This window comes from Humulus lupulus, chromosome 2 (assembly GCF_963169125.1).
Source record: "Humulus lupulus chromosome 2, drHumLupu1.1, whole genome shotgun sequence".
In the NCBI taxonomy this organism is placed as follows: domain Eukaryota; kingdom Viridiplantae; phylum Streptophyta; class Magnoliopsida; order Rosales; family Cannabaceae; genus Humulus; species Humulus lupulus.
Window position 1 is genome coordinate 11,615,992 of NC_084794.1, and position 60,948 is coordinate 11,676,939.

At 34.7% G+C, this 60,948-nt stretch overlaps 4 protein-coding genes across 4 annotated transcripts; 3 read left to right on the plus strand and 1 right to left on the minus strand.

Annotated features, from left to right (window-relative positions):
* The first annotated feature begins 2,222 nt into the window (after nucleotides 1-2,222).
* Nucleotides 2,223-4,631, plus strand: LOC133813912 (receptor like protein 27-like). The gene has a single exon (XM_062246942.1). The coding sequence runs from the start codon at nucleotides 2,223-2,225 to the stop codon at nucleotides 4,629-4,631; it is 2,409 nt and encodes an 802-aa protein (XP_062102926.1).
* Nucleotides 4,632-38,042: 33,411 nt separating this feature from the next.
* Nucleotides 38,043-39,021, plus strand: LOC133817283 (chlorophyll a-b binding protein of LHCII type 1-like). The gene has a single exon (XM_062249755.1). It carries the CDS (start codon nucleotides 38,119-38,121, stop codon nucleotides 38,920-38,922), a length of 804 nt encoding a protein of 267 aa, XP_062105739.1. The 5' UTR covers nucleotides 38,043-38,118; the 3' UTR covers nucleotides 38,923-39,021.
* A 1,480-nt stretch (nucleotides 39,022-40,501) lies between these two features.
* On the minus strand, nucleotides 40,502-41,799 carry LOC133817284 (uncharacterized). The gene is given in 3 exon segments (XM_062249756.1): nucleotides 40,502-40,949; nucleotides 40,952-41,411; nucleotides 41,669-41,799. Coding segments are annotated over 3 exon segments (663 nt in total). The 5' UTR covers nucleotides 41,768-41,799; the 3' UTR covers nucleotides 40,502-40,845.
* A 15,718-nt stretch (nucleotides 41,800-57,517) lies between these two features.
* Nucleotides 57,518-60,011, plus strand: LOC133813913 (uncharacterized). Its single transcript, XM_062246943.1, has 5 exons — nucleotides 57,518-57,527; nucleotides 57,570-57,634; nucleotides 57,829-57,968; nucleotides 58,568-58,624; nucleotides 59,734-60,011. The coding sequence occupies exons 1-5, from the start codon at nucleotides 57,518-57,520 to the stop codon at nucleotides 59,768-59,770; spliced, it is 309 nt and encodes a 102-aa protein (XP_062102927.1). The 3' UTR covers nucleotides 59,771-60,011.
* Nucleotides 60,012-60,948: the final 937 nt, after the last annotated feature.

A 60,948-nucleotide genomic window follows, 5' to 3' on the forward strand; every position in this document is an offset into this window, starting at 1 on the left:
CTTGCTACAAACGATAAGAGATTTTTGAATTCTTAATAAAAAGAAAATTATAGAGCTATTCAGGAACGTAAATTTTTTTTTTAAAAAAATGATTAATATATAAATTAGAAGTGTTAAAAATAAAATAATTTAGATGCTTTACTTATAAAATCATCAATAAATTAATTGTGTATTTTTGATGTTATAATCACATAATGATTATAAATAAATAACTAATTTAATTTTATATTTAGAAATTTACTTTTAATTCTAAAATTAAAATTTAAAAATGGAAATTTATATATTGATGATCTAGTAAAATTTTCTATAAAAGGTCACTAAAAATGTAACCACCACCATGGTAATGTAACTATTGAAAACTCTTCTATATATCTTTATATATTATAAACGTGAGTTTAACAGAAATTATTAGTTTCAATTAGATTTAACACTTTTTTTTTATTGTTTTCTAAAATTTTCTAAATAAGGTAAATAAATTAAAAAATAATAAAATCATCTTAATAAGGTAAATATATTAAAAATAATAAATGAGCCATATTAATTTTTCATTACATATTTTAAAATTTCATATTAAAGTATTTAAAATATTCTATCAATTATGTTTTAAAAACTATAACAAAAAAATATTTATGTGTTTAAATTTATTATTTTCTTTCTTTTATTAATTATTTATTTTGTCATTTAATATATTTTGTTTATCCAAGCATATATGTAATAGTGACATAAGACATAAATATACTTTTTTTTTCATTTAGTTTTTTGATGAGAAATTACTTATTTTAATTGCTTTAGCCATTAATTGAATAATATATATTTATATATAAATTTTGTTCACTTTAATTTTTTTCAATTAAATAATTAAAATTTTATCAAATAATCTTTTTAAATTCATACTTTTAATTCAGAATTTCTTAATAATATTTTATTTGATTGAATATTTTTTTCTAAAAAGAAAATTAGAAAAAAGTTATTTAATTATAAAATTAAAATTACCATATATAATGTATAAATAAAAACATAAAAAAATACCAAATTTTAAATTGTTATGAATACTAAATTTCAAATTAATAAACAACATCAAATAATTTACTTTGAAATTAGAATGCATCATATATTTTATATGTAAAAAGTGTGTATTTAACGGATTCTTAATTTAAGAAATTTTTTAAATAAAAAGTATGATATTATTTATTTCTTTTACAACTATAGACAATGTTTCCGCTTAATTTTTTAAATATGTTTGTATCATTCTTTTTTAATATATAACATTGTTTATTTATTTAAAATTTAAATTATAATTAAAAAATATAATAATTTTTAAATAAAATTAAGAAACGTGAAATTTATACTTAGTATATAAATAAGGGAAAGAATGGAATTGTAATGCAATTTGTCTGATTGATTGGATATATATTTACAATATTTTTCAATACTCTTCTTGTTTATTTCATGTTTGCCACCAATTTTTTTTTTTTTTAATAATATTTGATATGGTGTGCACATGCCTAATGCCGATAGATGACAATTTGAGAACGACTCTATGGACAATTGCGAAAGGACAATATATAAATATAGGGACTTTATAATAGAAGTCTATAGTTTTACTTTTTTTCACTTGTACACAAATTAATTTTAACTATATGATTTTCAGTGGTGAAAGTTTGGTGTTAAATGTGATGCATTACAACTCCTTTTTTCTTTCACACAAAAAGCCTTTGAAACAGAGAAACCCCATACAAAATAGCAAGTCGCTGTCGACTTGTCACTTGTAGCTAGAACAAATCAACAAGTTTGAAAAGTATAATTATGGTGTCCACGATAGCAACACTCGCCCTACCTGATCTCTCAAGAACCATGCATGTTGAACCATTCAAAAATGGTTCATCGCAGAAAAAGAGGATAAAGACAGTGACTTACTTTAGACTAATACACATGACCAATTCAAAATTTGGGTTTAGCTAGTGCAGTCGTTTCATCTAAACTTTTATACTTTCTTGTGATTAACAGAGACAGACACTTGGCTTTTGAACTTTCTCGTGCTAAAGGACACTTTTGAAGACTTGAAAAGTCAACTTCATGAGCAAAGACACAAGGAAATAAGGGAGTGCAGACATCTGAATATACTGCTTTTATAAGTTGTACAAAAACCTCAGTTTTAAATGCCTAACTTACTGAAAATTAACCCAGCAACGGAAAAAAAACCCAAAATTGCCTAAAACATTATGGATTTAACATTGATTTCGTTATTACTCTTGCTGTTGCATCTTTTGTTTGGTGGTTCTTTAGTCTCGGTGCAGCATACAGAAGGTTGCAATATTGATGAGAGCTTGGCTTTGTTGCAGTTCAAGGAGAGTCTCCAAATTCAAAGCTTTGCTTCTGTTAGTCCTCCTGTAGCCCCAAAAACTGCATCATGGAAGCTGCATATTGAAAGAGAAGGTAAGACTGCTAATTGCTGCTGCTCCTGGGATGGTGTCGAATGTGATCCTAAAACTGGGAGAGTAGTTGGCCTCGATCTTGAAAGCAGTTTTCTCTATGGTTCTATCAACTCAAGCACCAGCCTGTTCAATCTTGTTTATCTCCAAAGGCTTAACCTTGCTGGCAATAATTTCAATCTTTCTGAAATTCCTGCTAGAATTGCTCAGTTCTCGAGGTTAACATATCTCAATCTCAGGAATTCTAATTTTTCTGGCAAACTTCCATCTTCATTGAGCAACCTTACACAGTTGAGTTTCCTCTCACTCGCTGGGAACTATAATCTTGACGTTGTGACATTGTCTTGGGTAGGTAAGCTAACAAAACTCACTACTTTAGATTTTGACTTCACGAACCTAAGATGCCAAATCCCATATTCTATTGCAAATTTGACCCACTTGTCCAGTTTACATCTCTCTGGTAACCAATTGACTGGGTCTTTCCCATATTGGCTTATGAACCTTACACAGCTATCTCAGCTACACCTGTCAGGAAATTACTTGCAAGGTAACATTGGAAGCTCAATCTCTGGTTTCAAACATCTCAAACAACTTGACCTTGCAGGTAATAGGTTTAGTGGAACTGTAGAGTTAAAATCTTTTCTTAAGCTCACAAATCTGACTCTACTTCAGTTATCAAAAAATAACTTCTCCGTGTTGCTTCCAAAACCCAATCCAAATGTCACTCTTCCAAAGTTTGAAATATTAGGACTGGGTTCGTGTCAGTTGAAAGAGTTCCCACATATACTACATAACCAAAGCGAATTATTTTGGTTGGACTTGAACAACAATAACATTCATGGATTAGTACCGGAATGGTTATGGAATGGAACCAAAGAATCCCTGCAATATTTGGATCTCGACAACAATTTCCTGACAGGGTTTGAGCCTTCTTCAGTTTCCTATCCTTGGTCTGCATTACGTGTAGTACGCCTCAGCTCAAACATGTTGCAAGGGCCAATTGTAATTCCCTCACCATCAGTGGAGATTTTCTTGGCCTCACACAACAATCTCAGTGGGAAAATTACACACGCACTTTTCAATCTGAGTTCACTCAGTGCTCTTGATTTGTCTTACAACAACTTAAGTGGCTCCATTCCTCTGTGTTTGGGTAACGCTACTGATTCCCTGTCATATCTGAAGTTGAGACAGAACAACCTCCATGGGAGACTTCCACTAATGTTCACAAAGGAAAGCAGATTGAAGATGCTTGACTTAGGCCAGAACAAGTTTGAGGGTCAGCTTCCAAGGTCATTGGAAAACTGTACAATGCTAACGCACATTGATGTTAGCAGTAATCAAATATATGATTCTTACCCTTTTTGGTTGGGAAATCTTCCGTATTTGAAAGTTCTCATTCTACGTTCCAACAGATTCCACGGGATAATAAAACGAGACTCTGAAATGGATTACAATTTTACAAGCTTGCAGATAATAGACTTCTCTCACAATCATTTTAATGGAGAAATCCCTTCAAACTACTTCCAAAGTTTGGAGTCCATAATATCTGTGGACACGCAGAGACTGACGTATATGGAAGAAGCCAAGTATTTATCAATTGAAATCTGCGGTTGGGTGGGGAGATTGCATTACTCATTTACATTAACGAACAAAGGTACACAGAGAGAGTATGAGAAGATCCAAACCTTTCTCACCACCATTGATCTTTCCAGTAACAGATTCGAAGGTCAAATTCCGAGCAGTATCGGGCATTTGCAGGGTCTCTACTCGCTCAACCTTTCGAATAACGTTCTCAACGGCACAATCCCGCCATCTCTGGGGAACATTTCAATGATCGAGTCTTTGGACCTTTCTCATAACAGGCTCTCAGGAGGGATTCCTCTACAGTTGGCGGAGCTCAGCTTCCTTTCATCATTGGACGTTTCTTACAACAATCTCAGTGGCCCCGTACCAAAGGGACCACAATTCAACACTTTTGGCATTAGATCATTTGATGGAAATTGGGGTTTGTGCGAGATGCCATTTTTGAGAAAGTGTGATAGTTCAGAGATCTCGCCTAAAACTGCAGAAGTCGAAGATTCAGTGTTTGGATTTGGTTGGAGAGTGGTTTTAGTTGGATATTCATTTGGCTTTGCTATTGCGATATGGTTGGGTTTAGGCTTCACTCCATGGAAACATATGCGAAAATTTACTGGATAAACAATTTAGGGCCTCATTGTCATTGTTTTTTTGTTTTTTTTTTTTTATAGTTGTGTTCTGTTAAATTAAAACAAAAAACAGTCTTTGTAATAAAAGGGGTTTGGTTAATGTTTTTTAAAAATAATATTTTATTTTTATTTTTTTGATTTTTTTTTGTTAAGTTTGTAATAAATAATGAGATAACATAATTTAAAAGGAAAAAATTATGAAAAATAAGGAGTGAGAAAGTGAGGAGATAAAATTTGAAAAAATAGAAATTGTGAAGAGAAAAATTGTTCGATGCAAGAAAAAATGAGAGAGAATGTGATAAGAAAGAAAATAAAGAGTGAGAGGAAATGGCGAGAGAGAAAATAATGAGAGAAAATGATGATATATTAAGTGATGAGAGAGAAAGTGAGGAAATAGTAAGTGATAAAAGAGAAAATGACGACATAATAAATTATGCAAGAGAAAATAAGGAAAAAGAAAATGATGAAAGAGAAAATGAAAAGATAGAAAGTGAGAACAGAAAAAATAGCGAGAGAGAAAAGGCAAAGAGAGAGAAAGTGAAGAGAGAAAAAGTAATAAGAGAGAAAATGATGTACTAATAAATGATGTTAAATAATAATAATTAAAAAAGTAATATGAGAAAAAAAATCACAAAAGAAATTTGAAAATAACAAAAATTTTTGAAAACAACGCCAAACACCCCAACTTGTTTTCAAAGAACAGTTTTTAGCTTTTTAAAACAAAAACAAAAAAACTATTTTTTAGTTATGGAGCCAAATACCCTCTTAACTTTTTGTGACATGTATTTTTACAAATTATTTTTTATATTTTGTATTTTATAAAATAATTCAAATAGAAATCTAAATTCAATTTTGATGAATAAAAATTAGTACCAGAGCGGTCATTAATCTCTAGGCACATGGTAAACAAGTTACCAACAATTGGTACCACAGCGGTCATTAATCTCAGCATATATTAATTGATGTGTGGGTAAAATATGCATTATTATATTATTGTAATATGTGATGAATGGATGTTTGTTCTTAAAAGTCGTTAATTATATGATGTTTTGGGTTTAGGAATTGTTCTTAATTTCTTTTTCTAGATCTACAAAATTGTAAGTCATATGAGGCATAGGATTTTTGTAATTTAATTTTCTACACCTGTAAAATTATTTTTCAAAAGTTGTAATCTGAGCCCCAAGGCTGCCCGAGGACACCTGAGCGCACACACACCTCCAGCGCACCCCTGTTGCGTGCGCCTGGCGCCCAAGCGCCCCTGCCTCGTGTCACGGGCTGACATTTTGACAGCGGAAATGCCCGTGCGGCACCTTGACTCCTCTGAGCCAAGGTCAGCCTTCCAACCATTCGAATAACAATGGGCACATTTTTCGCGTGACCGTGTGCCTCTGCACACTTCTGTCTCTCGAACAACTCTCGTCGAGTCATGCTCTCAAGCATCTATGAGTGCAATCATACATCAAGGCTATCTAGCCAAAACACTCACACTGTCCATAGGTTCTCACTATGGCAAGGCAAATCCCAACACCGATGCTCACCCAGACATTCGCAAGTCAAGGTAGCATGTGTGGCTAAGAGCCAACACCAAGCTGACGGGCCAACACCTCCCATCATGTCCCATTCGATACTATCCGATTAGCTCATGTCACAGAACAAGGACTCCCATATGTCCATGGTCCAATCCTTAAGGCACCATACCATCATGCATGTTGGCAGGCCCTCGAGACTGGCTGCCAAACTAGTAGCACACACTGGACCTCTATCATACTCAAGCATAGTGCACCCTCCAATGCTTGCATGCTAACAAGTCCCACAAATGACTTCCCATGTCATCTCGTGTCGAGATTTATGGCCATGGCGCACCACGACATCTCTCGAAGGTTTGGGCCACGTTCCATGCAAGCGGCATCCCGGCAAGCCAAGGGAACCGTACCCTTAAACCTCTGGCAGCACACTTCGACGCACTACCGGGGCGACCCGGTAATGTCCATGAGTACTCCTACTCATGGAGACACATGAGTCCCCTCGTGGTCCTCATATGCCCACCCTACTAGTCCTCCTAACTAGTAGTAGCTCACTTGACGCACCTGCGCCAGGGGGTGGTGGAGAGCTGACACCAGGTGCTCCCCCTACAAAGAGCCTTCTACTAGGAACATATATGATTTTTGCTTGAGAGACATATTTGGCTTCCAGCTCGCCAATTCTCCAAATCTCCCAAATCCGATCATACCATTGCGTTCATTGACCCTTAAATATGGAACCTACCAAGTCCCGTCTATTTCCGGGCAATATTGAAGATATTTACGAAAATGACACTGCCGTACAAACTAGGCATCAGCATGCTCACCAGCCTGCACCCTCGCGTGCGCATCTGACCGAGCGCCATCCTAGCTTGTAACATGCCATCAAGGCTGGCATGTTACACTCTCCCACACTTCAATTGTCGATGCCCTCATCGACAGACCGCTGGCCAATCTTCCTGCCTTGACTCCTAAGCTCACTCCATGCTTCTTCCAAATCTTGAGTTTGCACTAGCCCCTCTACCACTGTAGAACCACCAACTTGGTGATGATCTCCCATGTCCACCCTTGGACTCGATCAAGGACCCCATGCCACCGTCGCCATTCAGAATCCTCCCATGAAGTAGTGCCGCTGCACTTGAATACTCCTTGCACACATGAACTCCTCCGAGTCCATCACAATGTCCCTCCAGTCAACCAAGCAACCCTTGTAACACTGACCCCAAAGCCAACACATCTTTTGATTGTTGCTTTCCCGCCAATCTTCCAATGCCTACTCTCTTATTGACATGGAGGAAATTAAGGTGCACCCCCCTCAGGGTGAGGTTCGCAAACCAACCATTCCCAACGACACCTACAAAACATCCTTCCATTGAAGGGATGTCTCTCTTCAACGTGGCACTCGTGCCAACTGTAGCCTTTATGCAGTATCTAGTGCATCCTTGCACATAGACTTCGCGAAGTAGTCTCCCAGACTTTTGGCCCTCCGGCCTTACTGCATACCCATGGCTTGATGCGAAATGGCCACTCCTAACCATAAGCATAACTGCTCATCTGAGCTTCTACAATGTGGTCAATGATCTGACATCATTCGAACCCACTACACTGCCTTCTGGCTTGTGCTCATGCTGACTCTCAGCATTGTGCCTCAAGTTTTTCCCCCAAATTAGCCTTGCCTAACTCTAGACGACCTGTTGAATCTTGATTAACTTGACTGCACTTTACCTCACCCTTGAGGTTTGAAGTTGTCCCAATCCGCTATCTCCCTTCGGCATATGTTCTCAGAATCATTCGGCTTGTGCTCCCATAAACACGTGTCCCCATAAAACACTAAGCATGTCCCATAACATGCTGCAAAACCTGCCCAATCTTGGCCTCAGCCTACGCCCATGCATACTGTCTATCTGTAGTTTCAATTGGTCACCTGACCTACTCGCATCAGTCATGCATGTCTTCGTACTATACAACCCATCTGTTGTTGTGTTTCTCTCTAGATTCACATACCAAAACTGAACAAGTACCCTGACCCTTCGAACATATGAATTAGTGGGCTCCCCCACTTCAACTTGGGAAATAACTTCTCTTCTCGAGGTGTACCTCTCAAGGTATAGCTCGCAAGCTAACCGCTTTTCTCGTGCGGTCCCTCGTTCCATTTATCACTTTTGAAGATGATGTTGAACTAATGTCTCGGCCATTCTGACTCTTCGCTTCTCGACATCTCTACGTTGCCTTAGTACCTGAGTCTTGTTGACTTTCACCCTAGGTAACTGGCTCTGTCTTCGTCTCTGAGTCTCCTTGACTTTTACATTCTAAACAACTAATGATCTCCATGATAACTCATCTCGATGCTTTCGCAATGGAACATTGGTCTGCTATTTGGATGTTTGAACCGTGAAGGTCTCTCCCCCACTTCAACTGTTGGCGTCCTCGACAACTTGCCCACATGCAAGAACGTCTGACCGCCCCAAGTTTTCATGCACACAACAAATCTAGAAGTGCATCCTGTAGGATGTGACTCTCGAGTCAACTACTTCGTGTAGCACCACTATCGATTCCCCTATGCGTGCACTGTCCACATAGCTATCCATCTGCTCTATACTAGCATCTCGCCCGTCCGGGCAGCTTCTTTCGGCTTCTATGGTCACAAAGTCCCAATAGCAAGGCCCTCCGGCCCACATTTAAACTCAAGCACCATCTCTGCCTCCTTAAGCCTTCTTACAGTACTAAGTTTCTCTGACGCAACCCTCCAGCACTCTCGAAACTCTAGTACTATTCCGACCACTGTGCGCGGTCTACTCGGCCCTACTGGCCTTCGATGCATATATTCCACAACATAGCATATCTTACAATGCCTTAGTGTTGCTCACACAAGCTAACATCTCTGTGAGCCAACATGTCCCACTCAATTGTCTTGGCGCCTCCCCTCCGGACCAGAACAAGTAAACATGCAACCACTTCCAAGTACGACTATCCTCTGACAATCGCGGCCATTGCCACCTTGGTCTCCATGTGATGCCCTTTGGCACACAAGTAGCAACTGAAGCATTCCATGCTCAACTTTATCTAGTTCCCTAAAGCTATCCACTCTTGACCTCTGTCGTGACTAACAAGCGTCTGACGGCCACTATTATGCTCACCCACTCTTGCGTACAAGTTCCCTTTTCAACAACAGCGCTGCACGTGACTTACACTGTCACTCAGGCAAACCTTAACTAGTGAACCAAGCATAAAACCTTGACCTCTCAATCAAACCTTGTCTCATGTCAATGAGTTCTAACACTTTTGTAGCACCTCTCCACAATTGCACGTGGTTGTTGTCTTTTTAGCATCACTGAACTTTCTGATTCGAAGCAACCATAACTTCTCCCCTCTCTAGGATGTCCAGTATTCCCACGAAGAAGAGCAACTAAGACTCATCTCATCTCAACCTACTGATCCTTTCTAGGTGACTAAAAGGCTCAACGACGTCTGTCCAAGCATCTAGACCCTTATGGTCCTTCAGCATGCCTACATCCCTTCTAGGATGGGCCAACCAGGTTCACCCCAACTTGAGAAGAACCTGGCTCTGATACCAACTGTCACGGGCTGACATTTTGACAGTGGAAATGCCCGTGCGGCACCTTGACTCCTCTGAGCCAAGGTCAGCCTTCCAACCGTTCGAATAATAATGGGCACATTTTTCGCGTGACCGTGTGCCTCTGCACACTTCTGTCTCTGAAACAACTCTCGCCGAGTCATGCTCTCAAGCATCTATGAGTGTAATCATGCATCAAGGCTATCTAGCCAAGACACTCACACTGTCCATAGGTTCTCACTATGGCAAGGCAAATCCCAACACCGATGCTCACCCAGACATTCGCAAGTCAAGGTAGCATGTGTGGCTAAGAGCCAACACCAAGCTGACGGGCCAACACCTCCCATCATGTCTCATTCGATACTATCCGATTAGCTCATGTCACAGAACAAGGACTCCCATACGTCCATGGTCCAATCCTTAAGGCACCATACCATCATGCATGTTGACAGGCCCTCGAGACTGGCTGCCAGACTAGTAGCACACACTGGACCTCTGTCCTACTCAAGCATAGTGCACCCTCCAATGCTTGCATGCTAACAAGTCCCACAAATGACTTCCCGTGTCATCTCGTGTCGAGATTTATGGCCATGGCGCACCACGACATCTCTCGAAGGTTTGGGCCACGTTCCATGCAAGCGGCATCCCGGCAAGCCAAGGGAACCGTACCCTTAAACCTCTAGCAGCACACTTCGACGCACTACCGGGGCGGCCCGGTAATGTCCATGAGTACTCCTACTCATGGAGACATATGAGTCCCCTCGTGGTCCTCATATGCCCGCCCTACTAGTCCTCCTAACTAGTAGTAGCTCACTTGACGCACCTGCACCAGGGGGTGGTGGAGAGCTGACACCAGGTGCTCCCCCTACAAAGAGCCTTCTAAGCTTTTAGCCTTCTACTAGGAACATATATGATTTTTGCTTGAGAGACATATTTGGCTTCCAGCTCGCCAATTCTCCGAATCTCCCAAATCCGATCATACCATTGCGTTCATTGACCCTTAAATATGGAACCTACCAAATCCCGTCCATTTCCGGGCAATATTGAAGATATTTACAAAAATGTCACTGCCGTACAAACTAGGCATCAGCATGCTCACCAGCCTGCACCCTCGCGTGCGCATCTAACCGAGTGCCATCCTAGCTTGTAACATGCCATCAAGGCCGGCATGTTACACCTCGCTCCCCTGTCGCACACCACTGGCTCCCCAGCTGCCTCTACCTCGTCTACCTTGTGCACTTGCTGCACCCACTGCGCCCTTGTTGCCCACACCAAAGCCAAGCCCAATAAATTGCAAATTTTCATTGCCTGACCCCTCACAAGAATCCTAAGGCATTGGACATTTCCTTGAATTTTTGGGTTTGACCCAAATTGTTAATTAGGATTTAAAATTTCTAATTAAATTTTAAATTTAGTGGCCCAAGTTCAAAATAGGCCTAAATGACTAATTATGCTTTAATTAGCCAAGTTCAATATGTTTAAAAGATTGTTTCAAAATCATTGAAGTTATTTATAATTCAAAATTGGGCTTGATGACGTAAAAATAATAGAATGCCCAAAAGATGGAGATGTAGATTCTACATGAAGCCTTGGTTTTATTTTTATTTTATTTTGTAATTTTATGCAAGTGTTGTAATTTTTCTAGAAATACCCAAAACACCCGGCTCGCATTTATTTATTTATTTAAATGTTTGAATGTATTAAATGTGTTTAATAACATTATCATACATTGTAAGATATCATACATATTACCCATACAATATCTAATTAAAGCATGCATCTCATACGAGTAGTAACATGTTGTGATTAGGAACATCATATTTGATTATATTATTTTATTAGATGATTCATATAATAAATCTAGTACAAGGCGGTGAATTGATTTTAAGTGTTAATTTCAAACCTATTTCATGATTAATGTTATTAAATATGCAAATGATATTATTAATAATTAGAGCATTTATAGACTAGATAGTTTAAGAGTTTATTTAATAAACTAATTTAATCTTGTTTAATGTTTAAATGCTTAATGAGATTACTAATTATTAGAATATCATTTGGTAAATTAATTGGATTAATTTAATTAATTAAAAAGCATATGATGTTTTGAGAAAACACATATTCTAAAATAGTGAGTGGGTGAAGGAGATGTAACAATAATACCTATGGTCTCCATTGTTAGTTAACACCGACGTTTCATGGAATGTGTTTCGAGACGCCTTTGTTTGTGTCCCCCTAAGAAAGGTTTCTGACTGTGTTATTATTCAATGTTAACTTCTTTATCTATAAGAATATGATTGATTGATGTATTTCAAGTTTGACTGACCCTATGGCACACTCTTGAGTTGAGTCATTAATATAAAATAATGGGTTACACCCACAAAGGTTGATTAGGCTTTCGAGCGGAGTCAATCTTGACCAAATAAGCGGTTGTTTGTAAGTCAAAAGAGAAAATAGTTGATTTTAAGTTTTCAATTATGAATTTTAGAATTTTCTCAAAATTAATTTGAGATTAGTCTGACCTACCCTAAGGCTAATCCATTAATTATCAAATTAATTTATCACGAAATTAGTAATAATTATTTTTATGTGCTATCTAAATTTGTTGCATTCATGCATCATATATACTATTCCGAAACTATTGATATTCATTATATGTGATAAAATCATTTTTGTATTATTTATTTATTTAAGAAATCATGTCATCTAATAAACATACCCTTGACGCATTCCTCGAAACCTTTACATTTGATCTAAATGACATGGACTACTGGTTTTCATGAATGATGATCGTTCGCGAAACTAAGAAGTTAATGGGTGTGGTTATTGAAGAGCCACAGTTCCATCGTTTTCACATGGCTATGAAGAACATGAAATATATAGTGATTGGAGTAAGTCCAATCAATTGGCTCGTTATTGCTTGCTTTATAGCTTGCCCGACGAAATGATTGGAAAATATATACATATCGAGAATGCCTATGAAATATGGCACCTAATAATAGACAAAGCTGAAGAAGTTGCTAGGTCTAATCGTTTGAGAGAAATGAAGGTAAATATCATTTACATATATTTTTCTAGTGATTATTTTACTCACACATGCTACTAACAATATTCTGTGTTGTTTGTTCTTCATCGCAATCTTTCCAAAAAAAGGTTAACTGAGCCCCAAAAACGGGATAGAGATGGAGCTTGATTTTAGTTTTATTTAGAATTTTATTTTTGTTATGAACAATTTTAAAATTTTAGTTTGTTTTTGGTTTAGAGATTTTAGATTTCCATTTCAAGCAAGAAAACTATTGTTTGGAAATTTTTAGTTTATGATTAGTAATGTGATTATTAATTAGAAATTTTTTTGTTTCTATGTTGCATGAGCAAGATTTTGATATTTTTTTCAATAATAATTTGATTGTTATCTCAATATCTTGTATTGAAATCTGTCATGCAAAATCCAAAGATGGGTTGTAAAAACTGAAGGCAAAAGAACGATCAATCTACAACTCTGAAATGTTTAAAGTTGCTAACCCAAGATCTATTAAACATTAAGAGACAGATTCTGATATTGAAACATATCTATGAAACTTAAGATTGAGGCATATTGGTTTGGATTGTTAGATTAAATATTAATCTAGATGCATAACAATCTTAATGTGGAATAAAAAGATTGTTACATAAAATTAATAGGATCGAATATTGTACCTCCAACAATTGCTATTGATAATCTCGATCTATAAACTTTAGATCTATAAAAGAAAAGAAGAGAAATTAGAACAAGTACACAGGATTCCAAGCTCTCGCTAACTTTTTTAGATTGAGTTACTGAAAGACAGATAATGAGTAGCGAGCTTGGGAGTCGATACTCTATATTTATAGAGTGAGACATTCCATCAGAGTCTCTGCCACAGATTGAGATATTCTCTTAATTAGTTGGGATATGCAAAATCGGGTAACAAACAAAATTGGGCAACAAATAATGTTGACCATTAATTAGAATATTTGTCAATAAATAAAATATTAACTTTGATATATTAAATCAATTAGTTGTAACAAATTGATTTTATATACCATATAAATAAATATTCTAACATTCTCCCACTTGGTCAGCATTCAAATTAATGTATTACTTAAGCCCGACGATTATCCCTTTTAAATAATAAACACATGAATCATGGCGATAGGTCCTCCTTTTATGGCGAGTATTATATTCTATGTATTACAATATATTATGAACATTTTGTTGACACTATATTATATGGCAAACACATTTTGACTATGTCTGAGGTTAAAACAACATTAAATTCAGAAGAAATCTTAAGAAAAAAGTGACTATAGTGGTGAAGGGCCGTTAGTTAGAAGCAGAACAGATAAAAGAGAACTCAAGAGCCATAAAAGTTATAATGGTCATAATAATCATGGTGGACATAGATCAAGATCTAAATCAAGACCTGGGAAGATCTGTTTCTTCTGTTGAAAAGAAGGGCATTTCAAGAATGACTGTTATCTGTTAAAGAACAAGCTGAACCGAGACAAGCAGAAGGACAAGGGTGAAGCTGGTGTCGCATCAGATAGTGAGGGTTATGACTCAGCTGATGTTCTTATTGTATCAAACACAGAATCAGGAGAAGTGTTGATTTTGGACTCAAGATGTTCGTTTCATATGAGTCCAAACAAGCTTTTGTTTAGTACTTTTGAAGACATTCTAGGAGGAAAGTCATGCTAGGAAACAATAAAGCATGTAAGGTTCAAGGAATTGGTACAATTACAATAAAGATGTGTGATGGAGTACAGAAAATCATCAAGAATGTTAGTTATGTACTTGAGTAAAGGAGGAATTTACTGTCAATTTGGATATTAGCATCAGAAGGTTACACAGTAAATATTGATGTCAACTCAATGAAAATTCTCAAGGGTTCTATTATAATAATGAAAGGTCATTACAGAAATGGTCTCTATTTTCTAAATGGCAAGCTAGTAATTGGTACAGCTGCTACAGTATCGGGTAATAATGATTTAGACAAAACAAGATTATGGTATCTTAGATTGGGTCATGTGAGTGAAAGAGGCATTTATGAGTTGAATAAACAAGGACTACTCAACAGTAACGCTAGTGGCAAACTAGATTTTTGTGAAGAGTATGTTTATGGGAAAAGTTGCAAGGTCAAATTTGGTTCAGGAAAACATACTACAAAGGGTCCACTAGATTACTTGCATTCAGATCTTTGGGGTGTTGGATTAGCTTATACAGGATCTTTATTTATTTTCATGTATATCTAATATTAAATAAATTAATACGAGACAGCCTAAAACATGTTTCTAAAATTGAATTCAAAGAGAAACAAAGAATAGAATACTTACAGTATACGCAGCGGAATTAAGAGTCCTTCCTTCAGTTTCTCTAACTCTTGTATCATTTCTGTCGCAGAGTATTATCAAGAAACTGAACCGATCTTCTATTTTCTTCACAATCTTCCAATGTATCCTTAGAACCACCTAGACTAGTGTGGGAAATTCTCAACACATGAGATAGATATAGAGAGAAGAAGAGAAAATAACAAAGTGGCTTAGAAAATGACTTATGTTTAGAGAGAATATAAAACTATCAGAAAATCTGACTTGTGACTTATCAAACTTATGTTTTGACTTCTCTCTAAGCACTCCTTTTATAGACTCAATTAGGTCATTTTATTTAATTAAAAAATCAATAAAATAACAGCCATTTTGAAGCCCTAGGTCGAAATTATCATGGGCTATAGGCCCGTGAAATTTCTCATTTGATTATAAGCCCATTAGACTTAAAATCAAGGACTGTATTATTTTCTATTGATTTAATTAATTAAATAATTATTTAAATCCTTTATCAAATTAATTATTTATAATTTGAACCTTGATTTAAACTTATTTATTAATTTAGATACCAATTTATCTTAATTAATAAATCTGCCATAATTTCTCTTTTCTTCTCAAAATTACACAACTCTGTGAAACTATCCAAAATTGACCTAGTCAACTTTGGTAATTCTAATTGATAATTAAATCAATTAATTGAGACTATCTAGATGATTTTATCCAAGGTACAATGGGGACCATGGGCCTATGAAATCAAGCTCCAATAAGTTATCATAAATCTAACAAATAAATTTACTAACTTATTAATTCCTCGTGACTCCACTATAGACTTAAAATTGCACTCTTCAATTCATAGAACGCTCTATAACAAATATAGATACGCTATTAATTATCCATTGTTACAACCATAATTGTCACTCAATCCTCTATAGACGGTCTACAATGAGACAGGACTAAAATACTGTTTTACCCCTCATTGTATTCTATCCTTAAAACACTTAGTTCCTTGTAAATGATATTTCAGTAAACTAATTTAATTACTGAAAGGAGATCTCTATCATTTAACACCTTGAACCAAACTAAAAGGAAACCATTGTTTCACTTCTTCATCAGAAGCTATAGATGTTCATATCTATGATTAACACTCCCACTCAATTATACTACTGAGTTCCCAAGGTGTAAGTATGGGCTAGTCCGTAGGGTAAGCTGGTATCGAACAAGTCAAAGAACTCAAATAATACAATCAGTTAGAATACTAACCACTCAGAATTGAGATTGAATTGACCTATGGTCAACTATATGATATGACTATAATAGATAATAATAGTATGTTTACTTATCTTATCAACTGTCAATATCGGTCCTGTCCGATGTAACAAATACATCTGATCTTATCTACTTTGCTAATGTTCTGGAAAGAACATAACACTGTAATGTGTAAGTAGATCATATCGTAGATTGGCAAGTCAGTGTAAATCCGGTGCACTGAATAATCTTAGGACTAACTTATTTCGAACATATAATCATATTTATATTCCACTGTGATTACGTCACTATAAATAAGATTAGCTATATGCTCGGGATTTAATAGAAGTTTATATTAAACAAATAATCATGAAAATAAAACATGTGAGCAAAGTGATTAACCAAGTCAAAAAATGATTTATATTCTTTTATTGATAATAAAATGAGATTACAAAGAATTTGGGTTTTAATTAGGGCATAAAACCCCAACAAAATCCCACTTGCACTAATCGAAACTAATGCCTTAATTATACTAATCCCATCTCCTTGATATGCTTATCAAATGTAGCTTCTGGTAGTGTCTTTGTAAACGGATCCGCAAGATTGTCTTCAGTTGCAATCTTCATAACCTTCACATCTCCCCTGGCCACATATTCTCGAATAATGTGATACTTCCTTTCTATATGCTTACTCCTCTTGTGACTTCGAGGTTCTTTCGAGTTGGCTATCGCTCCTGTATTGTCACAAAAAAACACAAGTGGCTTATCCATTTCTGGAATAACACCAAGATCCGAATAGAACTTCTTTAGCCAGACTATTTCCTTAGCTGCTTCTGACACAGCTATGTACTCAGCCTCCATGGTGGAATCTGAGATTGCAAACTGCTTTACACTTCTCCAAATCACAGCTCCACCCCCAAGAGTAAACACCATTCCAGAAGTAGACTTTCTGTCATCGACATCAGTCTGAAAATCTAAATCGGTGTAGCCTACAGGGTTCATAACACCACCCTTGTAGACTAACATATAATCCCTAGTCTGTCTCAAATACTTCAGGATATGCTTAACTGCAATCCAATGTTCCAGTCCTGGGTTTGACTGATACCTGCTCACCACTCCCACTGCATAGCAGATATCTGGTCTAGTACACAACATGGCATACATCAGACTTCTAACTATAGATGCGTAAGGAACTTTTCTCATTGCATCTTCGTCTTCATGAGTCTGGGGAGACTCCTTCTTTGAAAGATGAATTCCATGGTGGGACGGTAGACGCCCTTTCTTGGAATTTGTCATTGAGAAACGTTCAAGCACTTTATCAATGTAAGCTGCTTGAGATAGAGCTAAAAGTTTGTTCTTTCTATCCCTGATGATCTGGATACCTAGAACATAACTTGCTTCACCCAAATCCTTCATCTGGAATTGAGTGCTCAGCCAATTCTTCACATCTGATAATTTCTTAACATTGTTCCCAATGAGTAAGATATCATCTACATAAAGAACCAGGAATACCACTATTTGATTTGCCTTCAGTTGGTAAACACATGGCTCATCAATATTTTGTTCAAAGCCATAGGTTTTGATTATTTCATCAAACCTAAGATTCTAGGAATGAGAAGCTTGCTTAAGTCCATAGATGGACCTATTTAACTTACAAACTTTTCCTTCTTGTCCAGATACTTTAAATCCTTCTGGCTGATCCATATAAATGACTTCTTCAAGCTTTCCATTAAGAAAATTTTTCTTGACGTCCATTTTCCATATCTCATAGTCGAGAACGGCTGCTATGGATAGGAGGATGCGAATGGATTTGAGCATGGCTACCGAACTAAAAGTTTCCTCATAGTCCACGCCTTCTCTTTGGGTATAACCCTTTGCCACTAATCGAGCTTTATAAGTCTCGATATTTCCATCAACACCTCGTTTCTTCTTGTAGATCCACTTGCACCCAATGGCCCTAAAGTCACTAGGTGCTTCCACAAGATCCCATACGGAATTTGAGTACATAGACTCCATGTCCTGTTTCATGGATTCGAGCCATAGTTCCTTTTCAGGGCTAGCCATTGCTTGTTTGAAAGACAACAGATCATCATCACTAGTGTCACCAACAACCATATTGGTTTCATCATCCAAACCATAGCGAACTGGGTTCCTAGAAACCCTCCCACTACGACGAGGCTCCGTGACTGTTTGCTCAGGAACAGTGGTACTTTCTTCATTTAAATCGACTTGCGTCGATTGTACATGAAGAGTGGGAATTTCATCATCGACTTGCGTTGATGAAGATGGAACATTGGTTGGAGTAAATTCTTTAACCATCTCCTCTAAAACTACTTTGCTGCGAGGTTTAAAGTTTTGGACATAGTCATTTTCCAGAAAAGTAGCATTTGTAGAAGTAAACACTTTCTTTTCTGAATGACTATAGAAAAGTCCACCCCGAGTACCTTTAGGATAGCCAACAAACATGCAAACTTCAGTTCACGGTTCTAGCTTTCCCTCCTTTTTCCTCAGGACGTGAGCGGGACACCCCCAGATTCTATAATGGCGTAAACTAGGTTCACGACCATTCCAGCGTTCTAAAGGTGTTTTGGGGATTGATTTTGACGGCACGACATTGAGAATGTCATTCGCGGTTTCAATTGCATGTCCCCAGAACGAAGTTGGTAGAGTTGAGTAACTAAGCATGCATCTAACCATTTCCAATAAAGTTCTGTTCCGGCGTTCCGCTACACCATTTTGTTGCGGAGTACCTGGGGTAGTAAGTTGTGATAAAATCCCAAGTTTAGTTAAATGATCTTGGAACTGCAACTGCATATCCAAATATTCTCCACCCCTATCAGATCGCAAGATCTTTAACGTTTTACCTAATTGGTTCTGAGCCATTGCTAGGAATTCCTGAAACTTTGAAAATGTTTCTGATTTCCTATGCATTAGGTAAAGACATGAGTATCTAGAGTAATCATCAATGAAAGTGACGAAATACTCAAAACCACCTCTGGCTTGTACATTCAAAGGTCCACAAACATCTGAATGCACAAGACCAAGTGGTTCTTTGGCCCTATCACCCTTTGCAGAGAATGGACGCTTGGTTAGTTTGCCTTCTAGACAAGATTCACAGACAGGTAATTCACCTAAGGTGAGTTCCCTCAAAGGTCCGTCCTTTGTAAGTCTTTGAATCCTATCATAGCCAATGTGACCTAGTCTCAAGTGCCATAAATATGTCATATTATTGTTATCGGTCTTTTGACGTTTATTGGTCCTAGATTTAGCTACTTTGAATAAATCATTATTAAGAGCGAGGGGTTTGTTAGGTCGCAGAATATAAAGCCCATTTTCCAAACATGCAATACACAATTGTGATCCATTGAAAGAAATAGATATATTAAAACTTGTGAAAGTCATAAAAAATCGTTCTAATTGCAACATGGAAACTGAAATTAAATTTCTACTAAAATCCGGAATAAAAAATACATCTTTTAAAATTAAAAATTTATTTTCGAACTTCAGACGAGCTTTTCCTCTAGCTTGGACCACAACAAACGCTCCGTTCCCAACTCTAAGCTTTAAGCTGCCTTCGTTCACTTCCTCCCACGATTCAAGAAGCTGTAAAGAGTTACAAACATGGTTAGTAGATCCAAAATCAATAATCCAAACAGAGTTATCATTCTCTAAAACACATGTTTCCAAAATAAATGAACTATAATCATTACCTTTGTTTTTATCTTCTAGAAACTTGGGGCAATCTTGTTTCCAATGCCCCTTTTCTTTGCAGTGAAAACATTTACCTATACCTTTCTTGTTTTTCCCCTTAGGCGTCTGTGCACTTGGTTGTGCACTCGCCTTTGTAGCCTTTGCAGGCTTGGGGTTGTTGTTTTGCCCACCTTTCCTCTTGTTTCCAGCTTTTGAAGACGAAGCTTGGTTAGCTTCAGCCTTAGCTGGATCAGCAACAGTAGTAGTAGTTGTCTTCTTTTCTCCTCCCTTACTAGGTCCACCCATGATAGACTCAAAAGTCTGAAGCTCATTCATGAGCTGCGTCAGACCATAGTTGAGTTTATTCAACACATAGTTGGTGGTGAATGGAAGGAAAGCTGGAGAAAGACTGTTGAACTTGAGTTTCCTCATCTATTATGGCTCCGTGCAGTTCATCTTCCTGAAAGTAGTTTGTCATCTTGATCAGGTGATCACGAACATGTTGAGAAGGTGTCATTTGAGCATTGGCATATTTCTTGGTGGCCTCAAAACGAGTCTGCGCTAACTTGGCACCAAACATGTCTTGGAGCTGATCCATGATTTCGTAGGCTGTCTCGACATTCTCCATCTTTGTCTTGAGAGTGTCGACCATACTAGTCAACATGTAGTACCGCGCCTTGTTGTTAGCCGCCTGCCAACGCTCATACTTGTCCCTCACAGACTTGGTAGCTCCTTCAGCTGGAACTTCCGGGGATTCCTCAGTCATGACGAACTTGGAGTTGTCACCTATCAACACAATGTTGATGTTTTGCTTCCATTTAAGGAAGTTTTCTCCAGTGAGTTTCTCCATCGAAAGTTGAGAAATGATGGGAGTTGACACAGCCATAACTCAAAACTACAAATTACCAATAAAATATAAATCAATCACATTTGCTCAATAAAACTTCTATTCACACAAATTTCAAGAAATAGCACAACATATACCAAAAATATGTAAGATATGAGAAAAAAATACCAAAAACAAGCATATCTCTATTTCTTTAGGTTTTTAACTAATCTATGATATCCTTGTCCTGATTGGCGAGAGTCAAAAATACCACTAGTTAAATAGAGTTGTAAACTCATTTAATAATGGAAACCACTATTAACAACCTACTATTCGATCAAAATAAGAAAACAAAATATCTTATTTTATGAGCTAGACCCACGGTTTCAATAATCATAGATTTAGTCCTAGTAGTCACCGTAGGGGTGAGTCTAGTAGAATTTGACCTATAATTATCTATCTTTCGAAATCTAACATTGTCAAAATAACTAATGAACACCTTCTGTAGGGGGATGAATCAAAGCGCCTCGAGGCCCCATTAAGCTATTGACTATGTTAAACCAACAGTGGAGATCGAATAAAATTCTTAAAATAAGCTCATTATAAAATTAAAAATAGTATTTTTATTATTTATTTTTAGAAAATTAATAACTATGGTTTTCCCCCCAAAAAATTAAACAGATTAAAAAAATTTAAAACCAAAGTCCTATAATTTCGTATTAATTCTAAAGTGTCACATTGAAACAAATTCAATTAATTTAGAATTAATTTGTTGCTAATCAATATTTAGGTTTAACTAATATAATGAACCTATACAATTAAGTCCAACTCAGGTAAATGGGCCTTAACAATTGGGCTTATATGGAGGAGGGCTGGGTCCCGTATGTCGTTCCCACTACAAAGGCCCCCTATCTTCCATACAAGGTCCAAAAGACAGGAATTTAAACCTTCGTTTTATTAATTGTTATTAATTGATTAGGCACATTATAGTCATGCAAAGCAAATGAGCCTTCACAAGTGGAATCACCCACAAGAGAGGAATTTAAACTTTACATTTTCTAATAGGCCCAAATAAAACCTATCATTTTATGAATATTTTATTTGGCAAAATACCATATATCTAACAAACATATGGGCCACTATATGCATCTAAGCCCAATTGCAAAAATACCACATATAGTGCAACACAGACACGTTATAATTGAATGGGTCTAATCTTGTTACTATATGAGCAATTCTATGAATTTATGCAAAAATACCACAATTTATTTCATTTGCAAAAATACCACAATTAATTATCTAGAATTTATCAAAAAAAAATCAAATTAATTAAATTTTTACAAAAAATAAGTCAATTTAAATGAAATTTATCAACAATTAACAATAGTTAATTTAAATTTCATTTATCAACGATCAACTTGGTTTTAGGTTAATTTGATAAAAAAATATTAATTTAATTTAAATAGGATTTATCAATAATTAACCAAAGTTAATTTAAATCCCATTAAAAAAAATTATTAATTGGCTGAAAAAAAAATGATATTTTTCAAAATTTAACCAATTTTAAAATCAATATCTTAACTATTTTCCAAAATATCTTATGTTGTTATAACTATTAGCTAATATTTTAACCATTAAAAAAAATAAAATATAAATAGTTATAACAACCCTAAAATATCTCAAATAGTTAAACAAATTCAAATATCCATAAAAATATCTAACTAACAATGTTCAAATTTCAAATAATTTAAATATCAAAAACTATAGAATAAAAAAATATTTATATTTTCAAATAAAGATTTAATAAAAAAAAATCAAGAATTTAAATGAAAATATCTGATATCATAATTCTAATATTTTAATATATTAAAAGATTTAAAATTAAGTTGTTAGTCTATTTTTAAATTTGAATTTGAATGTTTGTAGAAAATATCTAATTATTTAAATCCCAACTAACAAAAATATATTTATTTAAAAAAAAAAAAATGATGAAACAAAAAATATATTTTTGGTTTTGATTATAAATAATTTATTTCTACAAATTTAATTTTTAAAAAAATATTTTTTGAAAAAAAAAGGATGAATAGTACCCGTGGTACTGTTCACGGGTACTGTCCATCGTGCTGGTGTGCGTGGGCGCGCGGGCGTGCGCGCGGAGGCGCGCGGGTGGTGCGCGTGTGGCGCGCGCGCGCATGGGAGCCAGGCCAAATTTTTCCAAAAAAAAGTTTTTGAGCAATTTTTCAAACCAAAACCATTTTCTAATTAATTTTTAACATGTTTTACACAAAATAAAGCATATATAAAAATTAATAGCATAGAAAACACAACAAAATAACCTAAAAATTGCTAAAATTCACATAAAATTAATATGTTCATAAAAACATGAAAAACCATCCAATTATTCAAACATATCATATAATCCAATTTTAAACATGTTCATGCATGAAAATAAAGATTACCAAAGGCTCTGAGGCCAGTTTTTGGATTAGCTTATACAGGATCTTTATTTATTTTCATGTAAACAAATTAATACGAGATAGCCTAAAACATGTTTCTAAAATTGAATTCAAAGAGAAACAAAGAATAAAATACTTACAGTATACGCAACGGAATTAAGAGTCATTCCTTCAGTTTCTCTAACTCTTGTATCCTTTCTGTCACATAGTATTATCAAGAAACTGAACCGATCTTCTATTTTCTTCACAATCTTCCAATGTATCCTTAGAACCACCTAGACTAATGTGAGCAATTCTCAACACATGAGATAGATATAGAGAGAAGAAGAGAAAATAACAAAGTGGCTTAGAAAATGACTTGTGTTTAGAGAGAATATAAAACTATCAGAAAATCTGACTTGTGACTTATCAAACTTATGTTTTGACTTCTCTCTAAGCACTCCTTTTATAGACTCAATTAGGCCATTTTATTTAATTAAAAAATCAATAAAATAACAGCCATTTTGAAGCCCTAGGTCGAAATTATCATGGGCTATAGGCCCATGAAATTTCCCATTTGATTATAAGCCCATTGGACTTAAAATCAAGGACTGTATTGTTTTCTATTGATTTAATTAATTAAATAATTATTTAAATCCTTTATCAAATTAATTATTTATAATTTGAACCTTGATTTAAACTTATTTATTAATTTAGATACCAATTTATCTTAATTAATAAATCTGCCATAATTTCTCTTTTCTTCTCAAAATTACACAACTCTGTGAAACTATCCAAAATTGACCTGGTCAACTTTGGTAATTCTAATTGATAATTAAATCAATTAATTGAGACTATCTAGATGATTTTATCAAAGGTACAATGGGGACCATGGGCCTATGAAATCAAGCTCCAATAAGTTATCATAAATCTAACAAATAAATTTACTAACTTATTAATTCCTCGCGACTCCACTATAGACTTGGAATTGCACTCTTCAATTCATAGAACGCTCTATAACAAATATAGATACGCTATTAATTATCCATTGTTACAACCATAATTGTCACTCAATCCTCTATAGACGGTCTACAATGAGACAGGACTAAAATACCGTTTTACCCCTCATTGTATTCTATCCTTAAAACACTTAGTTCCTTGTAAATGATATTTCAGTAAACTAATTTAATTACTGAAATGAGATCTCTATCATTTAACACCTTGAACCAAACTAAAAGGAAACCATTGTTTCACTTCTTCATCAGAAGCTATAGATGTTCATATCTATGATTAACACTCCCACTCAATTATACTACCGAGTTCCCAAGGTGTAAGTATGGGCTAGTCCGTAGGGTAAGCTGGTATCGAACAAGTCAAAGAACTCAAATAATACAATCAGTTAGAATACTAACCACTCAGAATTGAGATTGAATTGACCTATTGTCAACTATATGATATGACTAGAATAGATAATAATGGTATGTTTGCTTATCTTATCAACTGTCAATATCGGTCATGTCTGATGTAACAAATACATCCGATCTTATCTACTTTGCTAATGTTCTGGAAAGAACATAACACTGTAATGTGTAAGTAGATCATATCGTAGATTGGCAAGTCAGTGTAAATCCGGTGCACTGAATAATCTTAGGACTAACTTATTTCGAACATATAATCATATTTATATTCCACTGTGATTACGTCACTATAAATAAGATTAGCTATATGCTCGGGATTTAATAGAAGTTTATATTAAACAAATAATCATGAAAATAAAACATGTGAGCAAAGTGATTAACCAAGTCAAAAAATGATTTCTATTCTTTTATTGACAATAAAATGAGATTACAAAGAATTTGGGTTTTAATTAGGGCATAAAACCCCAACATGGGGGCCATCCAAGGTTTCTACATTAGGTGGAGCTAATTACTTTATGAGCCTTATTGATGACTACTCAAGAAAAGTGTGGGTTATGTTGTTGAAAAGCAAAGATCAAGCCTTAAAAACTTTCAAAACATGGAAAAAGATCATTGATAATGGTCTCGAGTATTGCTTTAAAGAGTTTGATCAATTCTGTAACAGTGAGGGAATAGCTAGGCACCGTACAGTTCAAAACACTCCTCAGTAAAATGGCTTGGTAGAAAGAATGAACAGGACACTCTTGGAAAGGGTAAGGTTGTAGAGTCCAAGAACTTTACTTAGCTAGTTAGATAGTATTATAATAGTAATAGTAGTAGTATTTTTATGACTGTGGATTTTGGTTCAGACCGGGATTTAATTGAACACTCGTAGTAACACTTGTAGATTTTATAAGTTTAACCTATAGTTTAAGAATATTATTTTTAACCTAAGGTTTGATTAATATGACTGATGTTGATGGTAATATTTATTATATTATAAGGTTTAGATAGACCTAATAAGATAGTAACACTTGTCATGTGTATGTTTAATGATGATTAAGTATTTTTGAGGAATAAATTTATTAAGATCAATATTTGAATATCCTAGGGTCTTTCAGCAACTTTGAAAATGTTAGAAGACTTAGTCAAGGTTGTTTACTCAATTCAAATTAAGCTGAAAATGTGCAATTTCGTGATTAAAAATTCAGCGTATGCCGATATATCACAGCTATAGGGGGCGATATATCGCAGTACGGGGATACGAAAAACACGAAACTTCGCACGATCACCTTGGGCATGCTGGCCCAGGCGATATATCGCCTACAAGGGGCGAAATATCGGCTCCTTAGTGTATTTTTGAAAGTTTTTGAAAATGTTCTCATTTTTAATCTTTAACCTCTTGATAAGTCCAGCATCTTTCTGAACGATTCTTCAGCCTCTGCTGAACGATAATTCAAATATTTTTCACTTAAAAATCCATTATCTTTATTCAAGTTAAATGAAGATCTTTTCATTCTTGAACTCTATAAATAGGACCTAGTACCTAGCCATTTATTCATTCATCAAGCTAAGTTCAGAGGCTGCTAGGTTATTTTTGAGAGTGTAAACACTTGGGTTGGGAATTATAAGCTTAATCATTATAAGCTTACCAAACACTTGGGAAGTAAGGTTTATAGCACATTTCGGTTCAAGGTTTAGATCGGTCATAGAAGCATTCAAGGTATTCCAAAACTCTAGTCCATTTCTGTATTGTTTCCTTAAGTTCTTATAGTATTCTACTCAGCACCCTAACCTTATTCTTTATTTTTGGATAGGAAATCTAAGATCTTGAACATAAAGTTTTTGGTAAGTATATTCTTGATGGTATAGTTCATCCATTCTTTTTCATTCCTTTTTCTTCAATATACTCACTCTGTCATTAATGGTTTTTAGGAGTGTTCCAAGGTCCTAAACCTATTCTCATATCCCGGTACTTTTGGTAAGGAAAATAGGATAGGATATTATGTGTTATGCCATATGTTATCTTATGATTTATGTTATCTTATGATTTATGTGTTATGTTAACTTATGATGTGTATGTTATGTATGTTTGTAGACTTGGGCATATGACCTATACAACTAACAAGCCCCAATAAATTATGGGCATATGACTTGCTTAGCTAGCAAGCCCCACTAATCTAATGGGCATATGACTTGTTTAGTTTACGGGACCCCAAGTAATAATGGCCATTATAGTATATGTGATGTATATGTTTTAGTATATGTTAATATGAATATTATGTATATGATTTATGTGTTAGATTTTCCTTGCTGTGCATTAGGCTCATTCCTTTTTGTGTATATGTGCAGGAAAATAGCTTTGGTGGTGGGAAAGGTTCTTGGAAGCTTGGGGATATGTGTTGAGGCGGAATGGAGTCAATGGACCGAGAGTTCGATTCGAGGATGAAGTCTCTTTGATTATGGTTTTCTATGTATTTTTCCGCAATTGATTGTAATAAGTTTTAATTCAGTTTTCATTATGTCAAAGTTATGTTTTTTTTTTGTTTAAAACAATGGGATCCCATATCCTACTTTAAATCATTATGTAGTTAACATTTGTTTTACAAGTTTTTATGAAGTTATGATTATTTTACTTGTAAGTTCTATTAAAAATTAGTGTCTATGTATAGTTGTCGTTAATGGTCCAAAGTCTAGAGTAGTTGGGTCGTTACAAAGGTGTACTAAAAGGAGCTGGACTTGAAAATCATTTATGGGGTGAAGCTATAAAAATAGTAAGATATTTGATCAATAGGTGTCTCTCAACTGCTCTTGACTTTAAGACTCCCCAAGAAATTTGGACAGGAAAGAAGCCAAGTGTTAAGCATTTAAAAGTGTTTGGGTGTACTGCATTTGCACATATTAGACAGAATAAACTTGAGCCTAGAGCAGTAAAATGCATGTTTATTGGATATCTAGATGGTGTTAAAGGTCACAAACTTTGGTGCTTGGAACAAGGGTTTAAAAGATGTATCATTAGTAGAGATGTTACATTTAGAGAAGATGAAATGCCACTAAAAGGAGGTCAGGAACCTGTTCAGAATTCAAGCAGTAGCAAGGCTAGTTTTGAGGTGGAAAATGGTACTAGGGATCCAACTTTTGAGTCACAAACAAGGCAGGAAGAAAAATAAGAATTGACAAATACTCAATTAGATTTAGCTTCTTATCTGCTGGCCAGAGACAGGGAAAGGAGGGAATCAAAAGCACCAGATAGATTTGGCTATGCAAATTTCATAGCATCTGCCTTAGCAGCTGCAGAAGAAATTGAGAGTGAAGAACCAACTTCTTACAAAGAAGCAATGGAAAGTAAAGACAGTAACCATTGGAAACTTGCTATGGAAGAAGAAATGAAATCATTAGCTAAGAATAATACTTGGATTCTAGTTGACAAATCTGAGAAACAAAAGCTCGTTGGATGTAAGTGGATTTTTAAGAAGAAATAAGGGATACCAGGGATTGAGAAAGAAAGGAACAAAGCAAGGTTAGTTTCAAAGGGATTTACACAAAGGGAGGGTGTTGATTACAATGACATCTTCTCACCTGTGGTGACCTCAATCTGAGTAATGATGGCAATGGTTGCTAGATTTGATTTTGAAATTGATCAAATGGATGTGAAAACAACCTTTTTACATGGCAAGCTTGAAGAATAAATTTTTATGCACCAACCTGAAGGATTTGATAATGGCAATCCTAATCAAGTTTGTCTACTCAAAAGATCACTATATGGACTTAAACAAGCTCCAAGATAGTGGAATATCAAGTTTGACAAGTTCATTACAGCTATTGGTTTCACTAAGAGTGCTTATGATCCTTGTGTTTATCTAAATGGTCATGTGTATTTGTTGTTATATGTTGATGACATATTGATCATTGGAAAGAAAAGATTTGAGATAGATAAACTTAAATTTGAATTGAGTAAAGAATTTGAAATGAAGAATATGGGTTCAGCCAGTCGAATTCTTGGAATAGAAATCAAAAGGGACAAACCTAGAATAATCAAGTTGTCTCGAGGAAATTATCTCAGAAAGGTACTTTAGAGATTTTCAATGGGAAATGCAAAACATGTCTCTACTCCTCTTGCAAATCATTTCAAATTTTCTCAGTCACAAACACCAAAGACAGATGAGGAAAATAATTATATGGCCAAGGTTCCTTATACTAGCATGGTAGGGTGTCTTATGTATGCAATGGTTTGCACAAGACCTGACTTAGGACATGCAATGAGAGTGGTTAGTCAGTTTATGTCTGAACCAGGAGAGGCTCATTGGACTGCACTGAAATGGATAATGACATACATAAAAGGGACTTTAGATCATGGTCTTATCTATGATAAAGGAGCTGAACTTAATGAGACTGTAGTAAGGTATATAGACTCAGACTATGCAGCTAATATAGACAAAATGAGGTCTTTAACTGTTTTTGTTTTTAAGGTACTTGGAGGTTGTGTTAGATGGAAGTCTAACCCACAAAAGGTTGTAGCATTATCTACAACAGAAGCCGAATACATGGCTGCTATAGAAGCTTTTAAAGAAGTTGTTCGGTTGAGAAAATTGACTCGAGAATTTGGTTTGAACTCAAAAAATATCACAGTCTATTGTGATAATCAAAGTGCTTTGCACTTGATCAAGAATCCAATGTTGCATGACAGATCTAAGCATATTAATATCAAGTATCATTTTATTAGAGAATTAGTGTCTCAAAAGGAAGTTTTTCCCAAGAAAATCAATACAGAAGAAAACCCAGCTGATATGTTAACTAAGAGTGTCCCTACTGTCAAGTTTAGGCACTGTCTAAACTTGATCAATTTTGGCAACTGACTGAGAGCCATCATGGCTTTGATCTGAACAACTAGAACTTATGAAACCTCTCAAGTGACTCAATCAAGGTGGATTTGAGGTGTTTGATTAAACCACTTAAGAGCTAGCACACGTGGCTTTACAACCAAGTTGTTAAACTTATTTTGTATCAAAAGTAAAAACAGAGAGTTTGAGAGCAAGTTTGTATTGAGATTTCTTTGTATCTTTGAGGAACAAGATTCCTTTGTTTGTGTATAGAATTGGTTGTTTTTAATAAAGCCATTATAGCCATTGGTTGGCTGATTTAGATCCTTGGATATAGATAGCAAAACACTTTGTTTTGTCTATTGAACCAAGTAAATTTGGTGTCCTTCCCTCCAGCCCAAGCATTTGAATCTAGTCCTTCTCTTGTACTGGATGGAGGCATTGCTATCAGGGTGTTGCTCATGGTGGAGACGGGTGCGTCGGGCGACGGGTCTGCGTTGCTTTGGCTGTTCGTCGATGATGAAGACAATGGTGGCACACATGAGATCTACTCCGGCCAGAGACCACCGGCTTCGACTAATTTAGATGTTGGTTTAGCAAGACTCTTAGAAACTCCGTTTTTGAAGGTGTAGTGTCGACGTTGGTTCCCAAGAAGGTGAAAGTGCGGCGTTGTCGTTGGATTCAGAGAAGCATCAATAAACAATAAAAAAGATACATATATATATATATATATTTAATTTAATAATTCGTCTTTGTCAATTGAGATGAGTCTATAAGCTTAGTCAATCAACAATGGTTATATATGAACTAATAATAATAATACTAATGATTGAGCTTATCTATAAAAATAAAGTATTATTGACACATTGTCATTGAAAGCTTAAAAGGAACACGTAATGTTAAAAAAAAAAATATATTGCATATTTTAATTATTAACAAATAACCTACTATAGAGCAATTATTTTGTTATAAAGAGAAAAAATATCTGCTGAATGCGTCAATATCTCTTCTATATAATAAGTGTGTAGATAACGGAAATTCTTGGTTTTAACAATATTTTATTTTTTTAATGTTAATTTTATTAGAATATTATTATATTTAACAGAATATTCTTATATTTAGCGGTATTTTTTTTTTTTTTATCAAGAAGGAAGGAACACTTCATTAAACAAACAGACAAATACAAACAAGGGCAGACCGCCCAAACAGCAGCCAAGAACCAGGCCAAACCAGTTCCAAGCCTCACTCTACATACATTGCAGCTTCCTTATGAAAAGCTTGAGTTGAGGTGAAAACTTCCTATTATGAACAATGTATAACATGTACTTGACTAATGTAATCACTTCCTTTGCTATACAATTAGCAGTCAAAGAGAACCCATCAAAAATGCATCTATTCCTATTCTTCCATATATGATAAATCACTGCAGCTAACACCATATTCAGAATAATATCCATAATGTCATTCTGCCCAACATTGAGCCAAACAGTCCAATCAGAAAACTTGGTGGCCTAAGCTTGAAACCCAAGCCAAGTAAAAATACAAGACAAAACCCTCTTGGAAAGGCAGCAGTCAAAAAACAGATGGTGATGACTTTCTAAGTGGTCTTCACAAACTGGGCAGTATAGGCTATTCAGCTGTATGTTGAACTTAGCCAAATTGTCTCTAGTTAGGAGGTAAGAATTGACCACCAGCCATAACAAGAATCGGTGCTTAGGAAGGATTGTTCGACACCAAACTGCATTCTTATAAGCCACAAGTTGCTGGTTTATTGAACTATTATACAGCTTGGACGGCTTGAATTTCCTTGAAATGCCAGCAGCAATCACCTCTCTTTCACTGAACTTGTTCCTTAAATGACAAAGTTTCCGCCAATACCAGCTACTATCCTGTTTCATAACATAGTTGCAAAAATTAACCCCCTTCAGGTAAACATTCTGAACCCATTTGACCCAAAGTGTGTCCTGTTTTGAAGAAACAGCCCACACATATTTAGCTAGAAGCGCTCTGTTCCAGCTAGCCCCATCTCTGAGCCCGAGCCCTCCATAAGCCTTAGGAAGGCATACTTGCTGCCAAGAAGCTAAATGGAGTTTACTACGAGTCCCCGAAGCCCCCCACAGGAACAATCTGCATAATTTCTCAACCTCCTTGACGATACTTTGAGGCAAAATAAACACATTCATCCAATAGTTTCTCAAGCCAAATAAAACAGTATGAATGAGTAATAACCGGCCAGCATAGGATAAATGTCTACTAGACCAAGAAAACAGCTTAGTTCTAATTTTATGCACAATGATCTCACAGTCCTCATGTTTCCATTTAGTTGACCTCACAGGAACCCCAAGATAATGAAGAGGAAAGCTCCCCTCAGGAAGTTGAATGGCCTGAGTTATCACTCTTCTATCCGCTGCACTAACTCCTCCAAAATAGATATGAGACTTCTTGGCATTTATTGACAGCCCAGAAGCTTCACTAAACTTCCCTAGAGCATCCTTAAGAATACTCACTGCCGTAAGAGAACCTTTGCAAAACAGAATAATATCATCTGCAAAACACAAGTTGAGAAGCTTTACACATAGGGTGAAAACGAAATAATGAAGACCTAGCAGCCAATTGAAGACTTCTTGTCATATATTCCATAATGAGCACAAAGAGAAGAGGGGACATAGGATCCCCTTGGCACAGGCCCTTTTCCCCCTTAAATCTACTCTGAACTCTGCCATTTAACAATAAAGAATAGGTAGTGTTCTTGATACAAGTCATAATCCAGCCAATGAACTTCATAGGAAAACAGTAAGCCCTCAAAAGATCTTCCAGAAATTTCCAGTCATAAGTCTTACTAAGATCAATCTTAATTGCACAGCGAGGAGAAGTAATAGCCCTACCATAATTCTTTGTAAGATCCTGAAGAATCATTATATTATGAGCAATCAACCTACCTCGAAAAAACGCACCTTGATTAGATTGTATGAGAAAAGGAAGCACCACTGCCAGCCGAGAACATAACAGTTTTGCCATTACTTTATAAAGAGTCGAACAACATGCAATAGGCCTATAATCTAAGGTCCGAGCTGGATTAGGAACCTTAGGAATCAAAGACAAAGTAGTCTCATGAAGCTCATTAGGGAATTGGCCTGTTGAGAAACCATGTGTGATTGCTGAGCATATATCCTGCCAGAGAGATTTAAAAAAACCTGAGCCATATCCGTCTGGACCAGGCGATTTAGTATTAGGGATACTAAACAATGCAGCTCTTATTTCCTTGTTGGAAAAGGGTTTTAAAAGAGAGACTTGTTGCTCTACAGAAAGCTTAGTGCCCAAAGCCATACATTGCAGGTCAACTTTTCCTGTAGCAGAACTAGGACTACCGAGATAGCTCTTGAAATGATCAACAAAATGGGCTACCACCACCTTAAAATCATCTATCAGCAGACCTTGATCAGTGATTTAAGAAACTATAGTGTTCTCTGCTTTACGCTTCTTCAAATAGGCATGAAAATATGAGGTATTCAAGTCCCCCTTCCTAATCCAGTTAATCTTGCTTCGTTGAGCAAGAAAACTATGATACATGTGCTCTTGTAGATGAAACTCAGTTGCCCTCTCCTTTACTGCCTCTTGCAACTTGAGATCATGAGGATTCTCTTAGGCTTGAAATTGAGCATCTTGATAGGCCACCATAGCCGACTTACAACTGAACCCAACATCTCCAATATAGTCCCTGTTAAACTTCTTAAGCCTGTGCTTCAATCTCACAAGCCCGATATAAATTATTCTCAGACCAGAAACTCTAACAGGGGCCCTCCAACTGCTCAAGACTACCTGGTTAAAATTTGAATGGCCAGACCAGAAATTGTAATATCTGAAAAGTTTGATTCCCATAGCCTCCATGGGAATGTTAGACACTACACAAGAACAATGATCGGAGACCACCTCCCATCTAAAAACAGCCAAAGATTGAGGAAACATGTCCAACCAATCTTCATTCATTAACACATGATCTATCTTTGAGTAGATCCTAGCTGAGCCATCTTGGTTATTTGTCCAAGTAAAATAAGATCCAATACTCTTAAGAGCCTCAATTTTAGCATCTGCTAGCCACCCCAAAAGATCAGCCAACTCAATACCTGATATAGGTTTACCACCAGACCTATCCAAACCAGAAAAAGGGGCATTAAAATCCCCTAACACTATTCAGGCTTTAACTGAAAGCGAAATACGAGTTAAATCGTGCCATAAGCTTCTTCTATTCTCTGCCAAGTTGTAACCATAGACAAAGGTAACATAAAATAAACTCCTCTGGCCTACCAAGTTAATCTGACAGTGAACCAGTTGAGGAGACTCCTCCAAAATAGTCAATCTCGCTATCCCCTTCCTCCAAATAATTAAGAGTCTACCCTCTATTACCGGACGAGAGTAAAACTCCCAATTAGGAAATTTATGCTCCATGAACTCACCAATTTTATTCCCCCGCAATTTAGTTTCCAACAAACCACCAATTCCAATCTTATTCCTTCTACAAACATCTTGGACTGAACTTTGTTTATTCGCACTGTTCAGCCCCCTTATATTTCAACTCAGAATAGAGCACTTATCCATTAGATGAACTACCTCCAAGATGCCCAACCTTACTACCCTTTTCCTGTTCCTGAAGAACAACAAACTGATTTATCTGTTTTTGAATCTCTACAACCATGTTAGTATTACCACCAGTTGTATGACCCTGTCTACTCTGAGTAGCAACACGCCTAAGGGTTTGCCATATCGCATCCTTGTACTTCTCCTTTACCGGACTTGAGTTAGCCTTCCCTGAAAGAGTAACCTCGCTAATATTCGGAACTGAGTTTTCTACTACTTCAGACACTCCTGCTTGCTCACCTGGTTCCTCTTCATTAAGCCCCTTAGAAACTTTTGACTGCTCCAATGGAACTTCAGCTTTAGAACTAGCTTATTTTTCCACCCAAATAGTCTTATGCTCCTTGCGACAGTCTACCATAGAATGCCCAAACCTAGAGCAACTCTTACACTTAGTAGGCAGCCACTCATACTCTATTCCTTGTTCCATAATCTGGCCATGCTCATTGATAAACTGAAAACTTCGAGGAGGATTATCAGTAATTTCCATCTCCACTAGAACCCTCACAAATTGAACTCGAGAACGCTCCCTAGTAAACTTATCTACTAAAAGAGGTTTGCCTATCGTGCTCACCAAAGCACTAATACATTTGCTACCCCAATACTGCAGTCCAAGGTCGTGTAGCCGTATCCAAAGCGGAACAGAACGGATGAGACGAATAGCACTAAGGTCTGCTATCCACGGCCTGATGATGACAGGCTTCCTATCAAATTGGCACTCCATTCTCTAGAACATGATCTCTTGTTGCTTCATCATTGAATTTCACCAAAGTTAGCCCCAACGTCATTCTAGAGATTTAGGAAATCCCTAGATGGCCCCAAACTCTTTTTATAAAGCCTTCAAACACTGCCATTGGAGGGTTTGCTCCAAGCACCATGCAAACAACAGCAGAGCTCCAATTGGCTGACTGAATTTTCACCTCTTCAATATCAACTTTAGCCAGCTTCTGCCCATTTCTGAATAGAGGTTCAGTAAATTCAAGTTTCGGTTCAGAGAAGGAAAGCTTACTCGATCTAAATTGTTGCCATTGATGTTGGGCCTCTGACTGAAAATCCCCTTCCGTGACCTTATCCCCTCCTTCACTCCTATCCTCCCAAGAAGCATTCCTCATATCTGTACCCAATCCATCGTCCACATCCTCAACAGGCTGAGCACTCTTACACTGTCGATCCATATCACAAGCCTGCAAAACCCCAGACCCAGGCACTTCTAATTCCATCAAATTGACATGCTCTTGTACAGCGAAACCATCTCCCTCTGAACAATGCACAGCCTTCGCTTGAACCACAGGTGATAACTGCTCAGTCTGATCATTGGAAAGAATTTCAGACCTACGAGTCGGCTTCTTCCGCTTCGCCATGGAAGAGAGCAACCCGACCCTTCAACTTCAGCTTCTTTTCTATTTAGCGGTATTTTGTAAATATTTAAACTTAAATAAAATAAAATAAATAATTAAACAAATTAAAATAAGATATTTTTGAGATATTTTACAGTGATAATTATTTAAAAATAATAAATAATTAAAGAAATTAAACTAGTATATTTTTGAAATATTTTACAATAATAATTATTTAAAAATAATAAATAATTAAAAAAATGAAAATAGGATATTTTTGAGATATTTTACAATGATAATTATTTTAAAATAATAAAATCATAAATTTTATAACTTAAATAAAATTTAATTAAACTTAAAATCGAATAGTATCATATTAAACATATAATATAATCTACTGTCAATTAGCAACAAATTTTTTTTTTAAAATCTAGCAAAAAACTTAAATTTAAAATCCACGTATAATATTTAATATTACATTAAACATATAATATATAATTTCTTGTTGTCATTCTCAAATTCAAAAACTAGAACAAACATAAACTTAAACAAAAATAAATAAATAAATTATTTAATTAAAATAATATATTTTTTAAAATTTATATGACATTAATATAAATTTAATAAAAATAATTAATAAATTCTATAAATAAAATTAAACAAACGTGCATATTGCACGTTACTTGTATCTAGTATATATATATATATTCATATTTTACACATATGTATATTGAATTAACATTTAGTAGAATAATTATTATTATTATTATTAATTTGGTTTTTTTTTTGTAAATATTTAATATATATATTGGGTTGTTTCTTAGTTGTTTTTATGTTGTTTAGATTTATGTAAAGTTGTTTTCACATTGTTTTTTAGTTGTTTAGATTTATGTATAGTTGTTTTCACATTAATTTTTAGTTGTTTTAAGTTTATATATAGCTGTTCTGTTGTTGTGTTGATGTCTAATTGTTGTTTAGTTATTTAAGATATATTTTGATTTTTTTTTTTATAAAAAAAATGTTAGTATGCAATAGGTTGACTTCTAGTTGTTCTTCATTTGTTGTTTTTAAATGTGTGTAGTATGTAGTGAGTTAATGTTTAATTGTTGTCTTATTGTTGTTTTTGTGCTGTTTAGATTTGATGCATAGTTGTTTTCATGTTGATTTTTTAGTTGTTTAAGTTTATTGATAGTTGTTCTATTGTTGTCTATTTGTTATTTAGTTGTTTGAAGAAATATTTTGATTTAAAAAAAAAAACAAGGTTAATGTTTAGTTGTTGTCTTATTATTGTCTTTTAGTTATTTCAATAACACCGTATTTTTGTAAATATAAAAATTTAAAAACGTATTTTCCAAAATCTTAAAGTAGTATTTTTGATAAAAAAAATCAGGGATAGTAAAAAAATATAAAAAAAATATATTTAAAAAAAATCCCCAAATAAATTGAAATAATGAACAAGCACATGGCAATAGCCATTATTTGAGGCCAGTTACCTTTTTTTTTTTTAAATTGAGTATAAAGTAGGATTTTGATTCATTTTTAAACACATTGAGTTAAATTTTCATTTAACAAAAATACACTAGTCGATGGCGTTTTACGGAAAACCAAAAGCGTATTTTCCACTTCTCTTTTTATTTTTGAATCAATGCTTCTATTTCGCATACTAATAATTCTAACCGCTCCTGTAAGGTAGTATTTCTAATTTGATAATGACGAATAATATTAAAAAGACACATAACTATTGAAATAGTAATAAATGGTTACAAATTGACTAGCGAGTTACAAATAAATTACTATTGAAATAATGAACAAGCATATAGCGATAGCCATTATTTCAGGCCATTTACCTATAGTTTTAGTAACAACGTTTTTAAACTTGATGGGATTTAAAATTTAGTCAGTTTTCTATTTTTCTTTAAATACTTTTATGTTGTGTGGTCGAGGAGTAATAACTAAAAAAAAAAATAGAGACAAAAATGGTATCTCAATCAATAATAGAGTGATATCTCTTTCTTTATCCTACATACTCACTGTCATTATTCTAATTAATTAAGTATACATTTCAAATAATGTGTGTATATTTGGTCTAATTTTTCTTTCGAGAATCATGATAATTTTAGCTAATTACCAACAACGTTTACTAAAAATAGTAACAACGTCCTTAAACTGATTAAATTCAAAATTTAATTACATTATTTGTTCTTTAAATAATTCAATAATGGTGTATTGGTGTTGTGTGGTGTAGAACAAGTAACCAATAAAAAAAGAAAAATACAAAACAAAAATGGTATCTTAAAGAATCCGACTGATATCTCTTTCCTTATCCTACAACTCCAACTCATAAGAAATCTCCTAAAGACACGTGGATAAATTATATTGGCTACTCTTAAACCTCTAAAGTTTTGTCAAATAGACTGGTGGATAGCAGAGAGTAGAGAGTAACAATCAGGGGAATTGAACAAAGACAAAATCTAATAAAAAAAATGAAAAGATAATCAAACAAATCGATTAATACGAATGAGAATAGAGATAAAGATATTCAAAGATAAAATGACTCCTCACCCAAAAAGCTATATATATACTATACCAAAGATATTGCTAATCATCCCAAGGAGAACAAAGCTTGAAACTTCTCTTCTCTTTCATTGCTTGTAAATCATAATGGCTTCTTCAACAATGGCACTCTCCTCTCCATCTTTTGCAGGCCAAGCTGTGAGGCTTGCTCCTGCACCATCTGATGTCATGGGCGAGGGCCGAATCACCATGAGAAAGGCTGCATCTAAACCCAAGAAAGTTTCATCTTCAAGCCAATGGTACGGCCCAGACCGTGCCAAGTACTTGGGCCCATTCTCAGGTGAGGCCCCATCCTACCTCACCGGAGAGTTTCCCGGCGATTACGGTTGGGACACAGCTGGGCTTTCGGCTGATCCCGAGACCTTCGCCAAGAACCGAGAGCTGGAGGTCATCCACTCGCGATGGGCCATGCTCGGCGCTCTGGGCTGTGTCTTCCCCGAACTCTTGGCCCGCAATGGGGTCAAGTTCGGTGAGGCCGTATGGTTCAAGGCCGGGTCTCAAATATTCAGCGACGGTGGACTTGACTACTTGGGAAACCCAAACTTGGTCCATGCTCAGAGCATTTTAGCGATTTGGGCGACTCAAGTGATCTTAATGGGAGCTGTAGAGGGGTACAGAATTGGAGGTGGGCCACTTGGTGAGGTGACAGATCCATTGTACCCAGGTGGAAGCTTTGACCCATTGGGGCTTGCTGAGGACCCAGAGGCTTTTGCTGAGCTGAAGGTGAAGGAACTCAAGAATGGGAGATTGGCTATGTTCTCTATGTTTGGTTTCTTCGTTCAGGCCATTGTTACTGGAAAGGGTCCTATAGAGAACTTGGCTGATCACTTGGCTGACCCTGTTAACAACAATGCTTGGGCATTTGCCACCAACTTTGCACCCGGAAAGTGAGAGCCTTGCTCTTTCCATACATTCCTTTGTTTGTAACTCATACAGATGTTGTAAACCTGTAACTTCGATGGAAATGAAAACGTGCTTCATTTTAACTAATGTTTTTATATGAAACGTAACAAAAACACTTGAAAAAGACCCTATAAAGCTTATTATTGCTATCATAAGGTTCTGGCCACTGTGATAAATCACAATTGGATGTCAATTTTAGCTAATATTGATTTTTATTTAATCTCAATATTTGTATGGAGTCGTGATCGAGCCAATATCAATCGAATATTAAACTCAATTTAGCCGCAAAGTTCATTATAGTTTTTTCAAACAAGAACTGAGCATATGTCGATTTTAACTTATGATAGAAAATATGGTTCCACGACCAAAATTGTGTATTTTTTCCAAATATCAACAAAAGATAATATGAGAACATAAATACTAACCCATAACTTATTGAATAGTACTCAAACGTTTTAGAGGCATACACCAATAGAAGCACACTACCTCAAACTCAAAGTAAAGCTTTACAACTCTAGTGCATTTTTTTTTCTATTTTCGACAGCAATATAGATATAATTAAAAAAAAATTATATAATAGTGTATATTATAGTTATCTAGAACATTCTACAAATTTTATGAAATTCTAAATAAATTATGATACAAAAATAAGGTTCATACTTTATGTTGCATGCGTGCCTGTTTTTTTGTATACACGTATAAAATTTGACAGTTTGAACATTGTTTTCAGCTTCGTAAACTAATAAGAATATTTTGAAAAATTGCAGGATATTCTAAATAACTACAATATAAACAGTCATATAAATATTTTTTAAATTATATCTATGTAGGTCTCAAAATAGAAATAAAAGATGCACATGTGTTGTCAAAAAAGTGAATGCACTGAAGTCACTCCCCATATATATATATATATATTCCAAATGTAAAAGTATTTAGGGATACACCATCCACCTTGCTCCCTAATGTAAAACTAATGAAAGCAGCCCTCGTTCTTATCCTCTAAATCTTCTTACTAACTAAGAAGCCTTCAACAATTGGATGACACTCCATTCTTCTTCAAATGGATGAGATCTCCCATTTACTTCCATTCGGAATCAATCCAAGCAAATCTGGCACAGCTTATGCATTGGCCGCTAGGTAGATGATATTGTTCAGTGTTCACTGGCATTAATGCATTTTCTTTCCACAACAGTAAAAGATTAGTTTGTAAAGATAAGTTATTAAAAACCATCTTTTTTTTCTTTGTATTTCTTTTCTTAAACGTTACTAATCCATAAAATCTAGGGGGGATAACTGAGGTCTCCATGACTAATAAATGGAAAGGAAAGTCTACTTAAAAGTGGCTATTGACTATATGCTCGTTCGGTATTATTAACTCATGGCCATCCAAAGCGGCCATTGGAAACTTGCTTCAATGGAAATGTAAAAGAAAAAGAAAGGGTGGAACAGAGTCATTGGAACTCCAGAGTGCAGAAGTTGAATAGCTAGTAACTCTTGTAAAGCTCTAGGAAAGGAGTTTGATTCCATCATTAAATGCAAATGACTTGGTAAACTGCACTGGAGAGAGTATACAAAGTCAATTCTAAGACTTTAACCTACAATATATCCACCATTCATTACAGATTTGTGAATTTCAGCTTGTAAAAGTTAAAAGAGTAGAATAGGATGAGGCAAAACTGAGTTGAACATATACTTAATTACCTAAAGCTACATTACCAATCCCATATTGATAAAGCCACCAAGCAAGATTCAACAGCAGCATCTGCTCGATTCTAGGATTACTGTAAAGTATATTCTGAACAAAACATGCATACTAATGTCAGTACTAAACATTTGGACTTTATAGAATTCAACAAATCAATCAATTAGAATCTAGCTCCATCAAGCACTAACAGCCATGTGCCATTGAATTCAAGAGGTTCCACTCATCAATTCTTGCAAGGTGGATGATTTGAATATCCGGTAAAGCAAAGTTTTTTCTCTCTTTCCCAACTTGTGTGCACCATAGCGCCTAAGACGCCAAGCTTGAGTGCTTCTCTCCCTTCTTCCACAACCCTTTTTCTCACAGCCATTAGCAAACCTATCCCTTGACCTTGAGGACCGTTGATTTTCTCCTCTTCATTTTCACCTTTCTCTTCATTCATTGATACTGAACAGGCACCATCATCTGCTGATTCAATGGATTGAGTTTTGGCGACTTCACAAGATTCAGCTCCATCCTTGGAAATGGATTCGTATCCATCAGGATTGCTGCTTCCCCACCATTTATATGACACAGTTGATAAGCCCTCAGATGGGAACCCATGTTTGAATTCATCCAAGGTATTAATATAAACCCCTTTTGTCAAATTTGTGCTTAGCACATTTTGGGATCTCCCAATCTGAACATTCTTGCCTCCTTCCTGCTGCAAGCCATGGGAAAGTGTATTTGAAATATGAGATTTCGACATTTCTGTACTAGAACTCGGAATAATTCGCTGAAGACAAAACAAAAAATCAATACAACTCTTCAATCTAGTTTAGTTATAAATTATACCAGAAAGTGACATTCCAAACTGAACATACGTACATACATATACATATTCAAGTATGCAAAATTATCATTACCGGTGAAGTTCAAACATAGGGTTTTCCAAATTAATTTCTACATATTTCTTCCAAACAAATTAAGATGAGAGAAAAAAGACAACGAGTACAGAGAGATCTTACAGAAGGAGATAGATTAAGGAGTCACCTCACCAGCCGCAGCCGCAGCCGAGAAGAGCTTCTCTTTAGTTTCAGCTTTTTTTCTTACAGGAACGGTTAGAGTTTTTAGTATGAGAAATAGAAGCATTGATTCAAAAATAAAAAGAGAAGTGGAAAATACGGTTTTCCGAAAAACGCCATCGACTAGTGTATTTTTATTAAATGACAATTTGACTATTTGGGTTTAAAAATGAATCAAAATGCTATCTTATAATCAATTTTAGTAAAAACAAATTAAAATATAATATTTTATTATCAACTCATTGCTTCTTTGAACCCATTGCATCAGTAAAGACTCAAAAATTGATTTTGTAATTAAAAATATTTTGACTAAAATCGGGTCTAGCATACTATTTTGATCCATTTTGTAAAACTATTTTGATCCATTTTGTAAAACATATGGTATGAATTGTCATTAAACAAAACATAAGAGTCAATCATGCATTCGAAAAAAATATAAAGACCAAAATAATATTTTTCCAAATATAAATAGAGTTTCTTTATTTATGGAGAAAATAATTACACAAATATGGTAATAAGCTGAGAAAAAAAAATTAAATATGGAAGATCCACAAAGTAAGAAAATCAACTACCATTAAATGTTACAAAAATCCATGCAAACGTCTCTCACCCATGTATATCATTATTCTTCTTCTTTCTCTTTTTGCAATGGTTGTTCGGCAGCCCCTCTCTCAATCACGAGACAACATCGTCGTTTTTCTCCTAATCGGGTAGATTTTGTGTTTCTTTTTAGATCTGAGTTTTTGTTTGTTTGATTTCTTTTAAGAACTAGTTAGCATTGTGTTTTTCTTTTTCTTCCATGGTCACATTTAGTTTTGTTTTCAGATCTAACCTTTTTTTTGTTAGTCTGGCTAAGTAACCAGTTATTATGATGATTTGGTTTTGTTTTCAGATCTGTGTTTCTTTTGGACTTACCTGTAACTAGTTACCATCACAATGGGTTTAGATTTTTTTGTTCATATCTTATTTTAAATAAAGATTTACACTCACACACCTTATAATATAAATAATTACTAATTTGACATTGATATTTTAATATACCCATATTATATATTTATTAACCTAAATAATAAACAACCAATTTTTATTTACTTATTTATTATACCTACTTATATTTTAACATACATCATAATTACATTTAACATATACCAACATTCAATATATTTCTTTATATAATTGTTTTGCTTTTTAAAACTCATCAATTATATCTCTTAGCCTATGTTTGGTAGAGTGGATAGAAAATAGGATTGAGAGAAAAAGTATAAGAGAAAGAAAAGGTAAAGGAAAGAAAATAAATGTATTTTCTCTCATGTATGTTTGGTAGAAAGAGTGGAAAGAAAATAGAAAAAATATTATTTTATATATTTATTTATTATTGTGATTAAAATTGAGATAAGAGAATCATTTTTTACACTTTTACCTCTACATTGGTCAACTATATAATACCCTAAGTTTATTCAACTTTTCAAGGTTATATTGGTCATTTAATTATCAATTACAAAGCATTTGTTTCCACTCAATTTTCTCTTTGATTTGGAGAGAAAATATTTCAAATGGGTCGTACCAATTTTTTTCTTTCCAATTTTCTTTTCCTCTCCATCTTCTCTCTTACCAAACTACCCCACTTATTTACTTCTCCCCACTTTTCTCTCAAAAACTTTCTTTCCTTCCATTTTTCTACTTTAACAAACAAAGCTTTAGTCTCTTCTTTGACTTATACGACTGATTTGGTATATTACAAACATAAAATATATTTCCTTATTTAATTGATTTTCTCTTTAATACTAGTCATTATAACTACTAATCCAAAATATATGCAAATGGGATACTATTTGGTCTCCTTCTCTATTTGTTATAATATATATTATTATTATTTTGGATACAAGTAAGTAGTTTATTTTTATTTAGAACTATTTAACCATGTTATTTACTTCAATCTCCAAAATTATTTATTTGGATACTATTTGGTATCCTATTTTTTATGTTGTTACTATTTATTATTTTTTGGTGTTGGATTTATGCATTGTTGTAAGTTGAATCTACACATATTTCAAGATGATCATCACTAGATTTTCAGAGAATTGCTAAGGGGCACCACTGGTGCCCAACATCATAAGTAGGTGGCATATCGCTATTGGTGCAATCCAATATTGGGTCCCACTTATTTGAATTTAATAAGTATTATGAGGTATCGATAACCAATCATAGGATGCCACCTCATGTGGTGTTGGACATCTTAAGGTGCCAAATAGCAACACTCATATTTTAATTAGATGTAGATAATGTAGTTCCCATTGAAATAGGATCCACACAAGGAAAAGCACTTGCCATTCGTTGGTTATTAGGGGCATCCTTCTGATCCAGTGTAGTCCTTTTTTCAATCCATAAAGATCAAGATCAAACGAACGTTTATTTTCTTTTGGCCGAAGGAAAATATATTTCTAGTCGTTCAGTAAATACAGTAAATAATGATCAAGGGAAATTCTTTAGTTCAGATTTTTCTGGTAAAAAAGAAAGCAGTATTCTTGATTATTCAGAATTTAATCGAATTATAGATAGGGATCATTGTAATCTAATATTCCCTTCTATTCTCCACAAAAATTCTGATTTATTTTTATTGGAAAAGAGGAGAAGAAATAGATTCATCATTCCATTCCAATGGATTCAAGAACGAGAGAACGAACTAATGCTCCGTTCCAGTATTTCGATTGAAATACCGATAAATGGTATTTTTCGTAAAAATAGTATTCTTGCTTATTTTGATGATCCTCAATACAGAAAAAAGAGTTCCGGAATTACTAAATATGGGGCTATAGGTTTGCATTCAATCTTCAAGAAAGAGGATTTAATTGAGTGTGTAGGAATCAAAGAACTTAAGCCAAAATACCAAACGAAAATAGATCGGTTTTTTTTCATTCCCGAGGAAGTGCATATTTTACCTTAATCTTTCAATCTAGTTTGAATATGAAATTATATCTTCAATTTATATGATCTAGATTCAATTTCCAAAGCATCAATTGAGTTGTTAAAAAAAATCAAATGAGCTACCAAATGGTATCAAAATACACTACTCACTTCATTATCATTATAGTTGATAGTCTATGTGCTTAACCATTCTTGAGAACATAATTAATAAAATAATACTATATAATATTCTTTATAGTTTGATACTTGTTGGTATCCTATAAAACTTATTACTATATAATATATTATCTAATAATGTATTTGCTGTGAAATTTAAGCTACGCAAGTATACGTAATCGCAATTTGTAATAATGTATCTAATAATATATACTTATGTTGACCCAGATTTTGGCCAATTGACACGGAGTCAAAATACGCTTGACGTGGACAAATACGTTGAAATGAATGTGATGACGAAAAGAATAAGAACACAAGATTTTATAGTGGTTCGGCCCCAGGATCTGGTAATAACCTACGTCCACTTGAATTGTTATTGAAATGAGATTCAAAGGGGTGATCAAAGAACTAGGGTTCAATGAGTTTCACTGACCTCTAAAGAAGAAAATACAATTATTCTCGTGTAATCTCTCTCTAATCTCAAAAGATCTTCTAGCCCAAAAAAAAGAATCCTCCCCCTTGAGCTCTCTTCTTCCATTTATAAGCTCAGGGAAGATTTACATTGATTTGTTACAGATATTCTTTCCTAAATCATGGGAGATAATTTCGAATTCCATCATAACTTCCTAAGATTTCCTCCGTGTATAGCGTGCGTACGACCAGGCTGGTCGTAGGAAAAAGTTTATCGTGCGACAATAGATGTCTTCCTGGTTGATAGTCGATCACAGATTCTGTCAAATGTCAGCCACGTGTATTTAATGCTTGCCATGTCATCCGCTTCTGATTTTTGGGATAACATTTGCCCCCCAAGTTTGTTTAGTGCGACCAACAATAAAGAAACTTAAGGGAACAACCGTTCACATCCCCATGATGTATGTCTGAATCCCCGTGCATTTTCGAAAACCGTGACACAATTATGTCTAATCAAGCCTTTTCAGTTTCCAAAAAGGCAATTTTGACAGCTTATACACTTCCCCACGTTTCGAAAGTGGGAAGTGATGATTACTGCTTTTTGGCCATACCTTCGATCCCTATAAGTAAGCTTTTCTTCCCCTTTAAGAAATTTTTACTCACCATCTTTGCCAATATTTTCAAGAACTTGCACCAGAGTATAGAGCTTCGAAACCAGTCTGATGTTTAGCCGAAGGTCTTCCGGTTCGAGTTTTTCATCTTCTTCCGAATCTCCATCTTCGCCCAGGTAAGAACTTCGTTCTTTAAGCTTTCCATTACGCCATGCATGCCATTTTTATGCTCTGAAACTTCTGTGTTCTTGAGTAGGGTTTTAAGGGTTTTTTGGTATAAACCGCCCATTGCTTGGTAAGAGTGCGTCTTTATGCTTTGTATAGGTTAGGACTTTAGTTTGATAGTTAGGATCACTGGTTTGGGACGTTAGGTTGACGAAAGATTCAACCTTTAAGCCAGGTGAAAAAACCGAAATTTTTTCCCGCCCCTTAGGAGTCGAAAAAGTTCTCTTTTTAGAAAACAGTTTACTTCCTTTTTTTTTATCCGTCTTTCAAACTACCCACGTTGAACTTAGCGTAGGATTAGGATGCTGCTGGTTATTTAGACACGAGCAACGATATCCCAATCTTCCACACTTCGCGGATTATGTCTTATCTCCTCCATTGTCTGTTTGGAGTTCATATGCAAGACCCTTGGGGAGGAGAAAGACCTATTGAAGATGAGCTCTTGGCCCAACTACTCGAAGGCGAAGAGAATCCATCTACGCTGATTCCAGAAATCCCCTTTTCTCGTCCTAGCCTAAATCGTCCACCAGTTCCCACTCAGAAAATGGCCAGAAAAAAAAACCGAAGCTCGAAAGAGACACAATGCGTTGATTTCTACTTAGTTGATAATAGAAGCTCTAGCTAGGCTTCCCACCTCATACTCTCTCTGATCTCTAAAATGTTACTCTATGGTGAGAACCTCACGAAATGTTTGTCCAACATCAACATGGTGTTGATTTTAGAAAACATCGAGTTCGTGATAATCAAAGATATTCCTACTTTTCCCATGCAACGATCACCAAATCCTTCAAAGAGGATTGTTTGATGGTAGTTCGAACAAATGAAAGAATACTAATACTACTAAACAAGCTCAAGGAGAAGCTGCTTTGAGCTTCTTCTTCGAAGAGCAAGAGAGGAAGAAATTCATACAAAAAGAACAAGAAGTCAACTGGCAAGGCACCAAATGCTGCAAAGCATCTTGGAGCAAGGCCTGATTATAAGTACACAAAAAGGGGAGTGTTTCCAACTGCAAGGAGACTGGGAATTGGAACAAGATTGCCCGGAACTCAAGGCATATGGAACCCAAAATAATTAAATTTGTCTTGGATGCATGTGATTTTAGAGGATGATACTTCGTTTTTGGATCGCTGAATCACAATCTACTAAACATGCATGTACCTTTTTACACTTTTAGCATTGGGAAAGCCATGAATGATAAAAAGCCACGGCTTGGTATCCATCAAGGGTTGTTCGTATCAAACAAGGCAAAAGGATAAGCTTGAATGAATTTTGGAAATAAATATATTGTTTTAAGACAATGTTTATTTTATTCCGATTTTCAATGGAAATTTTAATTTAAGTTTTTCTTATTACATCAACATTAATTTGTAGTTACTTTCACAAGTAATAAAATCATATTTCTTTAAATGGATGTGAATTGTGGGGTGGGTGTATGAAAAATAGGCTATACCTATTGCAACTAAACGAACCCTATGTTGTAAATAATGAGTTGTTTAAGACAGCTAATTCTAGGACCGTTAAACGACAAAAGGTCAATAACGTTAGAAATGATGTACTTTGGCATTTTCTTTTTGGTCATATTTGTTATGATAGGATTCAAAGACTAACAAAGGCTGGGCCTTTGAGGGAACTCACCTAGGGTGATCTACCTGTTTGTGAATCTAGTCTCGAGGGCAGAATGACAAAGCGTCCATTCTCTGTGATAGGAGAAAGGGCCAAAGAACCACTAGAGCTAGTATGTTCAAATGTCTGGGGACATATGAATGTTCAAGCGAGGGGTGGTTATGAGTATTCCGTCACCTTCATCGACGATTTCTCTAGAGACTCATGTAAGTACCTAAAGCATAGGAATTCTGCGAATTTGTTAAGAAGTTCAAAGAATTCATTGCTATGGCTTTAAAACCAAATTAGGTAAAACGTTAAAGATCTTGCGATCTGATAGGGGTGGAGGATATTTGGAAATCAGAACCAAGATCATTTAATTAAGCTTGAAGATTTGTCTAAAACAACGGCCCCAAGAACTCCGCAACAGAACAGTGTTGATGATCAGTGTGAATCGCACGTTTATGAAAATGTGTGTTCTATGATAAGCTATTAAACTCTATCAACTTCTTACCCAGATCTTTTCTGGAGACATACTACCTAGACCGCATGTGATACTTTTTTTTTAAATGTTGTGCCATCTCAAAAGTTGTCTCCAAGACACCACTAGAATTATGAAATGGTCGTGAACCTGGTTTACGTCATTATGGAATATGGTGGTGTCATGTTTTTGACATGAGGAAAAAGGTAGAAAGCTAGAACAATGAGCTGAGGGTTTGCTTGTTTTATGGCTATTCTAAAGGTACTCAGGGTGGTCTGTTTCATAGTCCAGTAGACAAGAAAGTGTTTGGCTCTACAAATGCTACTTTTCTGGATAACGACTACATAATGAATTTCAAGTCTCATAGCAAAATAGTATTAGATGGAAAAACAATAAACTATTGTTCCATCCTTACCGACGCAAGTCGATGAAAACAAGGTATATTTAGAAACCACTAATCCAAGTCAGAAAGTTACGATGCCTCATCATAGTGGGAGGATTTCTCAGAACCCGGTACCTATGATATGGATAGTGAAACCCACAAGTTGGTTGGGAACACAAGTAACAATGATTCGTTGGCCTTTAAATAGGCAATGGGTAAGTCTGAAAGGGATTTTTGACTCAAAGACAAGTACCAGGTAATAAAGTCTAAGTACTCTTAATTTGTCTGAGATCTTGTAGATATGCCATTAGACTTTAGGCCCATGGGGTGCAAGAGGATCTATAAGAAGAAGAGAGGACCTGGTAGAAAGGTCGAGACATTAAAGGCTCGACTCGTGGCAGAGAGAGAAATTTGACTTAGAGAAAACTTTTTCTCCGGTAGCCATGTTAAAATTCATTTAGTATACTCTTATCCATAACCACAACTCTTGATTAAGAGATAAGGCAAATGGACATCAAAGAAGCATTTTTAATGGCTATCTTGATGAGACAATTAACATGCATCAATCAGAAAGATTTAAAGTAGTTGGACAAGAAATTCGGCAAGCTGAGTAAGTCAATCTATGGACTTAAACAAGCTTCGCGCTCCTGGAACTTAAGTTTAAATGGAAACATTAAGACTTGAGTTTTTGAACAAAATGTAGTTGACCCTTGTGTTTGACAACTTAGGGAAAAAGACATTGTGGTGTTTTGAATCCTTTATGTAGATGATATCTTATTCATTGGAAACAATGTCAAGAAATTATCAAACATAAAGAACTGACTAGAAATGAAATTTCAGATTTCGTTGTAGCAAGTCGTGTTCTTGGTATCCAGAACATCAAGGCAATAAATAACTGAACTTTAGCTCTAACTCAAGCGACCTACTTTAGTGAGGTGCTTGGTCATTACTCTGTAACAAATTCCGAGAAAGGATGTTTAGTGTCTTGACATGGAGTTTATTTTTCTAAGTAGCAGTCTCCACAGACTCCTCAAGAGAAAGAAAAGATGTAATGAATTCCTTATGCATTTGAAATTAGAAGTCTAAGGCATGCTATGTTGTGTGTTGTGATCGAAGATCTTCTATGTAGTGGGAGTGGTGAGCAAGTGTCAGTAAAACCTTGGAAATAAACAATATATGGAAGTCGGTATCTTTGATGGACTAGAGACTATATGTTAGTCTTTTCAGGTGGATCTTTGTACCTATTAGGCTACACATATTCAGATTTTAGACTGATGTTGATGACAAGAAGTCTACTTCTAAAAAATGTGTTTACTCTTGGGGTTGGAGCTATGATTTGGAGAAGCGTTAAGCTATCTGCCATTTTAGAATCCATTTTGGAGGCTGAGTACATAGTTGCGTCTATGGCGGCTAAGGAAATAGTCTGGCTAAGGAAGTTCTATATGAATCTCGGTGTTATTCCAGAAATGGATAAACCACTCATTTTGTCTAGTGACAATAATGAGGCAATAGAGAATTCGAAAGAACCTCGAAGCTACAAAAGAGCAAAGCATATAGAGAGAAAGTACCACATTATCGAGGATGTGTGGCGAAGGTGTGAAGTGAAGGTGATGAAGATAGCATTATAAGGCAATCTTTCATATCCCTTTACAAAGATATAAGCATAAAACATAATTGTGAAGCATGTAGAATGGATAGTTTTAAGAAACATGTCCCATTTGTTTTAAAAGGGCAAGTGGGAGTTTGTTGGGTTTTATGCCCTTATAAAACCATGTCGGACATGTAGCACGATTTCATATTATCAATAAAAGTAGTAGAAATCATTTAGTTTGAAAACTGTGTTGCTTGCTTGTTTTATTACATGATTATTGAAATAATACAAATATTTATAAAATCCCAAACATATGGATAGTTACAATTATAGTGACTAGGTCACAGTGGATTATAGTTGTAATTATATGTTCAAAAGAATGAGTCCTAAGATTAGATCAGTGCATTGGATTTTCACTGATTAGGCAATCTACGATATGATCTACTTACACATTCAGGGTGTGATGTCTTGTCCAAGGCATCGACCAAGTAGATAAGATCGGATGTAGTTAGTTACATCGGACTAGGACCGATATTGATTATTGATTGATAAATAAGTATCGTTGTTATCAAATCTAATCAATGTCACAACGTTGACCATATATTAAGTCAATCTTAATTCTGAGTAATAATATTCTGCTAATTATATTATTTAAATCTTTTGACTTGTTCGTTACCAGCTTACCCTACGGTCTAGCCCATACTTACATCTTGGAGATTTAGTAATGTAATTGAGTGGGAGTATTATTCATAGATATGAAATCTATAACTTCTGTATGAGAAGTGAAAAGATGATTTCCTTAATTGCTTTGTTCAAAAGGTTAAATGATTGAGATCTCAATTCTGTGATTAAGTTCATGGAAATATCATTTATAAGGAACTTAGTGGGAGTTAAGGATAAAATACTGATGAGGGGTAAAATGGTAATTTGCACCCAGCTTGTTAGTAAGTCATCGATAGAGGATTGACTAACTGTAATGGTTATAACAATGGATAACGTATTTATGGTTTGGAAAATACGTTCTATGAATTCAAGAGTTCAATTCCAAGTCTATAGTGGAGTCACGAGGAATTAATAAGGTAGTGAAATTATTCATAAATAAATTCACGGTAACTTATTGGAGCTTGATTTCATGGATCCATGGTCCCTGCATCACCTTTGAGTAAATCAACTAGAATGTCTCAATTAATTGATTTAATTATCAATTAGGATTTTTTAAAGTTGACTATGTCAATTTTGGAAAATTTATAGAGATATGAGATTTAGAGAATAAAAGAAAATCTTTGGGTAAATTTATTAATATTGATAAATTGGTATCAATATAAATAAATAATATTAAATCAAGTTTCAAATTAAAATTAGTTAATTTGAATAAGGATTTAATTAATTAATTAATAAAATAAAAAAATAAAAGGTTTTGAATTTAGGCCTAGTTGGGATTTAAATTCAAAACAAAGAGATTGGGCACAAGTCCATTTATGGCAACCCAAGGCTTTTATTTTCATTTATTTTTTTTAATTAATTTAAATTTAAATAAATCCTATTAAGTTTCCTATATAAGGAATATGATATCTAGGGTTTTCAGAGAAGTCAGTCTCAGTTGATTTGGGTAAGTGAAAACCTAGACACTCTAATCCTTTCTTAGCCACTATATCTTCTTCTTTTCTAGATCTCTATCTCATGTGTTGAGAACCAGCCCACACTAGTTCTAGGTTGATCAATGTAGAGTCCAAGAACTTTACTTAGCTAGTTAGATAATAGTAGTAATAGTAATAGCTAGTAGTAGTTATAGTATGTTTATTACTGTGGATTTTGGTTCAAGCCGGGATTTAGTTGGAAACTCTTAGCAATAGTTATGGGTTTTATAAGTTTAACCTATAGTTTAAAAATATTAATTACAACATAAGGTTTGATTAATATTGCTGGTTATTAATATGACGATTATTATAACCTAAGGTTTAGATAGAGCCAATAGGATTATGACACTTGTCATATGCATGATTATTAAGGAAACATTATTTTAATAAGGGAAATATAAGACTTAGTCTTCACCAGAATTTGTTAGGAGCATGATATTTATTCAGATATTTAGACTCACAATTTTATTTATTGGTGGATTAGGTTGTTATTTAGATAATTAAATAGATTTTTTTTTTTGTAACTTTAGGATACTGTAACTTCCGACCTATTTTTGACCCAGTTATGTTATGAATTTCAAAAAATAGTATTTCTAAAAAGTTGTAGATAATTTAATTAGATTTCTAACAGTATAAAGATATTCTAAATCGAAGTCATACAGCTCTAGATATGTTGATTTTACTATATGTTAATTTAGAGTTACGGGATTTAGAAAGTTAGAAGTTAGGATTCTATTTTAAATTTAAATTTAAATTTGGATTATAATTAGAAGATTTTTATTCCTTAGGATTCTATTTTAAATTTAAATTTAAATTTGGATTATAATTAGAAGATTTTTTTTCTTTAGGATTCTATTTTAAATTTGGATTACAATTAGAAGATTTTTATTCCTAGAACTCTATAAATAGGACCTAGCACCAAGCCTTTTCATCCATTCTTCAAGCATTGATCAGAGCCTTCTAGGTGCTAGTGAGACTATAGAGTGATAAACACTTGGGTTGGGGTTATAAGCTTTGCCATTCTAAGCTTGTTAGACACTTGGGAAGTAAGGTTCATAGAGTGTATTTCGGTTTCGAGGTGTAGTTCAGTCATAGCAATTTCAAAGGTATTCCTATTCTTAGTTCCTTTTCTGTATTGTTTCAGTAATTCTTATAGTTTTTCTCTACTCAATTCCTAACCCAATCTTCTCTATTCTTGGTTAGGCATCTAAGTTCTTCGAACTTGAGATTTCTTGTTGGTAAGTATCTTCTCGATGGTTTAGTTCATTCCTCTTCATCTCTTTCTTTTAGAAAACTCACATCTCTATTAATGGTTTTTAGGAGTGTTCCAAAATCATGACATTGTTCTCATCATCCCGGTATTTTGGTAAGGAAAATAGGCTAGATGTTGTATGTTTGTATGATATGTTATGTTTTTATGTTATGTTATGTTTAATATGTTATGATTAGTTTATGTTTTTCTATGTTATGTTATGATTTACCCCACCTCAAATATTAGACAGGGGACGTAGATGGGTTATCATACACTACATGTGATCTAACCTACCTTAAATATTAGACAGGGGACGTAGATGGTTTATCACATGTCATAATGGCCATTATTAGTATAGTCTTATATAGTATATGTTATGATATGTTTTTAGCATATGTTATGATATGATTTTATGTGTATGTTTATGTGGTTAGTAGTTTTTCCTTGCTGGGCATTAGGCTCATTCCTTTATGTTTATATGTGCAGAAAAATAGTTATGGCGGCAGAAAGATTCTTGGCAGCTTGATGATGTGCATTGAGGCAGGATGGAATCGGTGGATTGCGCATTCGATTCGAGGATGAAGTTTTTAAGTCTTTTAGTTATGATTTCTATGTATTATTTTTCCACACTTAATTTTGTAACCAATTTATTTAAGTTATGTTTTGTTTTCAAAACAATGGGATCCCATATCCTAAATGAATTTTTATGTATTTAACCTTTACTTTACAGTTTTTAAATAAAGTTATGGTTATTTCATATGTACGGTTTCTTAAGATTAGTATAGTAGTCATTAATGGTCCAAAGTCTAGAATAGTTGGGTCGCTACAATCAAAGGCTTGGTGAGGAAGACTGTGTTGCTGATCTAGTTCAATCTCTTGATAATACTCTGCTACAGAAAGGAATCAAGAGTTAGAGAGATTGAAGGAATGAGTTGTTCCAGTTCCGCTGCGTATTCGTAAGTTTCTACATCATTGTGTTTATGTTAATTTACGAATCTAATATTCATATGTATGTCATGTTATTCTATGTTTATATTATGTGTTTGGAAAAACAATAGGAAGCATGCATCTAGATTTAAATTCCAAGATCCTACATACGATCCATAAGAAAATAAACTAGACCCAAGGACCATAAGTGGATACTTTATTGGATACGCTGAAAGGTCTAAATGTTACAAGTTTTATTGTCCATCTCATAGCACTAGGATTGTGGAATCAAGGAATGAAAAATTTCTTGAAAATGCCTTGATTAGTGGGAGTGATCAATCCAAGGACTTAGGTTCTGAGAAAGATTCTTCAGAACCCTCCACCTCAAGAGTAAGATTGATTGTGGTTGATAACACCCCTGAAGTCCAAATGGATGTTGAACCACCACAACCAACTGTTTAAGATCAACAAATCAATGATGAAGTTCAAATGGATCAAGTTGTTCAAGAGTTGCCTATAATTGTTGAACAACAAGCTGAGCCACTCGCTCCCCAAGAGCCTGTTGGTGTAGCCTTAAGAAGATCAACTAGGACAATAAAATCGGCGATACCTAGTGACTACGTTGTGTATTTGTAAGAATCTGACTACAATATTGGAGTCGAAAATGATCCAGAAATGTTTTAACAAGCTATGAATAGCAAAGAATCAAAACTGTGGTACAATGCCATGAATGAGGAAATGAATTTTATGAAGAGGAACGGAGTCTGAGATCTTGTTGAGTTGCCTAATGGGGCGAGGACTATTGGGTGTAAATGGGTCTTTAAAACAAAAAAAGACTCATTAGGCAACATTGAGAGACATACAGCGAGATTCGTTGCTAAGGGATTCACTCAAAAAGAAGGAATTGACTACACAGAGACCTTTTCTCCGGTATCTAAGAAAGATTCCCTCAGAGTTATCCTGACATTAGTTGCTCATTTCGATTTAGAGCTGCAGCAGATGGATGTGAAAATTTCCTTCCTAAATGGTGACATAGAGGAGGAGGTATACATGAAACAACCAAAAGGATTAGCCTCTAGTGATGGTGAGCATTTGGTGTGCAAGATTAAGAAGTCCATCTATGGTTTAAAACAAGCGTCCCGCCAATGGTATTTAAAATTCCATGATGTCATCTTTTCTTTTGGATTTGAAGAGAAAGTCATGGATTAATGTATATAATAGAAGGTCAGTGGGAGTAAGATTTGTTTTATTGTTTTATATGTGGATGGTATTCTTCTTGCAACCAATGATAAGGGCATTCTACATGAGGTGAAGCAATTTCACTCAAAGAACTTTGAGATGAAGGATATGAGTGATGCGTCTTATGTCATTGGAATTAAGATCCATTGAGATAGATTCAAAGGTATCTTAGTTCTATCTCAAGAAACCTACATTAACAAAGTTTTAGAGAGATTTCGGATGAAAAATTGTTCACCAAGTGTTGCTTCTATTGTTAAGGGTGATAAATTAAATTTGAGCTAGTATCCAAAGAATGATTTTGAAAATGTAGAAATGAAGAACATCCCATATGCTTCTGCTGTTGGAAGCTTAATGTATGCTCAGGTGCACAAGACCCGACATTGCCTTTGCTATCAGAATGCTAGGAAGATTTCAGAGTAACCCGGGGTTAGACCACTGGAAAGCTGCAAAGAAAGTTATGAGGTATCTTCAAGGTACTAAGGATTACAAACTCATGTTCAGACGAACCGACAACCTAGAAGTAGTTGGCTACTCAGATTCAGACTTTGCTGGTTGTACTGATTCACATAAATCAACCTCTGGTTACATGTTTATGTTTGCTAGTGGAGCTATATCATGGATGAGTAACAAACAGACCTTGACTGCTACTTCTACTATGGAAGCCGAGTTTGTTTTTTGTTTTGAGGCTACATCACATGGTGTATGGCTATAGAGTTTCATTCCAGGCCTTAGAGTTGTAGATTCCATATCTAGGTCATTGAGAATGTTCTGTGACAATTCAGCTGTTGTATTCATGGCTAAGAACAACAAAAGTGGTAGTTGAAGCAAGCACATCGACATAAAGTACTTAGCCGTGAGATAACGTGTTAAAGAAAATAAAGTGGTCATTCAACACATTAGCACTGACACTACTACAAAATACACTTTACGGGACACCTTTTTAGGACACGCACCTAAATGTAAGTCCTAAAAAATATATCTGGAGTTTTTAGGACTCTCATTGAGAGTCCTTAAAAACCACATTTTAGGACTCTCATTGAGAGTCCTAAAAATGTATGTGAGTCCTAAAAAATATAACTAATTTTTTTTAAGAGTGGTGACTTTTAAAGACTCACTTTGGGGGTCCTAAAAAAGTATTAAGGACTCCCAAAGTGAGTTCTAAAAAATTTTAAGTAAAATTTGATAAATACACTTATATTTTCGAAATTGGGTATTTTATTAGAGTTAGGGTTCCATCAAATTTTCAGCACACAAAAAAAAAGGAGAGAAGAGGGTCTCGGCTGCTGGGGTTTGAAACCATACGGGGCGGCAAGGCAGCGACGGCGGCTGGGCAGCGACGGCGGCAACGGTCTCCACGGTAGGTGTGCTTACCGCAGCAGGAGGTTTCCTTGGACTCTGGCATGTCGGCGGACTCAGGCAGGGGATTCTCGGCCACAACTCTCGACCACGGCTGGGCGTTTCCTTGGAAGAAAGCACGTTGGCGGACGGCGGACGGCGGACGGCAAAGGCAGCACGGCGTCGGCAGCAGGTATGCTATGGAAGATGTGTTGTGTCTTTTTCATTAATGCTTTGAATCCTTTGTTTGTTACCTTTTTTTTTTCGCACTGTCAATGGTAATTAGATTTTTCAACTTATTGCAATTTGTTGAAATCCAATAAGCTTTGGAGATGATTTACTGATGTATACCACCAATGCACGGTTATATGTGATACCTGGTGTCAAATTTTATCCACCACCCGCTCATGCAAGAACATACAAACTACCTCATATGAAGATGTCAAGGGTAAAGCAAGCTATGTACCCACAATCAAAATTAAAAAAGAAATGGAAGAAAAGGTATTTCTTCTTATACCTGTCAGTTACATTTTTTATAATAACTTACCAGGAATCATATGATCATAACCATTGATGAACTAATTTCTTCATGAAGACAAAATAAGGTAGTTTAAAAGAAAAAAAAAAAAAGATCAGATGAACGAGAAAGTAAACAACTAGTTGTCATAACCATTGATGAACTAATTTCTCAAAAATTATAAAGGAAAAAATAAACAAAGAAGGAAAGAATTGAGTCAGTAAATTCACTTTTTTTCCTAAATTTTCTCTGTGATTTGATTATTCATACTTGTTTTTCTTTGCTATTCCTTTTTGACCTGCATAAAAAATAAATCTGTGATGGTTCATGTAATTCTGTTGCTATTAATTTAGGAAAAATTACCAGAGAAGCTTGAAACAGTTGGTGCATTTCAAAAGCTGCCCATGGTGATGTAATCTTTTGATATTCTTTACTCAGCAATAAAGAAGGCCAAGAGAGTTTCTCAAACTAAGGGTAATTGTTTTGGGTGGTTTCTTGTTGACATAACTGCACATAAAGGGATTAGATGGAACTCTGTTTATAGCTCCTGCTGCTAAACTAGCTTGTTTATGATATAGGCATTGCCAACATTGCAAAGCGAGAGAGAAATAGAGGTGCAAAGCAGCTTGATGCGCTGATGAAAGTTTGTTCTTAACTTCCATTTGTCATTTATAATTTAAAGTATCTCTTATCAAAAATCATCACCCATTAAATACTCTGAATAGTAATATGTTTTGCACTTTCTACATAAATATTGGTAGTTGGTGAGGTTGAGAGGGAAGGAGAGTGGTGCTTTTGTAAATTTTTTGACATATTGCTTTCTTTCTCTGTCTTTAGGAATTGGCAGTTCCTTTGAGGACTTACATGGAGAATTTTCCAAAGAGACATACTGTTCATCCATATGAGCGATCTCTTATTGAATTGACTCTTGGAGATGGAAATTATCATTATATTATATCAAGAATTATTGTTATAAGGTAATCTTTGACATTATTTTTTATTATTGGTGCAGTTTAATATATAGCTAGTGTCATATATTCTCTAGCTAGACATATTATTACATTGTTTTAAAATTATAATTTAGGAAGCACAAACTTTTATATATGTTACAGCTATATACTTTTTACAATAGCAGAATTATTTAGAGTTAATTATTGAATAAGTTACTCTATCACACTGGGCCTAAACGTGCCATGATATATTCAAATGCCATTTATGTATTTTTAAATATTATTCATACATATATATGTCACTTATTAATTGAATAAGTTTTTCATATTTTCATTTACTTGAGTCGATTTTAAGTAACTCATATTTTTTTTAAGGTGTGAAAGTTAAATACTCTACTTTCCTCAAAAAAGAAAAAAGAAGTTAAACACTCAACAACATTCAACAAGTAAAGTCAATATTATTTATACCTTTATATCAACTTTCAATTGGAAAAACAAAATGTATATAAACTTTTAATATTACCATTCATACCTTAGTTATATTTTATTTTTCACTCTTTCCATTATTATTTAATTATTTAATTCGGATTTGACTCATTTTCATTATATCTTATTACATTGTAAAGGTGTTTATGTGCTGAGACGAACTTCAAAGAAACTTTTTTGGCAACAGTTTGCAAGAGGTATGCCTCTAACTTTTATTTTAATACTATGCAAATGTTAGAGGAGTTTGAATATCTTAAATATTCTTCCATAGTGTAGTAAGTTCTAGGATTATTATTGTGTGCTGCGGTGATAACGGAATGTTGAGAACTTGTGTGTTTTAGTGAAGTAGGATTTGAGAAATTTGTGTGCTGCGGAGATAAGGAAGAAAACTTGTGTGTTGTTTGAATTGATATTGGCAGATGGTTGGTTCCTAGTTTATGGAAAATGTTGTTCTATTTTATGTAGACTTGTCTATGATTATCCTATAATTGAATTGTGTTTGTTTGTTTGATTGGTTTCATTATAACATATACTTGTTATGAATGTACTTATTGCGTATTGGCATACACATATAGCATAGCCTTTTGTACTTCTTGTTTTATATATGTTAGTTTTCTTCTTGTCCCTTTTCACAAAAGAAAGGTTTCAAAAAGGAAGATATATAGGCTCATATTACCAACTTTGGACATCATTTTTGGTGTTATTTTGCTTTGATAGTTTCTTTGTTCTATGTGTTGAAGGATGGTTTGGTGTATTACTGGTTTTCTTAGTCAATGTATTTTGTTCCCCTGCTTTGACGGGGTCAAATAAGAAAATTTAGCTAGAAATAATTGATTATATACAAATAATTTTTGAGGTTAAACATGAAGTGTTCTGATTTGGTATTTAAACATATATATGTATCTATTGTTCAAATCTTATGAAAGAGTGTATGTTTGTAATGCACTAAGTTTATTTCAACTTTGTGTGTATATTTACTATAAAAGGGTGTTATTGATTAATGAAAAGATGAAAGGGTGTTACTATATGGTTGAAAACCTGTGTGCTATTTGATTTGTTTGACATGTTGGTGTTGAATGTAACAGATGGCTAGGCTAGTAAATTAGGGGATATGCTGTCTGATTTTCTATAGATGGTGACATGTTGGCTTTTCTCTTTTTCTTCTATTTTCAGTGCAAGATGTGTATTTTACTATGTTTGGCTTTTTTTTCTTTCTATTTTCAGTGCAAGATGTGTACTTTACTATGTTTTAATTTTCTATTTTCAGTGCAAGATGTGTATTAAAGAACTTTTTTATAATGTGCAGGTCTATATTGAGATGCATTTCTTTGGCGCAATACTAGACAACATTGGTAGTTGAAGTTTTTAGAATAAAAAATATATTTCACTAACTTTGTATACATTTCTTGTTTAATATTTGGTGATAATAGAAATTGATTGTAGTATAAACTATCATGTAATATGATTTTGTAAGCCGAGTAGACTAAATATTGAAATTATATTTTTGAGTAATTAATAAAAAATTATTTTGTTGTATTTTCTTTTGAAATTTTAGAAATCTAACATATATAATATATTTTGGACACTCAAAGGGATATATTTTTTTCTAAATCAAAATGAAAATTGTAGCTGTATTTTTAAAAAAAAAAAATTACTTTTAAGGGCATGCAAAACTGATAAGCGTACAAAATATACGCTTATTTATAACATTTTCAGATTGATTTGGTTGTTTTTCTCAAGAGAAAGTTTCTATATAATCTGTTTGGTGAACTTGTGCAGTGTGTCGTAATAATTCTGATTTGTTCGAGAATGTTGATAAATATTTGTTTGAGAAGTCAGAATTGGTGAACATTTGGGAAATTCGGTACAGGCGATATATCGCCTGCCTTGGGCGATATATCGGCACAAGGAGCAGTTTTCAATTTTTGGCTTTGCAGAAACGACATCAGAAACTTGCGTTTTTATCGAGAACATACACCAGGCGATATATCGCAGCACCTTAGGCGATATATCGGTATAAGGGAATTTTTGGAAATTATTATGTAAATTCGTAGGTTTTTGGATTTTTGATAAAAAGAATAAAAAGAAGATCGAAAAGGACAGAAAAGAGGAAGCATTCTGACGGCAGAGAGAAAGAAACAGCGAAGAATCCACGTTTATTTTGTTTGTGTTTATTTATGCTTTTGAATTTTAGATTGTGTGATGAAGTTTAATATTATGAACTAAATTTTTATTTTAGAGTATTTTAATGTAGTCACTGGATATTCTATTCATCTTTAATGCAATTTCTATGAATCTTTGAATTTATGGTTATCTATTGTTCTTATATTTAATGCATGTAATTGATTGGCCATCTGTTGCATGATTATTGGTTTTAATTCAATATCTGAAAAGTGAGAATTGGAATAGCTTTAGACAATAGACATAGATTTCAATTTAGAACGAAAGTATCAAATTGGTTTGTGTAGCAATTAGGTTTTTGTTCTTAATGCGGTTTATGTGTAGAATTTATCACAGACAT

Bases quoted from the DNA above. Each gene is read 5' to 3' on its own strand.
- LOC133813912 (XM_062246942.1), top strand. From the start codon at position 2,223: ATGGATTTAACATTGATTTCGTTATTACTCTTGCTGTTGCATCTTTTG.
- LOC133817283 (XM_062249755.1), top strand. From the start codon at position 38,119: ATGGCTTCTTCAACAATGGCACTCTCCTCTCCATCTTTTGCAGGCCAA.
- LOC133813913 (XM_062246943.1), top strand. The intron at 57,635-57,828 runs GTTTGTTCTTAA...CTCTGTCTTTAG, and splicing joins AGCTTGATGCGCTGATGAAA to GAATTGGCAGTTCCTTTGAG. The intron at 57,969-58,567 runs GTAATCTTTGAC...TACATTGTAAAG, and splicing joins TCAAGAATTATTGTTATAAG to GTGTTTATGTGCTGAGACGA.